Here is a 72,089-nt window from a genome sequence, read left to right on the forward strand (position 1 = left end):
TTGTGAATAGTGATTGATGATTAGACATTGACTAGACATGAAGCCATCACTGGCACCAATAATCTAATCTACAATTCAGCCAATGAGATTAAAAGCCAGTTTAGTATTGTTTAGAAGAAAAATCTATCGTCTTTTGTGACAATGGTCTCCTCGATCATCCTGAACAACTCTGCCAGAAACACAGTGAATACAGAGCAGAGGGTTATCCACCTCACTTTGATTAAACTGTTCTCATGTCAGTGTTGCTGTCCTGACAGTATTAAATGTTGCAGGCCTTTTAGTTTTAGCACCTGGGACAGCTGTGCATCTCCACAACAGAGCTGTGTGCTACTTTTAAAGTGCAGTTTAAAAAAAAAAGTTGTTTGCAGATATTATCAAGTCCATGGATTGTCAACAAGTTGAACTTGTTCACTATTTCCTGGTTTACAATCATTTAACTCAATGTAATACATAATAATAATAATAATAAAGTTAACAATATTGAACATTTTCTGAGCAAGGATTCACATCGTTCGTTTGTGAACACTGCTGGGTGTAGGCTTATTTAAAAGTGTGTGTGCGTGCGTCTTATCTCAATCCTGTGATGCTCTCCCTCCACCACTGCCCTGACCCCATTAATACAAATGTCTGTGCCCATGTCTTAGTTTAGCTTCCCTCTCAGTTCCCACACTCGTCATCTGTCTGTCTCTGGGGAAGGAAAACGTAGACATCTACTGTAAACAATGCTGCTTACCACACACACACACACACACACATATTTCTAAGCACCCTTGAAAATACAAGATTAAAATAGTTTTCCACCTCAGTTAAGTCTAAAAATTAATTAAGTTAATTCCAACATTTTCATGCAGTTTTTTTTCCCAACTGTTGGATAACTATGGACATGTAATCTCCTCCTCAGAGTGTGGACTGATGTAAACAAACTTTGTTCCCTGAATATTATCTGCTTCTTTACAACCGGACCTGAAAACTATGTGTGTTCTCTGTGTGTTTCTCAGGTAAGTCTTGTACCTTCAGAGTGACGGACGAGAGACAATCGTCAGGGCCAGTTGAAAAACCTGTGCTGAGCTTTTATCAGTCATGGCAGACTGGAGTCTTCTGGGGAACTTCCTGGAGGAAGTACAGGAGCATTCTACCTCTGTGGGCAAGGTATCTATCACACACACATTTGCACAGCATTAGGGAGGACACTCATCGACATAATGCGAGCCCTTACCCTAACCTTAACCGTCACATCTAAATGTCTAAAGCTTACCCTAACCCTAACCTAAACCTAATTCTGACCCTAAAACCGAGTCTTAATCCTTAATCCAGCCAAAATGTCCTCACTTTCCCAAAATGTTCTCATGCTTAATACATTTTCTGGTCCTTACAAAGCCATCCATACAAGAACTCACTTAAACAACATTTTCCCCCAGATATAAAAGATGATTAACTTACTGATAAACAGATTCTTTTTTTATTTTTTTTTTATTAAGCACACTAATAAGAGCTGATCATTCAAATGATTTCCACCTGATATTGTTTGATGTGACTGTTTGATTTAGTTTTATGCTCCACAGGTGTGGCTGACCATCCTGTTTATCTTCCGCATCCTTGTGCTTGGGACGGCTGCTGAGTCAACCTGGGGAGACGAGCAGGAAGATTTTAACTGCGACACTGAACAGCCAGGCTGCGAGAACGTCTGTTATGACCGAGCATTCCCTATAGCACATATACGATACTGGGTAATATAAGATACAGCTTATAAAATAGTAATGAAACCTGATGTTAGGTGCGGGGGGATAGTGATGTTTTACGGGAGTAAATCAACAACTGTGGGAAAAAATTGAAAATATAATAATCGTTCTTCTGTGGTGATGTAACATCAACTGACTTAAAAGACTGTACTGATTGTTGTAACATCATGACAGCACACACACCGAGGTGCAGACTACAGAGTGAGCTTCAGTGAACAAAATTACACAACATCCTCCCCAATTTACTATTCTTTATTCGGCAAACACTTTTGTTGTGATGTGACGATATTTCATGCAATGTAATGCAGTTTTATGCAAGAAGAAGAAGATTTACCAAAAATAATCCTAAAAATTGAACTTTCAAGAGAGATTTAAAAGTAGGAAAACTTGCCATCCTGTTCTCTTCAGGTGAGTCTATGATCCCTAATTGAAATATTTGCACTTTATAACGTGCAAATAGCAGGATCACTTCAAAGAGTATGATGAAACTTCGGGAAACTACATTTGTGCACTTTGATTCCAACAACCTCTTAAGGAGCTGCACTTGTGATGCATCATGTTAGCGCGTCACTTTCTGTTTGTGTTCGACCAAAAATTCATGTTTCAAATGCTCCTTTTCCACCTATGGTCCCAGTTGGCCTCGACTCACCTCGGCACAGCACAGCACATTTAGGTTGGTTTTCCACTACTAAATAGTACCTACTCAATGTGGGCGGAGTCATCACTGCTGGACTTCGTTTTGCATGGTACACACACAAACGAGTGACTAGTGACTGGTAAAGCACTTGTTTTCAGTGTAACTGAATCATTAGAATCAGTTAATTAAAAAGATTAGTTCCGTATTTCCTCCATGACCAGAGGACAGACTCTGACTCAGTCACTGGACTGAAATACAGCGGCAGGGTTTGTGATGCCGCTCGCAATCAGCAGTGCTGTCGCTAAATACACCAGACTCTGGTTAAATATTGAGATTTTAGACATTTCCCTGGTAAGTGTTGGAGAATAACTAACATACAGGGTCGGCTCAGATAGCTTGGAATGCTGCAGAGCATGTACTAAAAAAAGTACTAGGTACTATCGCTAATGGTAACACAAAATAACCGTGCCGTGCCGTGCCGTGCTGAGGTGAGTCGAGCCGGTGGAAGGAATCACACCACACGATTCATTCACTGTGTGCTGCAACAGCAACACGGCAGATTGGCAACATCATACTCCACTACTTGTAGTAGTTCTGGCTCGTATTATGGGATATTTAAGCTACTTTTTGTTAGAAATGTCCCCCAATAAAGTTGTGCTATTGACTGTATAGTATATAATATTTACAGTAGACTATGTCCACATGGCACGCCTCAAATTTGTTTTCCCTTTTTGTATAGTAAAAGTCAGGAAGTGTTTTTAGTATTTTATTTTTGATACATTTAGTATTTTATTTTTAAATACATTTTGATGTATATATAGCCCACGTCATGCAAACACTGTGTGATTCCCAAACATCCCGGTGTCTCCTCTCCTTCCAGGTGCTCCAGATTGTGTTTGTGTCCACTCCCAGTCTGATCTACATGGGCCACGCCATGCACACTGTTCGCAGAGAGGAGAAGAGGCGGAACAGAGAGGAGGAGGATGGAGACGGAGGCGAGGGAGAAGATGACCCAGGAGGGGGTGAAGGGGGAGGAGGAGTGAAAAGGGGTGGTCATGGAGAGAAGGATGATGAGAAGGACAAAAGAGAAGGTTCATCAGCTGGTCGGGTTCGTCTGAGGGGAGCTCTGCTACAGACCTACGTGCTGAGTATTCTGATTCGAAGCATCATGGAGGTAAATGCTCGTATTGGCTCCAACTATCCCTGTCTAGTCTTTATGCCACTTTTATTTCATTGTTAGCTGTGTCCAAATCTATGGGCCAAATCCTTCAGAGCACGCAGCCTACATGACCCACTGCAGAGACCACAAAGACTGCCCTGAAACAAGACATTGTTTGCTACCTTCTCCTCTCAAAGACACATTTGTCACAAGCAATTAATGATTCCTAAATTATGTTGAGGTCAAGGACTTGAGGAATCAGGAACAAGAAGGAGGCAGTAATGCAATTGGATCTCACTCATTAGCGCTGGACAATACATCGACATTTCATGATATGTCATCTGTGATGTCTTTTCCAACCGTGAAGCCTGTTGCAGATACTGATATTGACATATTTAGTCAAACTGTACAACATTTAAACCTATAACTACTCACTTTCATTTTAAGCCTGGTCATTTGTGCAACAGTAGAATTTGACCACACATGCAAACTTTAAAAAGCCAAAGAAATACATCAAATGTCATTTATCGTTAAAGGTAACATCTGTATTTTAATTATGAAATCATAAATAGCTAATACGGAAATAAGGGTAGATATTTTATTTTATAGTAGAATATATTACAGTATTTACAATTTTTAAAAATAACTTTTCATGAGCTCAGACGTGTGTCTTGTATATCAGGACACAAGTTATTTGTAATTGGTCTTTTTTTTTACATGTTTGTGTTAGCAGCAACCTGTTGTTGTCTGCAAGAAATCAAAAGCTGTTAAAGAAAGTGGAGAATATAGAGGCTAAAATGTTTTCAGCGGTTTGTAATTGTTGAGAAATTACTCTGCTCCCAAATGGCATCAGTGGGATGATGTATTGTATATAAGCCAATCAGGCAGTGCTAACTTTTTCTAATATATTATTGTCTAATTTGTTTCTAATTAGTGCCATAATAATGTGATAAAATCTTTTTAAATTACAATGTTCCCTTTCTGGCAAACGAGTACACTGACCTGACTACAGTAGTGGCTCTTTAAAAGAGAGAGAAGATCATAAAACACTATCTGTGGTATGTCTGATACATGATGTAAATATATTATACAGCATGTGATCATTTAATTGATCAAAAAAAGCTGTGAAAAAAGTGTTAATGTGTATTTTACATTGTTCCTCCATGCAGGTGGTGTTTCTGTGTCTCCAGTACTTCCTGTATGGAATCTTCCTCCACCCTCTTTATGTGTGCAAGGTAAAACCAGAAATCCAAATCATTGTTTCAATTGAATATCAATCTAAAACCTATTTTATTCTGCTAAACTAAACGTTTTATCTTTTAAGCTAAACCTATCCAATATTGTACACATACACACAAATCGTGTCTTAAAACTGCTTCATTAAGAAAGATGAACCCACATTTGTGAGCTGAATCACTCAACTTTTGACACACTCCTTAAAGACATAAATGTGTGTAAAATGCAGAGGATAAAATATATAAAAACTAGAAAAGCACTCTGAGAGCGCAGACCCCTGCCAAGGCAGCTCAGTGCCTACAAAATACATCCTGCCGGTGCGCAGCGTGTACGGATCACGCCCAAAATTTACTCAGTTGTTCCTGGTCCCATTGCGAACATTTCTTGAAAATTCATCCAAATGTTGGTCACAGACAGACAGACAGACAAAAACATATACCTCCTGGGGGAGGTCAACAAATGCTTTCAACATTCAACTTCTGTAACTATTAATAATAAATGTGCGTCCTTTAAATTTTGAGAATGAGCAAAATATATGGTAATTGTTATTTTACGGACATTTACTTTCAGAACTTGAAATGCTGCATCCTTGTTCTACCTTCTATTTTTTAAATATATTGTGTATTGGAGGTTTGCATTGTGTGCAAAGAGAAATTAAAATGTCACTGTCTAAAGATATGAAGAGGAAGGTCGACAGTGAGTGTAGGGCACCACAAGACGAGAAAACATGGCACCTTCAAAAGCCCATTCTCCACCTATGCTCTGACCAATCAGTGGCCAGCAGTCTGGTGACATCACTCATAGTATCCCTCAGCTCACTTAAAGGTGAAGTAAGTAGTTTATAGTGCCATCTAGAGGAGAGGCTGAAATTTACAACAAAGAACTGCTCCTCTGCTCACCCCCTCCCTTCCCTGAGCGATACGGTGTCTGCAGCCGGTCAAATGTCGTCCTCGTCGTCTTTCTCCGTGTCAGCAGATGAGGTTCGTGAGGCGAGGGAGTAGCAGACGAAGCGGAGAGAGTGGAGGCGGGACTTCCGCTACAAGTAAAGCGACGCTTGATTTGTTCTCTCGCGTTTGTCCTTACAGGCTCCGGTAGAAACATGGAGTCTCGCTGCTAACAGTGGCTATGCAACCGCGGCCCGCGACCATGTTATTTTACATGACTTTTTGAAACACTACGAAAATGAAACAAAAAATATTATACAGCGACTAGACAATGCAGGAGCACATAATATGTATAAAAAAGTGGATTTTGGGTTATATAAACCCATAAATACTACACAGTGTCCCTAAAAAGTACTATCGCTCATGCCGAGGTGAGGCAAAAGATCTGATTTTTGAATGAATCTACTGGGTCAGACATTAATGCTCATGCTCAATGCCCAGTGCTATAAAAGCTATTTACGCCTGCAGTCATATTATCTCACTCTCTGTCTCTCTCTTGCTCTTTCTCAGGCCTGGCCTTGTCCACACCCAGTCAACTGTTACGTCTCCAGACCGACAGAGAAGAATGTCTTCATAGTGTTCATGCTGGCCGTGTCCGCGGTGTCTCTTGTCCTCAGTGTGCTCGAGCTGCATCACCTGGCATGGAGACACTGCTGCAGGTAAGACTGCTGTGCATTCATACCTTTAATCCAAATATACCCACAAAGTAAGGCAGATTTAATGGGAAATGACAAAAAAGGGCTGAGATAAATAAACAAATAAAAGGCCCCACACGACACTCACATCTCTTCCACCAAGTTTGCTTTGGTTCCTACACTCACAAGCCAGGATCATGTGATCTATACGTGGATCACAATGTGAAAGAACCAGCACTGCTTCCAGTCGTCCACAAGCACCAAATCTACAGTATCTCAAGCCAAATCGACTGCACAATGCATGTTCTGCCCATGCTGTTATAGAGGAAGGGGAACTACGCTAATTTTACACATACAATCGATTTACTCAACATGACAAGTACTACGAAATGTTTGTGGCTACGATCAAAGCTTTGCTAAGTCAGATAATGTCATGATTTTATCAGCACGAGGATGAGCTTTGAAAGATCTGAACATAATAACAACAGGGTTAGGGAGGGTGTGATAAAAAGGTACTGTTAGTATATTGTCTTTTCTTTTCTTTTTCATACTAATCTGTCACTCTTGGGTACTTGATATTACAAAAGAACAATTCATGTTTGCTGGAGTATCCCTTTAATAGGCTAAAATATCTGACTCGCCAAATAAAACTGATTAGTAACGTGGGAACGGAGTAAGTTTCTTTGCTGAAATAGGAAATTCTGGGCTCGTACTGGATTATCATGAGATGTTGGCCAACAGTAAAAAAAAAAGTTGAAAGACAAATATCTGCGTGCTTGTGGGAAGAAAGACTAGAAAAATTAAGATGTTAATAACATCAGTAATTCCGTATTAACTTATTTGACTTGGAATTGACAATGTATTACAAAACATCTTATCATAAAAGCCTGCGGTTTAATGACTGATTTCCTCTGACCTCCTGTGGCAGTGGAGCCAATTCGGCATAACATGTCACCAATGAAACAACATATCAATACATTTTCAAATCATCAATCATCCTGCAGTTTCTCCTGTTCCTCTACAGTCCCAAATCAATGAAGATGACAATCACGTGAGGGATCTGCAGGAAAAACTTAAAGATAGAGAGGAACAGCTCATTTATATGGAGGAATATTAGTGCCAAAAAAATGAAATGAAAGAAAAAAGAAAACAGCAAATTAACAGATTAAAGTATTCTGACTTTTCCTCAGATTTCTGAGATTAAAGTCAGATGTTTTGTTCCTTCTTTCATTTGTGGCCCCAATACTCTTCTGTACATTCAAGCCAGACATTTGAAAAAAGAAGTGGTCTCAGTGTGAAATTTAAAACATTAAACACTTGATGTACAACAACAGAATGAAGCATAAACCATGGACAAACAAACAATTTCTACAAAGGAATCACCTTCAAAATTAAAATTAATTTAAATAATAACAATCCTTACTTTAAATTGAATTTAAAATGGGAAAGGAAAGCAACATAATAACAAGCTGGTCATTTGCTGTTGAATAAAAATGTATTCAACAGCGACATGAATTAAGCAGGCATATTGGTGAGACCTGGTAGCATGTCAACTCACGCTGAACTTTTACTTTAATTACACTTTACAATTAATAGCTCAAACCCTTTGCTGCAGGAAGATGCTTCTGACGAGGAGAGCCACCACTCCTGCTAAAGCCTCTCTGGGCCGACAGCTCTCTCTGTCTCCTCCACCACCGACGACCCCACTTCCAGACTTCTCCCAGTGTATGATTGGCTCGTCACACTTCCTGCCCCTGCCGTTCCCAGCCCACCGTCTGGCTCACCAACAGAACTCAGAGAACATGGCCACTGAGAAGAACAAAATCGCCGCGGCAGTAGAGGAGGTAAACCTCCTCCAGATGAGCTGCTACTCGCCCGGGTGGCAGAATGCGAGTACAAATCCGATCCAGGATGGAGGATACCTGAGGGCTGACACTAACTGCTACGGCCCCGGGAGCAGGGGCATCAGCTGCCCTCACAGCCACAACAGGGGACCAGAGGGGCTGCTGCTTTGTTCCAATGGAGGACTCTGTCAGAAGGACAAGAGGAGATTCAGCAGATCCAGTGGAGCAAGCAGCCGAACGAGAGCGGACGACCTCTCAGTTTAGAAAGAAAACTGGAAAAGTCAAATTCAACAATATCTGCATACAAAAAAACCCCAGACAAATAAACAAAAACTACATGAATATGACCCTTTTACACACAGCTTTTCTACCAAGAGAGTGGACAGACCTGTTTGTGCCTGTTTACCATGAACCAGTTTAGTCTGCTTGTCCTTGTTTTCCTGTTTTGTCTCCACTGAGCCACTGAAAAGAGTGAACCCGTCCTCAGATGGGACGATTGAGAGACTATGAGGACAAACCACACATCACAATTGTTCCCACCAACTTGCACAGACTTTTGGTGCCTGAAGGTCAACACTACAAGAAGGCCAACTGTTGCACACGTACGCCACAACCAGCACATGACACTGTTTGTTATTATGATAATAATATGCAGTGACATTTGCAGTGATATATAGAAGGACCAGTCCTGGAGGGACAGGGTGAGAAGAACAGAGTTGTTATTGGTCTTTTTTTGATGTCTGAAAACGGAGATATCTTTTCCTTGATTTACTAATCACTGCTGTGCCATAGTTGACAAGATGCACATGAGTGTTTACTGGCTGTTTGTATCAGTAGAGGTGACGACATGGTTTTGATCACCAAATCAGACATGTATCACGTGTGGTCTGAGCCCAATGCACTGACTGACTGAATAAGACCGTCGTATCAAAGCAATGATCGTTATTTTTTGTTGTTGTTGTTTTTTTTAAACTTTTTTCCTCATTGACTGTATGTTAGAGAGTTTTGTCTTTTGTCTGTGTTGCTTATTTGAGTTTTAACTACAGTGCATATGGAAATGATGTTCTTTTCATTGTGTTTAAGAGATTGTTTTTTCATATGCGGTAAACTGGATGACTAACAGTGAGTCTAATTTACTGTATTATGTTCATTTCTCATCATCACTACAATCACTACAGACTGAAACATAGATGTGTTTTCTTTTCAGATTTTCATGTATTGTAATGTACCTTGGCAACCATATGACAAATTCCACTTTTCTACATATTATAAGTTGATTACTGTCATTACTGATGATTTCATATTTTCCCCTATATTGTACTTTTATATTTATTATTCTATTGAATGATGGGAATGTGTGTTTATAAATGCCCTGAGGATAAAACTATGGAAGATGTGTTCTAATCTAATGCTGAAACATATTGAGCAACTGTCTTTACATGTTTGATTGTTTTTTATTAACTGTGACAAATTTACTATTCGCATGATATTTGCCATGATATTAAAGAGAAATTTAAAACTAACCCTAACCCTAACCCTTTGGGGGTTTGTTGATATTTTAAATTATTTATAGATATTTCTGTGCAGCAGACAGTTGATATAGACCTTTTTAAAGTCACAAACACATTTGTATTTTATATGCATGTTAAAGTAGTCATATTATTACTAATTTAGACTAATACCTTTTTTTCATATGAGTGTGCCTTGACGTCCTCCTCTGGCAGTGTGGCAACATACTAGCTTCCTGTTGTTTTTAGACAGTTTTAGTTCAGTGGTTCCCAAGCAAGCTCCATTAGTCTGTTCTGTTTTTAAGCAAAGAATGTGAGTGATGGACGAACAGACGCGAGGACAGATGTGAAGCTGCTGAGAGATGATGAAAAGGTTTTCTAAAAGTCAAGGATAAGATAAATAAATAAATAAATAAATATGTGACCTGCTTCTTCCCATGGAACATATCCACTTTGGAACAAGGGCTGATGGGAGAATTCCCAATAAGGTCATATGAATACTTGAGGAATGTTTGGGAACTTTCCCCCGTCATTTCCATCTCCTGCTCAGATATATTTAGGCACCGCAATCCTGTTACATGTCTGAGAAAAAACATTGAGTGGATCATCAAAAATGAAATTAAATAGAATGAAGGGCCACATGGCGGACTAGTGGTTACATGCAGAGGTTAATTAGACACTCTAAACTGACTGTAAGTGTGAATGAGGGATATAGAGACTCTATTGGGACCTGTTCAGGGTTCACCCTGCCTTTCGCCTTATAGTATCAGCTGAGAGTGGCACCAGCAGAGCACCTGAAGTGAAAGAAACACACAAATGTAAACTTGATTGAAGTCAAAAGGAATAATGAGACAGAATATGATAATTTGAAATTTGATTTATCCACAATGGCTGTTGATGAGTAAAAATTATATTCTATAAACACTCTCTGTCTTCATAAAACTCTCATAAAACTTATTGCCTGTGGCTGTGATTGTCCTTCCATTCAGGTGGTGTTTCCATGTCCCTGCATGGAATCTTATACTATTAAATACATATAATAGTATAAGATACATATACTATTAAACTATATAGAGCACCATCTACATGGATGATCCTATTAAAAGCACTTAAATTTAATGTTTGAGGTTAAATACCATCCTGATAACAAATATATGACAAAGTGTGATATGTGCTGCAAAATCATAAAAAAAACACGTAAACAACCCGTGCATACTGTATATGGCCTCCATTCTTTACCATACACTATGACAAATCTGTTTGCAGATACTACCCTCTTGTGGCCAAACACCATAATGACTACAAACCACTTTTCCCAAAATGACATCCATTTCAAATAAAATGATAGTACAGTAGTAAAGTCTTATCATTGAGCTTCCTCACAATTATAGCAAGACACTATACATATAACCTTCACAACTAAATGCTTAACCCTGACCTTTACCCCAACCTTGACCTAAACCCAATTCTAACCCTAAAACCAAGTCTAAACCTTCAAAAAGGCCAGAATGTGAGGACCAGCCAAAATCTCCTTGCTTTGCAAAAATGTCCTCACTCCATATGATTTATAACTTGTTGGTCCTCGTAAATATAAGAACACACACGGGTGATGCTTAACCACAACCAGTTAATGCCTAATCCTATAACCACATTAAAATCTTAGCCCTAACCGCTCAGAAATAAGGTTCTGCCTCATTAGGACCAGGTTTTGGTCTCTATGAGCACTAGTGGTCCTGACAACGTCAGTGTTTATGCCTAACAATGTGTGAAAGAGGTGAAAAACACAAGCACGCACACACTTTTCTGTAGTTGAGAGGTCAGAGCCCTGAGCCAGGAAACCATCTTTAAAACAAAGTCTAATAACAAGGGCTGCAAAACTGTCCACACAACAACCATCAAGCCACAGTTTGTCCCGACACACACACACACACAGAAAGACATGCACAGACACACATGTGCACAGCCAGCTCTAAACAAGTGTCTCTCCTCTGAGACTAAAATACATTTGACATTTGATCCCAACATATAAGTGTTATTTTTAAACAGCGTGTGCAGTGTTATTTAATTTCCTGCATAGATGAGTGCATTTACTTATGTAGCCTAGGAGACAGTGTGAAGGCAGATCCACCCAGGTTCTTGTTAAGTGGACTTTGATCATGAGGAAACATGACAAGATACAGAACATGTCTGTGTTGGCCTCAGCTGACTCTTCCCAGAAAGATTTAACAAGCGGTGTGGGCTTATCTAAAACCATCACACTGACTATATGATCTCACTGTATGGTTATATAGTTATCTTATCTTATCTGCAATGCCTGCATTTACACAGGTCAGGAAATCTCCAGGGATGTGCAGTGAGCAGGTTGTAAAATGGAAACAATGAAGATGTCAAAAGGGGTTTTATCCCATTTCTGTTCAGTAGCAGGTTAGATACGAGCTTAAACTTGTGAAAATATTCCATCATGAAATCACAATAAAGACATTCATGATGCTGTTTCACCGAAATTTCAAAGTAAAAGTGCTTGTTCCGACATGGAATAGTGTAAATATATCTACTGACATCATAAACAGATGACTAAATCTGAAATTAATAATAAAGTGGACAGCCGTAATTAAAACACCATACAAGCTCATATGCAATATAATATTGAATATAGTATATTTAATAATGCAGTAATTACAACCGAATATTAAATATTGGTAGCAAATATTTAGTATTATATTCTGTTAATGTTCTATCACCTTGGACACACATGCTGTGTCTATCTACACTAAGGGGAAAGTGGTCTTCAAGTCATTTTAAGAAGAAATTGAATTAATTAAACATACACAGATCTAGTTTTTTTTTTTTTTAGAAATTGTTGCAATAATTAAATGTCAATAAATGATTAATGGAAAGGAGGGAGTTTAGTAATATTCAGATTCTGAATATTACACTTAAGTATGTTTATCAAAACACTCACACACACATTTTCTGGATGTTTTCTTTTAATTGACCCTTTAAGCATCCTGTCCACAGACACCCTAACCCACGCAAAATATTTAACACATTGTCATACTTGTGCATGTGCATACAGTGTATTGCTGTGTATTCCGGAACAACAGACAATTCCATCAAAAATACTTTACAGATTCAGTTTACAACAAAATAAGTTAAAATCATATTCTTTCAGGCCTGTGAAACCAGGTAAATAACAACAATTTTTCTTCAGTCCAGATGATGCCCTTGGTAGCTCGTTCCGTATGATATAGTACCGGTAATTACACAACATTGTTCGGCGTGGTGATTGTGTGTCTGCTGACTTCACAGCGTAGTAGTGGTGAGTTTGAAGGCATTGATATCGACTGTATCGAAACCCCAGGATTCTTAGCTGCAAGGAGTCATATCGTAAGGGGAAAGAAAATGAAATCTGAGGAACCTGCAGAGCATTACTGGCAAGTGGAAACTTCTGATGGTCAACATTTAAAAACAGACAAGAGAAAGACAGAGAACATTCACCGTCAGTCTTTGTAAAAAGATCAGAAACTCCGCTTGGCATGGAAGCTGGAGAAGATCGAGTACAAGCACCATTTAACCAGCAAAACAGCACAACCTATATTCTCTGTACCGTTATGATGCAATTGATATAAGATGAATTTTGGATTACAGTTTTAGAATTAGCTCGATGGCGGATGGCTCCGTTAGCAGAAAGTACTACACATAGTCATGGAAATCAGAATAAGTGACAGGTCAGGCGACCCAGCACAGCGAGCAATTACAGATAAGGATATTCAATTGTTTCTTTTAATTTAAGCCAAAATATAGATTCAAATAAAATGAAGAACAAAGACAGACTGTAGTTTTTATGTTTGGCCACTTGAAAGTATTAGTTCATCTGACCATAAAGGTGGAGCGACACTTACTGTGAACTCTCTGACTCACAATAAGTCCCACTTTCACTACTCAAAACCCTTTAGTTGTCTCTACAAACTGACTAAACATAGAAACTTATTTATCATGGACAAGCCTGAAAATAAACAGAAATAAAATAATGTTATATATTCTTCTTAGGACTTGTTCACGATGTTGCAGATTTAAGGTATGCAATGAGGTCCTGGCGCTCTCCCTTCTTTTTGATGCCAGCAAAGATCATTTTGGTTCCCGGGATGTATTTCTTGGGATTTTCTAGGTACTCCATCAAGGTGTCATCGCCCCACACGATACCTGTGAAAGACAAAGAAGTGATGAACGCTAGATAGGAAAAGAGGGATCTGAGGTCAAAGCAGGAGGGGAACATATACAAGTGGATAGAGGTCAACTAATGGAAAACCCATATAGAATTAAAGTATTTAAGCTGATATTATAGTTAGTGATGAAAAAAACATTAAATCACTTTTACTTAAACCTCTGTAGGCTTCAGTTCAGGCTTTCAAGTATTTCCAAAATGAATTATATGTATTGTTTTCATAAACATACTCTCATATATTACATATATGCAAATGGAAAAAAACAACTCAAGACTTAAACATAAACTGTCAATTACAGTCTCACAAGAGTTAAATCTAAAAATGTGTTTTCTTATTTAATTAGCCATCGCCTCTGACATAATCAAGACGCTGCAAACAAGAAATGACAAGAACTATTATTACTTACCGACTGGTTGATAAATCATTTATTAGATACAGCACTAATAAAAGACCATATTTGATTAATTTAACTATTTTTAATTTACACTTACTTCAAACTACAGTTTATAGTTAGAATTACAACACAGTAATCTTCAGTAGTGAGGCGTAGGTAACTGTATTTGCTTGAGATAATCTGAAGATGATTCTCATCAAAGAGGCTTCTTCAGCTCTAACTAACTACTTATTCTCTGCAGGTTGGAAACCAGAGTCCAGTTACTTCAGCTAACTACTGAAGATGACTCTGACCTGGATGACTGAGAGCCTTCACAAACAAACTACACTGTAAATGAAGATCTTTAGCTTCAGCTCAGACATGAATCAATATCCAGAGTAGAGGGGTTCATCAAGGCATCATTTAACCACCAGTAAGTGAACTGACCTTTACTCTTGTTGGCATCTGTGTATGAGAAGCCATCTGCCTGCCCGGTCTTGCGACCAAACAGACCCCAGAGGTTGGGGCCAACCTTGTGCTTGCCATTCTGCTCTACTGTGTGGCATTGGGCACACTTCTGGACAAAAGTCTTCTTTCCCTTTGCAATGTCACCCATCGTCAGCAGATATGGGGGATAGGACAAACTGAAAAAAAGAACGGAAAAAGAAAGAAAGACAAATTGGTTAAAATAGGTGAGTGAATGTGTGTATGCATGTGGACTTGTGAATGCAGCTGCACATGTTCTATTCATAGTCCTTGGACACGACAGGAAGTTCATAACTGTTTCACCAGCGCCATGTTGTGAAGAAGGTCGTTTAAGGTGACAACCTTGTATTATGAGCAGCACTGTACCGTACATTGGCACAGTGCCGAGGTCATTTAAAAAAAATCAGCCACCAAGGAACACAGGTAAAGCACGTTCACCAGGCTCTCGTTGCAGCCTCCTTACGTCATTCTCATTCTATCGAGCGCGCCTGGTTTGTTGCGTATATAACTGGTTCATTCACAACCGGAGCCAAATCACGTGTTTAAACCACGAAGCCAATAGTGTGGCAGTGATACATGAAACCGGTGTTGCGGAAAACATCATGACTTGTTTTGTATTCAAATGACCACAGCAGTCACTGAATACTGAATGGTTTAATGCTTTAAACACGGTTTACGCGTCGGATGGGAAACCTTTTTACGAGGGGTACGAGTTTCGGCACACCACCACCGGCTTGAGCGTGTCCGCACCTAACGTCTGTGTTCACCCTCGGCATTCAGAAATACAACAGTTACTTTAATATACCATTTAAACACAACAGTATTAAATGGTTAATGCATAAGTCTCTATGTCTGTGAAATAACTATATAATATTACTGACGTACCAGTTATAGGGTGTATAACACAGCAATTAGTCAATCAATTAAAGATAATACACAATAATTCATTTGGATAATGTGTTATCCACGGTACCGCAGCACAGGCAGACCCTACAAACATGGCGGGCCACCTTCTCGTGCTGCACCAAGGACACGCAGGACAACGTTCCGCCACATCTTCCCCGTGCACACGGATGATTAATGTGATATTAGTTTCTGTTTGACAGGGCTCACTGGTTTTTATCAGTGATGCTGACTTCGTGCGGGTGTGTGTAATACATCTCAGCCGTCAAGGATGCTTCAATGTCGGCTGCTGCTGCTAGACTCCACCGCTACCACGAGAATACTGGGGACGTGTGGTTTACTTGAATGCAAGTCTTAATAAAAACATATTTACTATTAAAAGTCACGGCACTACTGACAAATAACAGGCCAGGCTCACTACTAATCTTAACGTAAAGGGAGCAACCGAGCTATTCACCAACATGGCCGCTAACTTAGGCTCCCGCTGAGGCTTACCCATTCTAGAAAATTCTGTATAAAACGGTATCATTTTAGATGACAATATGCCAAAGCCGACAAAGCCTCTGCTACAAACAACTCACCATAAAGATACATGAAAACCATACCTTTAAGTTAGGGTGTGTCGAGTTAGAGCCACGCCGTCCGTAGTCGCTTCTTCTCTCCTCCGTTTAACGGTCTCACTGACGGTCGTAAAGAAGGTCACTTGGTGTGGAAGTACCGGCTTTTGACGTCACCACCCAATCACATGCGGGGCGATTACATGCTAGGCGTGACGTGTTCCCGTTACACCGGCCGAGTCCCGTTTCAACAGAGAGACACTTTCTCACCCGCGTTCATCCTTTCAATCTCGTGTCGAAGTCGCTCGACTTTTGGCAGTAATAACATTCACACAAACGAGGTGTGAATAAAAACAACCTTATTAAAAATAGCAAACATCGCTGATTTGCTGTCCGTAGGAGAGCAGACGAGGGTCTAGATTAGGAAACGAAGGGTGCTTTGATACTGGCACGTGCCTCTCGTGGCATTCCAAAGCATTCATTGTAGTAAAAAGCACCTGCTGATGATGCCTTATAAGGATCCTCAGCAGGCTCACAATAACCCTATGTTTAAACAATAATCGGTGTTTCTTACATATGTTTTTACATTCCAACACTTTTACTCTTCTTTTCAACAAAGGCAATTCTTCATCTATACTATAGATGAAGAATGTCAGATAGATATAGATAAAGAAAGTGAAAAGTAACTAATCTGTTCATTAAACATACTATAGATTCTATAGTATGTTTAATACACAGATAAGTTACTTTTCACTTTTTTCACAGATTTCAGAATAAAAGTCTCTGCTTGTGACCTCTAAAAATCTCTCTGGACTTAACTAACTTAACATCTCACCACCATAATAAACAGATCACAAGACTCTTTGTTTTTGATTATTATTATTATATTATTATATTATTATTGTGAATGTCACGTCAGAATTCACACTATTGACTCAGACTGACTCTCCCACCAATTGTTTGATTCCCTTTGTGCTTCCTCCTTCCTGGTGACACAACTTTCAATTCACATTGGGCCACATTGGGCATTTAAACTTTAACTTCTCTGTGGTAAAACCAGCCGACACTAAATTTGGAGTGCTCCCGTATTCTAGCCCTTATGGTAGAACCCTCAATTCAACTGAGCTCGAGCTCACGTGCAGGGTTTTTAGTGACATCCGATTTTCAAAAGAAAACGTTAAAAAGCGTATAATGCAATCCATAACAGGAAATCTGGAAATAAGAACACTAAAATGTCAATGTCATTCGTTTTTTTTTTTATTATTTGGGACCATTGAATTTCTGAAACTATAGAAACAAATCCATAATTTCTGACAATGGTGAATTTATATCACTTGAGGACATGTCTGTATATCTACATTAAATATTAAAAGGCCCAGATTTGTCTGTAAACCTTGCTTTTTTGAAATTATGCAATATAAAAACAAATTGCTCTATAATGTCTTGCAATGACGCAATGACTATCTGAGTCCAGGACATCAATGACTACCAACATTCTGAAAATCTATCTGCTTTTTTGTATAATTTTAAAGACATTTCACATTTAGATTTCCCCCATGACAATTCATGACAAAAATCTAAATTTTGGATGTCGTGTTATAAAAATTAATTGCTCCATACCTTCTGCCAAGGACTTGCACGTCTGGGCCCAGGACATCTCTGACTACACATATTCTGAAAATCAATGGAATTCAAATTTGGAGTCCCCATTTTGTGTGTTCATGTGATGAAAATCAGAAAATGAGACGATATTAAATGCAATAATGAAAAAAATTCTCCATAATTTCTGGCAATGACTTACATATCTGAGTTCATGACATCAGTCACTACCAACAATCTGAAAATCAATCAGTTTACTGTATCAATATTGAGAAATTTCAAATTAATAGTCCCCCATCTATAATGTGAAAAAACATGCTATAAAAAATACTAGACTTGCATATCTGGGTTTAGGACATGAGTGACGACCCACATTCAGAAAATCAATCAGTTTTACTGTATCATTTTAGAGAAAATTCACAAATAAATCCCCATTTGTACATTCATATGACAAAAATGTCAAATTTGGATGTGTTATGAAAGTGAATAGCTCCATCATTTCTGGCAAGGACCCACAAATCTTTACGTGAATGTCACAATAGTCTGAATATTATTCTGTGACTTTTAATTTGAAAGTTCTCTGATATAGTAAAAGTCATTGATTTTCATATGCAGGTTTTCAGAGATGTCCTGAAGTCATATATATTCACCATTCACACACCATTTTTTTCACTCATGTGAATATATGCTTATTTCCTCATATAGACATAAGCTTTATTAAAGTTTTATTGTGAAAACCTGACCTAACCCTAACCCACAACTCTGCATTTGTGCTCGCTCTCGAGTACAAACGGGCATTCTACCATAAAGGCTAGAATATGGGGGCAATCCAAATGTAGTAGTGTCGCCTGGTTTGACCATGGATGTATTATAAGACTGAATAGACCGCCCCCTCTGCCTTGAAGACAATTTTGCCATGGTGGCCACTCGTGGTACTGCAACAAAAAATACTCATGCGGCACAAAAAGCATTTTTCCCATTGAATCCAATAGTAAAAGAGATGTGTGTTAAAGTGTCCACAGGACACCTCGAGACATGGACACAGGCTTTTATAAATTTATTTATTCTATTGCCCCCCCTGAAATTATTATTTTTTAATTGAAGACACAGAACCACTTTAACACTGAGCAGTGACCACTTTATGAACTTTTTTGTGAATAAAATAGCATCAGTTAGAGACAAAATTGATCACCTCACTCCCTCATAGTGGCACTGACTCACCTTTTAGCACAAGAGCTTTAGAAGCACCAGTTGTACAGTTAGACTGTTTCTCCCCTATAGAGCTCCCTGAGTTTATATCATTAGTTTCATCATCCAAACAATGAAACTGTCAGTTAGATCCCATGCCCACTTAACTGTTTAAAGATATGTTTCCTTTAATAAACAGCTATATATTAAATAAAATTAATCTGTCCTTATTAACTGGATATGTGCCCTTAACTTTTAAAGTAGCAGTGATTAAACCCCTCCTTAAAAAAAGCAATCCTTGACCCAGTTGTTTTAGCTAATTACAGACCTATATCTAATCTTCTCTTCATTTCTAAAATCTTAGAAAAGGTAGTTGCCAATCAATTATGTGAATATTTGCACATTATTGGCCTGATTTTCAGTCAGGTTTCAGATTACATCATAGTGCAGAAACAGCACTAGTAAAAGTAACGAGATAATAGATCTTAGTGCTGCATTTGACACCAGTGATCATGTCATTCTATTGCAGAGACTTGAGCAGACCCTTGGGATCACAGGTACTGCCCTCTGCTGGTTTAAATCATACTTATCTGATAGATTCCAGTTTGTTCATGTTAATGACAATGACTGTTACAACAAAAGTTAATTGTGGAGTTCAATGGGAACAATTAATTGTGGAGTTCCACAGGGCTCCGTGCTTGGGCTTCTACTGTACTTTTTACTTTATATATGCTTCCTTTAGGGAACATTATTAGAAAGCACAACTTACACTTTCATTGTTATGCAGATGACACAGAGTTATATTTAACAATGAGGCCAGATGAAATAAATCAGGTTGTTCAACTCCAGGAATGTCTCAGAGACATTAAGTCCTGGATGACCTGTTACTTTATACTTTTAAACTCAGAAAAAACTGAGGGTCATTTGATTCACACATAAAACAAATTACCACAACAGCCTTCTTCCACCTGCGGAACATTATGAAAATTAGGAACATCATGTCCTTAAAGGACGCTGAAAAACGAGTTAATGCCTTTGTTACATCTAGACTTGATTACTGTAACTCCTTATTATCAAGATGTTCCAACAAGTCTGTTCGAACCCTTCAGTTAATTCAAAATGCTGCAGTCTCCACATTCTGATGCTCAATGTATGCTGAAATATATTAAGTTGCTTAAAGTTAAAATAAATAAATAATCACTTCCGTCACTCACTGGTACCCTTACTTTCATCTGCCAAGTTAAACAGACGGGCAGACAGACGTTGAATAATGAGGGTGACATTGCGCTCCTTTACACCAAAGGAATTTAAAAAAACTATACTAAGGTGCTCTTAGTATAGTTTTCTGCGGACAGACAAACGTTCCATAAATTAAACCTATTGTGAAATATATTCGCAGCTTACTAGTCCTCCCATACAGTAGGTGTCAGCACACGTTTACCGTCTGCAGCTTTACCGACGACCGTAAAACTATGTTTTATGTGTAAAAATTGACAAAAAGGCAACAACAACAAAAAAAACCCAAAATAAATATATAAATATAAACACGTAAATAAATACATGCTGTTTTGTATCTTGATATTGTTTTATTTTATGATTGCCAATATAACATTTCGAAACAGGAAGTTCCGGGTAGCGCTTGAAGCCAGCACCAACAAGTACAGCTCGCGTATCGTCACTCAGAGCAGTAGTTCAAGATGGAGGACTATACAGCCAAACAAGAAAACCTCGAGGACCCTCCCAACAGCCGACTGTTCGTGGTCACAAGTCGTGCCATGACCGAAGATGCGCTGCGGGAAAGCTTCTGTGTGTACGGGGAAATTCAGGGCGTGTGGGTCGTCAAAGACAAGCAGACGAAGGAATCCAAAGGAGTCTGTTACGTGAAGTTCGCCAAATCTTCACAGGCCTGCCTGGCTATGGAGGAAATGCACGGCAAAGTGCTGGCGGAAGGTTCCAAACCCGTCAAGGTAACTGCAGCTGCCACCAATAAGTATAGTTGTATGGTTGAACTGAAACGAAAACCTATTAGTTATAGTAGCTCATAGCTTGTTAGCACGATACAGTTTAGCTTTCTAATGGAGGAGGGGGACTCAAATTAGGGCACTGCAATCGTCGTCATGGCGATATTAACATTCTCAAAATACATATATTTAGGTCGTTCTTCGTTCTACTTTTGTTTGGCCAACCATTTGCCGTAAGAGTAGAAGTTTTTTTTTTTTAATATATTGTTGTGTTTTAATATAATTTTCTCATAATTCTTTTGAGAAGAAAATCAACAAATATAGTGAGAGCATATTCACTGTTCCAGGGACTGCACTTTACTGCTGTATTATTAACTTATTTTTACTGTTGTAAATGAAATATATTATGATTCTGTGATTTTGACCAGTATCATATTAGCTGATCCCTACTGTCTAGGAACAATTACTACATTTTCATCGACACTAACCTGACATTTGACCCAATTTCAGGAGTAAGACATTTAAGTTATGTTAACATGTTGTCAAGAGTACATTTCTTAGGGCTGCAACGATTATTTGGTTATTAATCAATTTGTCTCCTATTTTGATAATGTATTAATCGGCTTGAATGTTTTTTTTTCAATAGTTTAATCAAGTTTTCTGATTTTCCAGCTTCTGAAATGTGAATATTTACTCGTTAATTTGCTGACAATAATCGTTGTTAAATGTTATTATGCTTTTAATAAGGCTGAAATCCAGTAGTACAGTATGACAATTATATTAATTTAAAGTGATTTCATTGTTTTTTAAAGTCGCGGGAACCCTTTGCCTGTAATCTACCTTTTTTTTATTGGTTTGTAGCTAAGCTTTTAGAATGCACTAATACAGATCACTTGTTGTAATGTTACATTTACTTGTTTTATAAGGGCTTTTTATTGCAATGCACAATATCAAATATTTTATTATCCGCAAAATCCGTATGATCACTTTTGGGCTAAATAATTAATTTAAAGCCTTTGATTTGTTTTTCTTCTCTGGTCATTTGTGTAGGTATTTATTGCCCAGTCACGGTCTTCAAATAGACACAGAGATGTGGAGGATGAAGAACTGACCCGAATCTTTGTCATGATCCCCAAAACCTTCACAGAGGAGGATCTCAAAGACACATTTAAAGTAAGTATATCATCTCCACACACACACACACATACTTGACTTCCTAATTTGTGGTGCCTCTATTATCAGAATGTGGTAGCGACAGCAAACTAGTTAGTGTGTTTGAGCAGAAATTGTGTAGAATTTAGGGGGTTGAATGGACTTTGAAGCTGTGCTGTACTGTACTAGTGTTTTTGACCATTCTTGTTAGTCACAACCAGCCTGTTCAAAAAACGAAATCTTCCAATCGTGTGGCAGACACTGGCAACCCTTGTCTTTATCTTTTTCTGATATCAATCTCCAGTGTTTTTTGGCTGGTATCCACTAAAAAAACACTGGTGCTTTCAATATCAGCAGGATTACCCCAACATTCCTGTTTGGGTGCTTCAAAGCTTGAGGACATTGTGTCCTGCAGGCGTAACCACAGCAAATGTGATGCATGTCAAAATGAATTTGTGCTTACGTGGATGTAGCATTTGTCTTTTACATATATATATATATATATATATATATATATATATATATATATATTATATATATTGTACATCTTTTATCTTTTAAACTGTATTCTTTAAATACAATATTTAAAATAATACAATACAATACAATACAATACAATAGTCCTCATGTCCTTCATGTTGATGATGAGCATAGATTTGTTTCCATTTTAATGGCAGGCTGTGTGTGATAAAATAATAATGTGTTATGTCCCCCTCTGTGTTCCGTCTGTCTCTCTTACAGGAATATGGTGATATTGAATATTGTGTGATCATTAAGAACAAGTTCACGGGGGAAAGTAAAGGCTTGGGCTATGTCAGATACTACAAACCATCCCAGGCTGCTGTTGCTATAGAGAACTGTGACAAAAGTAAGTCTGTTTTTTGAGTGTTTGCAATGGAAAATTTACTGAGATGTAAAATATTTTTGTATTTGCAGTCAATCGTACAAACAACTTTTTAAAAGTTTTAAAGTGTGTGTTTTCTGGCTTGAATGTTCATCACTGTTTAATAATACTTATAATAATGGTGTGTTTTAGCTTACAGAGCCATCCTGGCTGAACCTCGCAGCAAGAATACAGTGTCAGAAGATTACTCTGCTGGAGCGGCCAGAGGAGATTACATGAACGTTAACGATCCCAACAACCAGCAGTACACACAACTCCCAATGGGTATGTCCTGAAATTGATTTTTAAACTCCTCCACTGATCTCAAGGTGGCAGCATCGTGCTGCGGAACACAGCACTGCATCTGGAGTAAACATAGACGTAAACAGCAGAGGTGACCCATTATTAAGTAAATCTGTCCAAAAACTCATTAAGTTGGAAAAAAAGATCTTGTGTCCATCCTTTCTATTCAATTGGACTGTAGCACATCTGGTGAGTTTAGGAAGCGCTTCCTGCAGCTGTCTTTGTCCTGTTTTTAACACTCCTGTCCCATTTGTCTCCAGCCGATCCTGTGAACTACCAGCTACCAGCAAGTACCATGGACTATCGCTCCAGTGACTACACACGGTGCCTGATGGTGTCAACACGGGCTGGAATGTCTCAAGAGCAGATCTTTGCTCTGTTTGACCTCATTCCTGGGATGGAGTACTGTGAACTGCAGAGAGACTCTTATGGAATGAGCAAAGGTCAGTGATTCAACTCTGGACACGATTGTGAATTTTATCAAGTACGAGAACTGGAGAAAGCCCTGAAATTAGCTGGCACCAGAATTATTAAGGTAGTATTCGCAGTTAATCAGTTTTAACTATAACAAGTTTTTGGTTTTATGATCATTTTCATGGTCTAACAGACAAAACATATTATTAAATAAATATAATTATTTAGTAAGCAATTGGTCAGTTCACATATGTCTGTGATTAATCTTTACAATAAAAGTTTATTTATTTCCTTGATTTTAAATTAAAGAATTAACTCAATCTTGACACTGACAATATTTTAACTGTTTATTCTGATGACTCAAAATGTAAACATGAAGCCTGTCCTGTGTGTCCTCAGGTCACGCATTGATTCGTTACAGTAATCTGGGATCATCAGTTTATGCCAAGGACAAGCTGAATGGCTTTGAATATCCACCTGGAAACAGACTGATAGTAACTTTTGTTGACGACGGAGAGGACCGCAGCAGGTATACACACACACACACACACACGCACACACTCGCTGTCTTATCGAATTCATATACTACTAAGCGCACAGGGCCAGGAGTTAATGGAGGCATGAAGTGGAAGTGCCCTTTAAAGTTAATACAGCCATTAATTTTAAAAGGTGTGACAAAGTAATTAAAAGGACCCCGTGTGACATGCACACTGAGGAAATTCTCGTGGGAAAGTGGAATGAACAGGTTTAGATGGAGGTTAGAGTCAGCTATGGTAATGTGAATAATTCAGGAAGCACAAATGTTTCTTTACTTGATTTGTCATATAAATGAAGCGACATTGCGAGGTGGAGGCAGATGATCCATGGTCCTCCAAGGGAGGAGCAGTTAGTCATCTAAGTGTGTGGTTAAAAAAAAACAACAAAACATAACTGATACAATAGGCCTTTGTACATGAACAGTGACCCAATTCAACTGCAACAAAGTTCAAACAATGTAGAGGTGGAGCTCCCCGTACCGTCTCTATTCACACAAAGATGAATAGAAAGGAAGAGAATTGAAGAATAGAAGTGTCAAGGAACAAAATGGTGTATTGGGATGAAATGGGTTGAGTCAGCATCTGGTGCATTACCTGATGCTTAGTCATTTTACTGAATGATAATAAAAAAGGATTTTGATTATGTGTGTCAAGACGGTTTTGAAGTTGGTCCTGTTTGGTTGTAAATAGTTATAACAACACGCATTCGAGGTGTGTCTCATCCTTTCCGATCTGGGCATTTAGGTCTATTTCGTAATGAGTAGTAATACAACAGGTGGATTCTGGAACTCCTCCCATGCAAAGTAAATCTGCCCAACTTTATTAAGCATACAGATCTTTAATTCTGTATGTAGAAGCTGCATCATGTCTGATGTGAACCTATCGGAACCAAAAGTCTGTGTCTAAAAAAAAATATAAAAAGTTGAGTTAAATTCTGTTACCGATGTGACTTCACACTGACTTGATAATCTGGTTTGCAAATACTACTTTACAGAAGCACTGTGGTTCAACAACTTGTATTTCTAAAATGTCTCCCATGAAGTTTTTGTCACACAGTTGTTAACCCTGTGTGATTGTTTCTGTGTAGTCCTGTAGGACGGATGGCCATGCAGTTTGTGGCAACTCAGATGATGTCCTCGGCGTGGAACGGACCTTCAAGCAGCCAAATGATGAAACCACCTGTAAGCACTTCTAATCAATACCTGTTACACAAACTGGGCTGGGTCTCAAACTCTGTATCAACTAATATTAAAACAATAGCCAATAAGCATACAGCATTGTCATAACACAAGCCTAACCCAGAACTTTATTCCAAACTGTACTGTGCTTTACCAAGCTGCACCGTACCATGATGGAAACACAGTTTCAGTTATTGCAGAATTATGGCACTGTGATATTATCATCATCATATCATATCTCGAGTCAACCTGCAATTCCCAGCACAAGCATTCAGTACATTTGCATGCATTAGCATTAAAGTGAAGTTTTTCTGTGTTTTCATTTTACTTGCTGTCACTTCAAAATCTAAACAACTCTCCCTGTAAATAATCTATCACTTAATAACTGCTCTGGATAATTATTCCTCGAGGCTTCCTCTGACACTAATGACATTTTACATTATTAATGAAAGAAAGTTTGTAATTGCGCAAGATCCAGCACACCCGGTCTTTGAGTTGATATATTTTCTACAATTGGATGTTTTTTAATAAAAAGTATATTTTATGTCCTCCAGGCTTTCCCCCCCCCTGCTCCAATGGCTCGGGTTCAGACCGACGTCAGCCTTCCTCCGCACAAGAAGCTAGCTGCACCTGACAGTAAATCCAAGGAGCGCTTGTTTATCGTGTTCAGCCCCTCCACCCTGCCCCCGGACATACTGGAAGATGTTTTCTGGTAAGTGCACCAACACACTGACTGCTAATCTGACCTAATTCTAACTTTGTGAAAGTGTGCTTTCCCGATTAATGCTCACATTTTGTATTTATTGTCCCAAAAAGCGCCCACTGTTTCGAGCGATAGTCCATTAACCAGAAGGTGAAAAGTTCAGTCGATCACAACTCTTAAACACAGTCACTGCAAATTACAGTGGATGAGGGCATCAAGCTAAGTGCTGCTAAATGACAGTGTAATGCTGCTATTAAAACGCCACATCAGCGCATCAGCATTAACTAATGTTTCTGCAGCAAACTAAATGTTGTTTTTTTGTTTTTCTTGCCTGTCTGTCTCTGTGCAGCCGCTTTGGTTCTCTCATCGAGGTCCACCTGGTCCCGGGCAGGAAAGTGGGCTACATAAAGTATGCAGACAAACAGGTGAGACTGGTGCGAAGAGATGCTGAAAACAAACCAGAGAGGAAACGACGTGTAACGTTGAATTAGTTTTAGATTGGATTTGATTCAATTAGCGCTGCACAATTAATCCAATTGCAGACTGAGCCTGTGCAATTATATCACTGCAGACTAGAGGTGCATTTTTAATTAAATAAAGTAAGTCTGGGTGTCCGACTTTGCTGTGTTTATCTCATTAAAAGTTCAGGCACGGCAAAGCAATCGATCTGCGTACATTCTGTACAAATAAGAACAAGTCTTTCTGACCTCCTGTTATTTTTTCATTTAAATGTCAGTGTATTTACTGTTTATACCAGTTCAATTTAGAAAAGTTTGAATTATACAATTCAACTATTGTTCTGGTTTAAGAATATAACTTCTAAAAGAATGATCAGTAATCTTTGTATTTTCTTTAATTGGAAAGTTCTCATACCGTACTCAGAATAAAATGTATTGTCTTCTCAATCACACATTTCAATGTTGCCTGTAATATTAGATTAGATTGGACCATTGATCCCACAAGTTTGGGAGCAGACTATACTACACTATGATATAGTAAAAAAAAAAGTGATAAAAAATATACAAAGGCATATGTAAAAATGGTACATGTACAATAGCAGTGCTTTGATCAACAGACACTCAATCAACAGAGAAAACTTCCTAAACAATGTCGAATGTCTCTCCTTTCCTTTCTCCTCACGTCCATTAGTGTGCAGATGATGCCATGGCGGCTCTCCACGGTCGGATCGTCAATGGGGTAAAGATGAAGGTGATGCTTGCCGATCCTCCCAGGGAGGAGTCGCACAAACGTCCTCGTACCTACTAGGACCACAAGGTCCTACAACCATAAATGTGTGGTAAGTGCCAAGATCTTTGTTGCAGGGACAGCACAATATGTATGTATGATATCATTGTGTTTTTTTCATTAAAAATGCTTTATATATACCTGCCTTCAAATCCCTGTGTGATGACAAAAACAGCAGTCATAATGTAGTTATGTGCAGGCATGACTAAAAAGCAGGAAATGGTGCGAAGGAACAGCAACAATGCAGTGATGACTGTCAGTCCACACGTTGTATGTTTAAGATTATATTGTACTTATAATAACATAAGCTCCCATTCTGGAGCCCAGATCTGTTATTTTAACCAGCACCAGCACCAGCACGTCTGCGGTTCACAGACGTTCCCTCCAACAACCTTGCACTATTGGACTATACCAGCTGTCAATCTCACTGGTTTCATAATTTATTGTCTGAAACTAGTTTGAGCATTAAATACTTTTGTAATTAAAGTGACCTTTCCCTTTCATAGACGTACATATTTTTGTCCTTTTGCAACTAGTGGAGTTGCCCCCTGGTGGCCATTAAATATATTCTTACTTGCAGGTTATCATCAGAGGTCAAACCCAGACGGCTCAATTTTTTTATACACTTCTCACGTATACACGTATTGTTTCTACAAACACACACTATATTTATAGATATTTTTCTTGAGTAGTACACTGGACTTACTTGAGTTGAGTTCAACAATAATGGGGAAATTGTCCAGGCAGTTTGTCAAAGTTTTATCAGCAAAAATTAATACAGTTTTCATTTGAAACTCCAAAAGATCTTAGTTCTTACTACAAATGCAAATTGCATTTTTTTTTAAATAAAATATATAAAATGCTTACCACATGTAGTCAGTCATGTGCAGGGCCATGTGATGACAACACCTCTTTTATCATTCAACTTCTTTCCAGTTTTTTTTAGAATTAGGTGTGCATTCTGATGCTGTTTCACTTCATATATGAGACAGTTGAGTGTTGACATGTCCACTAGGGGTGGGAATCACAGTACCCAATAATATCTTGATACAATGATTCTGTGATGATCGATATATTGCAATACAATAATATAGCGAAACGTCACAAATACTGTCTCACTGAAGAAAACAAACATAAGTGCATGGAGCATCTCTTAATCTTTCTCTGCCGTTATACCGCGGTAAACTCCCTCTTCTTTGGTCAGGTAATGTTCGCCCAAGTTAATTCTTTGTATGTTTATTTTAGAGTGCCTTTACTTATTCATTCAAATATCAATATTTGCTCCGTGGAAGGACGATGACCCACCCCTAGTGTCCACCTGCATGTCTTCCACACACCTGTCAGGAATGTGATCTTCAGTCTAATATCAACAAGTTACTAATGACACTTGAGATGTTTCTCTTCCTGTGAGTAACACTGCAGCTTCTTGTTCCCTAGGCGACTGTTGTCATGACACAATGACACCTGACCTGACAGACCCGACCGACATCAACACCTGCTCCTGACCCCTGACACGAACTTTGACCACCTGTCTGACCTTACTTGTGGTCAGTGACCTTGCTGTGACTCACTGGTACAATAGGTCTGTGAACAGCATCACCATAGTGTTTGTGGTCCGTTTAGATGATTTTATGCTTCTTTTCTTTAGCCTCGACTCTTGTTTAGGCTCCAAACAGCCAGACTAACCCATGCAGCAGTGCCCCTTTATTTCTTAGCTGACACCTGCATAAACATTTCATTTCTAGTGTATGTCGAGAGCTACATAATGGCTTATGTGATTGGCAACATTTTCTTTTAGAAAATCAGCAGAAGCTGCACTCTGGTTAAAACAATAAGCATGTTGTTTTAAAGCTGAATTTAGACAGGTGTCCTTCCCCTCCTTTTCCTTCTCTTAATTGCTTTGCCCTTTTTTATCTCATGTTGAGCTCAGTCCAACTGTGTTTCTTAGACTGATCTGTACATGTCTTTTGTCTTAGTGAAAATAAACGTTGGGTTCAAACACCAGTCTGTCTGTCTCCTTTCTTTATAGAGCCACGTGTCGAGTAATTGGAGGCGATTGTTGCCAACAATTATAGTTTTAATGACATTTTCTCAAAGGTGAACTGTCTGATCTGGACGCTCCGTGATGGTTTCGAATCCTTTTATGATTCAATTTTCCTCTTACACTGACGATCAATAGATTTTTCTCTTTTGAGCTCAACACGTCGTTTTGTTTAATTTCTGCTCAATAAAGTTTGTGTTTCAGAACAGCAGCAAAACAACATAAACATAATGGGTTGTATACCTTATATGCTTACTGACCACTTTGTTAGGTACACAGGCCTTCAGTAAACGGAGCTGGACAGTAACGGGTACATTTACTAGAGTACAGTTCTTAAGTACAATTTTGAGGGTTAATTAGTTAATACTAAAAACAATCATTATAGTTGCAGCTGTCTTTTGGCTTCATTTTAGATGTTCCCACAGACAAATCCAAATGATATCCTCCTAATCGTAACACTCATTGTATTGTTTCTTTGTCAATCGACCCTGTTCAAAGTATGCTGTACTTCTACACATAAACACAACCTGGGTAAACTAAAGGAAACGATGTAATAATAATAAAAAAATAACACCTTGTTTATTTGATGGAAGTCTCACAATGGTGCCTCAATGGTTCAGATACATGACATTTTTCATCTCTAAAGAATAAAACCTACTGGTCTCCTCACGTTGAACTTAAATCTGTGCCATGTCTTGCATTTTTCAAATTTATTCCCATGTTAATTTCAGCAAAATTCACCTAATAACCACAAACCACCATATGTATGAGGGTTAGTTTCTGTGTAATCAAAAGCAATATAAAATGAAATTATCTTGGACACACACAGGATGTACAGTAATCTTTTATTTCTTCAGGAGGCAACTCATGAGAATATTATTTACAATATTGTGGAGGCAGAATGGGATCATTTGGTTTACCTGCAGGGGATGAAGTATTATAGCACTAATCTTGTCTGTTTAGACGCTAGGTATTAACTTTCGCTCAAAGTTCAGTGATTTTTTTTTTTTTTTTTAAACATTCCTAATGAGATTTCACAAGATTTGTTGAGAAGAAAAAATTATAAGTGCCGACATCCTCCCAACTACGGCTTTTATTTTGGTATAAGAGCAAATGCTACTGCTGTTTATTTCACACACTGTACAATTTCACTTTATATAAGCTCAATGCGTATGTTATTAATTTTACAGAGGCTGTTTTTAGCAGTCCAGTCTCACAGGTATGGACAGTGCTTTCATTTTAATTTTGAAGCCTCTGCAGCATCTCCCTCAGCAAATTACTGAGTTCAATGTTTAACTGAGAAGGTTGAGAAGCACTCAAAGTCTAATTCAACAAAAGCAATTTTGACTTAAAACCATGTTGTTGAGCAACAGAAGTGCACAACAGCAGCAGGCAAATTCTCTTCGACTGGAAACTGCCAAGCATTGGCCCTGATTAACCCTGATTGGCCCTGCTGTGGAAATGAGGACACTCCATGGACAGAGATGGTTATGGTGGGATGTGAAAGGGCCGATACAGAAAATGGGAACGAGACGGGCAGTGATGTCATGATATAATCAGGCTTTATTACTGGAGTCTCTGAAATTTAAAATCATTTCAACGTCCGGTCTCTTTGTTGTTTAGCTCCATGCATCCATCAGTCCGCCCCCCCTTTGACATTTTAGTCTGTCCCAACTGCTTTCACACAAGCTTCCTCTCAATCCTCCAGCGCCAGTGTGTTGAGTTCCTCGTCGAGCTCCTCTAGATCTTCACCCGTGAACAGGTTTTCATCCACTGGAACCTCTTCTTCCTCCTCCTCCTCCTCCTCCTCCTCCTCGTCTTCATCATCCTTTCCTCCTCCCTCTGCCCCCGATAGTCCATTGGTCTCAGCTCCACCGCAAGCTCCATTCACCTGCTCCTCTGTAAGTAAGTAGAAGACGCAGAAGACATTGTCTTTTTTATTTTCTTATAAACATCAGTTTTATGTGGGAGGCAGAAATCACACGACACTTCTTCTTACCGCTGTCCTCAGTTGGCTCATTCTTCTTCTTCTTCTTCTGAGAGGCGAAACGGTCCATGGATGCCATGGTAATTCCTGCGTTGTCGACCTCTTGTGGAACAAAACGTGATAAGTCTATGTCCTGGATATCTGTGGCGGTAACCTGCAATAAAACAATACATTGCAGATTTAAAGGTGCATGTGTTAATTAGCATCGATAGAAAACAAAAACAACCACAGCAGGTGTCTGTGTCTTCACATTACTGCATGTTCCCTCTAATGTGCCAGACACTGTTCTGACTCAGGTCATTTCAGAACTGAACTTGAAACCTGAAGTCATTCTCAAACATTGGGGCTGCAACGATTACTCAAGTAATTCGAGTAACTCGATTCCAAAAATTCCTCAAGGCAAAAACTAGAACATTCGTTTAATTCCTACCTCGCGTGTTATGCGGCCTGTTTTTGCATGGATCATTGTTCCATACGGACCGTATTAGCAGACACACACACAGATATCAGCTGGTGTGAGCCGAAAGCATCCAGTTGCTCGTAAACACTCGCTGATTTAATGTAGTTTACCGGAGCGCACTGTATTTGTAGCGATGCCGTGACCCGTGATGTTATTTGACTATTTGACTGATGTTAAGCTTTGAATTGTTTAAATAATAAACGTATTCATGTTAAATAGTGAGAGTATTATTGCCAACACACGAGAACACACACACGCAAAACACGCAAAACACACACACACACAAAAATCCAATTACTTCATTAATCCAATAATAATTGGTAAAATACTTGATTACAAAACTATTCGACATCTGCAGCCCTACTCCACATCAACGCAATCTTTTCAGGAACACTGTAAACTCAGTCATAATCAACGTAGCCGCAGCAGCCACGGAGTGATTCATTTACACCATTTCACATTAAATTTGAACATTTAAACATCTGTAGAAAACTGCCTGACAACACTGAACTCAGACGCAGCTCAAACTATGAACTGACAACTCCATCATATTGTTCATCATTAGAAAAGTGTCAATAATTCCATCATTACCTCTTCCTCATCATCTTCATATGTTTCCTCGTCATATCGAGTGTCATCTGCTTCAGCATCGTCATCGTCGACCAGCTCTGGACGGAACTCGAACACCTCACGACCACTTACCTACACGTCAAACATTCCATTAAATTCTATATGATCAAATATCTGCATTATGGTCAATGTCCGAACTGAATACTTCCACCCAAACCAGACAGAGGCAAACTTACGGTTAGCGATTTTCCAGCCTTAAAGTCTGCCTTCTTCCTCTCCATCTCCAGCTCGGCTTTCGCCAACTGTTAATCAACAGCACAAAGTTACATCTTTCAGGAATCCAGTTCCCTCATTTAGTAATGGAATAAAAAAACACAGAGCTTTGTCCTGAATCGTTAAAAAAAAAAAAAAATTCCAACCTTCTCCTGCCTTTTCCTCTTCTTCCACGCCAGGAAAGTCTCCAGCGTGATCCGAGTCACACTGGGACCCAGAGCTGCTCGCTGCAGGGACACAGAGAGAAACGGATATTGAGGATGAGTCCAGTCATACAGTAAATGGGTGTTTTTCAAAACAAGTATAAAGGAGGTCCCCAAGGTCTTTGTCCACCAAAAAACCCACTATTAAATGCTGTCAAATGCATGCCATGTCAACAGGTAGCGATATAACCATAATTGTAATGCATTGCTGGCCAATCGGAAGGGAAATGTCTTTTTGTACTGTAATTTGTTAATGTATTTAACAATTGTGAACATAGGATTTAATGTCAGCAACAACCAGGCTGATTGAGGTTCAGGTCAAAGGTGTGTATCAATTAGGCTAAATATGTTCTTGTTGATCATTCTGAGCTTCACAATTTATCTCCAATAGTTGCAAATGTCCATGAACAGTTTTCAGCATCCCTCCATCCATCCTTACCTCATTTTCTATCAGTTCCTCCATTGATATTTCATCCTCTTTCTCCTCCTTCTTCTTGTCTTTCTTCAGAACAAACCCTGGTGGCAGAGCATGCCGGTACATGCAGTTATCGCCCCCTCCTGGACACACCCAGAACCAGCCATACTTATTGCCCTCTATGGCCTCCAAGAAGTACTTGCACACCTGCAGAAAAAGACAAACAATACATCTGTAAGTAACATTGTCTTTATTCAACATTCGCCACCAATCAGCTGAACAGACTCACAATTTGTGTAGTTTTGGCCTTCTTCTTCTCGGCTTCTCCGTGCTTTTTGTTCACCACCTCCTCCAGCTTTTTCTCATCCCAGTTGTCCATTGTGTCTGAACACAACACAAACGCCATACCATGCATAATTACACAATGAATGAAGGTTAGGTCCATGTCAATTAGGATCTGAGCCATCTTATTACATGAGTCTCCTTCAAGCTAAAAAATCTACAAACATACACAGGATCTTCATAAACTTGAACGAACCTGCCTAAAAATGGGAGGAAAACACTACAGATCAACCACTGGCAATAGGAATGGAGTTAATCCCCTAACATCATCCATGTGTGAACTTTTATATCACTGATTTATATCAGTCAGAGGAAGAAAGAAACATGACCCCATGGAACTCGGTCACAATGTTACAGTGGTTACTATTAAGGGTATTTTACTTTGGTTCCTCTTTTAATCATGGGGTTCATTAGATCTGACTGATGGAATTAAAAATATTGAGCGCTGTCCTAACTTGTAAAAATTAAGGTTCACTGCAAGCATTCATGTTACATCTATGTAAACATTTAAACCTGGATTAGTTTAAGCTTCTGTCTGCGTAAATCATGTTCACATTAAGAAGAAAATGTACAAGAAAACATGGCAAATATGAGTGGACTCAGAGTGACTGAGAGCTGCACCCAGACTCCAATAGGAGCCCCTGAATCCCTGAACTACACATGGCTCCAGCCAATTTGAAATTTCATCACATAAGCTCTACAACATAATGATATACAGTACATTAGTCAGCTATGCTATGCACTAACCTTTCTCCAGGTCTTCATCTCTTTCATCCACGTAAAGACTCCTCTTCTCACACTTCCTCTCCATTGTCAAATCATGGCTGAACTTGCATTTGTCGCCTTTCGTGCACTGGCCCTGCTTAAAGAACGCACACAGCACCGACTTTGGGTCGACGCCTGAAGAGAAGAGAGGAGATTTGTTAAGTAATCATTAGCTAAACTATTTCTGATCAATGTACTGTCACAGTCTGAAGGTGCATTACCTTTTGCGACTTTTTGGGCAGCGACTACAGGTTTAAACAGCTCGTTGAGCTCGTCCAACTCTTTCTTCTTATCAACTTTCTTTCCAGTCTTGTCTGTGTCCAGGGTCTATGCAAACACACACACAGTGAATAATCAAAATTCTCTGCTCCAATCAAATTAACTCAAAGATCATAAACTGTTTTGTTCACTGTACATATCTAAGAACATAGAAAACATCTTCTCCAAATGTTATTTGCTACAGTTGTGTGAGTTTGATATGGGTACATTTCTGGCAAGAAACAGGGAGAGGTGAAGGGATAGAGAGATAGATATAGATAGAGAGCGAGAAATGCATTTACACAGCATGAATTTGAGCTAAATTAAATCTTGGGGAAATACTAAAAAGTTCCTGCTTAGGGGAGCAGAAGTTTACACAGGTACATCAAAATTCCTACGACTAGAAATCTTCAAATTGTTGTCTAAACTGCAGCGAGAAGACATCTTCTAACCTGTCTTGCAGTTTGTTGTCCATGTTTGACTTGATGGGTAACGTTCTTAATAAACTTCTGTTGTTTGGCCCCCTTCTTGTTCTTCAATCCGAATGTCTTGTCCTAAGAAAAAACACACACACTGTTAATTACCAATCTGTAACTGACTTCCAATAACTACTCATAAGAAAACAGTTCATGTGCTTGAAATTACACATATCACAGCACAGAGCTCAAATGCCTACTGTGTAATGTTGTCCTTTCTCTATTGAACATAATGTGTATTCGTTTTTAGTTTTGAATTAGTTTTAATTGATTAGCTCTATGGATCATAAAAATTCAGAATGGCGAAAATTCACTCAGTGCTTCCTTAAGTTAAATGAAAACTAACATCTAAAAAAATAAAAACAAAACAGTGCATCAACACTGCTACTTGTGTTACTGTGTTTTGTTTGACCAATATTGTTTTAAAAATATCCCCCCCTCCATACCACAACTACTTGGCAGGCAGATAATTGGTTAAGTAAATGCAATGAGAGACATTGCACTGTATTCTCTTTATTCAAAATGTAACTTATTTTCTATTTTTCTTCATTTACTTACTTCAACAATGCAGACAGACAATGACGGGTGTAAAATAAAATCATGTCGTTGGCATGAATGTCGTGTCAGCAGAGAACCCACTGCTTGAAGACGTTAACACCACATAATCCAGTCATTATATCGCAATTAATGTTGCCTTCGCAATATTATATCGTATTTATCCGTCATTCGGGACCAGTAAGTGAGATGTAGCTACTGCTTTCTTGTTACATTTCCTCCTTTACCCAAGACACATCACACAAATAAATGTGTAGAAAATGTATCGATAATTGACAGTTAACTATATAGTTAAACGTGATGGAAACAATTTATTGTTCCACGTCAAACATTAGCTTCATGTAGCCGCTGCAACAGGCTAAGCCTCATTTTTAGACCCTCATCTAACTGTGGGCCTTTCAGACACAGACCTGCCACATTTAGTTGCTTGGACAAAAACAATCAAATAATTAATTTTAACATATATTGCTTAAATTACAATAAAGCTTATAAGTTCAGCTACTGACACACCGCGACATTACTACACCAAGTGAGAACACCTTTAGCCGCGGCACGGCCCTGCGAGCTTGGCCTAGCTAGCAAGCTCGCTCAACGTTGTGTTTAAAAGAATATCGCTTTCACCAGGGGGCACAACAATCATTCAAATAAATACCGACTACCTTAAAGAGAACATTTAAGGTGTGTGCTTCACTTGTCAGAACGAATGCTAGCATTGGTTAGCGTAAACGCGGAACGCTATCTTATCAGCTAAGGCTAAACGCCGACATGCTAACTCGTGTAATTTGTTTTACCTCAATTATCTTTTCTTTCTTCTTCTCTTGAGTTTTTTTATTTCCCGTGGGCGGAACGGGTTTCTTCGGAGGCATGTTGGCTCAAGTTTAACCGTTGAATAAGAGGCGTGCAGTCGGCTAAGAGAGGTTTATTTTACTGTGGTGTTTCGGTTGGGAGCACTTCTTGGTGCTAGCACGCTACAGCAACGGCGCTCATACGCCACATGTGAGTTGTTGCTGTGCTTTGGCGTCATCACGCATCCCACAAGGCATGTCGGGAACAGTAGTTTAAATTACGTTAACTAGCTAACTACTGCTACTGATAAAATATTTAGCATTTGACTTATACTGTGTACACAGAAAATATGTGATAATTTCGCAAATAAAGTTATAACTATCATGAATATACTATAAAAATGACTCAGTGCCATCATGATGACATCACACTGAACTGTGATGTAAAATGTGATTGGGAACTGAAGGCAGCAATGTGCCCTTTAGTGTAGATTAAGGGTGGGAATCACACAGTACTTCACCATATGACATGATATGATGATTAACAAGAAGGGTCTAGTTGACCATAGATCATAAATGGACAAAGTCTTCCAGTTTTCTCCAGAAGCCAACCATGTTATAAGAATATATTGAACAGCACAAACAGTGGGCAAATTATGGCAACACAAGTGTATTGGAGTGTATGTATGAATTGTTATTTTCATTAGCACATAATGAGCCCTTCATATTTACATCAGGTACAGGTCTCCTCGCCTGAGGCAGCCATGTTGGACCACCACATTTTTAATGGACAAACTACACCAACACAACACCTTTTGAATTATGATGATAACTGTAGGCTACTGTAGGTTCTCCTACATACCTGAAAGGTACGGTGTCCCTGAGGTGAAAAACACAAACGCAAATAACAAAACACAAGCGCAAATCAAAAAGCACAAATGCAAATCTTTTTTTTCAAAGAGTTTTTTGATTTGCGTTTGTGTTTTTGATGTGTGATGTGTTTTGTGTTTTGCACCTCAGGGCCACCGTAGAAAGGGAAGGGCGAGGTGAGAGATATTCAGCTGCAACATGCAACTTCACCAACAGATGTCGCTAAATCCTACACACTGTACTTTTAATGGTCTCGGTCACTCGTGTAGATTTTGTAAATTGTGATCTTACTGAGAGGAAAACAGCACATATGAGTGGAGTGATTGACAGCTGGAGGAGAGGCTGACAGGAGCCTGTCTCAAAGTTGAACAGCCACTTTCTGACCTGCCCATTCTCACTGCACTCAAACACAAACTTAACATTGTTTCCTGAGATTACATTATTTACAGTCAATGACTACATGTTGCACTGTCTCATGTGACTGACATGTGTTCACGTTTCCCCAGGATACTAAGTAGATGTATTTTATTTGCTGTGCCTGAAACTTAATCTGCTGATGGTGACCTGCTCTTTCTCACTCCTTCCTTGCACTCTATGACCAAGGTTTGTCTCCCAATGCTAAAGAATTGCTGCCACTCATCCATAATTCCCTTCCACACTTTTCCCTGCTGGTTTGGACAGTTTAATTGTGCTATCTATGGATACTGTTTTAACAGCCTGTTTGGCCGGTTTATCTCTATCATTATCCACGATACCAATGCGAGTCCACAAGAATGCCACTGCAATTCCTTGTCTAATTAGTTGTAAATGCTTGTCCATTATTTCAACTAGCAGATCTTGCCTATTACTTGATGTTCCACGCTGTAGTCTCCACAGAACAGATGCTGAGTCGCTACAAATTGAAATTCTTGACTTGTTTAACCGGTATAACATCTCGATCTCTAAGCACAGTTTTTGCTGCAGATCCAGACACCCCACTGCCATAATTAAATCTTGATTGAATTAATGTCCGTACATCAGCTCCCCAATCCCACCCCACCAGACATCTCAAGACATTTATAACCTTTTCACATTCATCAATCATATGCACTGTCTTCCAATTATTTCCATGGAGTTTCAAATGAGGATTTACTGTCACTGTCTTTCTCGTGTGAAACATCACTTTAGTCTTTTCAACTGAAAATGCACCTCAACTTGATTTATTCCTTCTTGGTTTTACTGTGAATGTGTGTTGACAAAAAGGGCAGTGAGTGCATCCAGCGCTTCCATCTTCATTTGCATATATGATTGATTCATTGATTGACCTGAAACCAGTCTATGCACAAAATGATGTGAAAACTAAAAAGTACATTGCTTATGTTGTCATACATAGGATAATACAACACAAATTACACACCAAACACTGGTAAAGTTTATATATTATTGCTCTTAATGAGGCAGGAGGTTATGAATTTTGGTTTATACCATATGTCAAGTGACCATTTTTCTTCACACACACACACACACACACACACAACACACACACACACACACACACACACACACACACACACACACACACACACACACACACACACACACACACACACAGACACACACACACACACACACAGAAGAGACTCAGCACACACTATTTCCCTTTGTCACTATTGTCACATGAGTGCGTTTCATTTACACTAAAAAAAACTATTATTATTGGTTTATTGCCCTTATCGGTTTTTGAAAAACCTGTTTAACATCTATCTAGGTTTCTGTCAATAATCTGATTTCTACGAGACATGTATACACCTTAAACGGTTAATTCCAGTTACCCGATCATTGCCAGTAATTGTTTTGTTTTTTAGTGTGCATGTACTCACTCTGTAACTTTGAGGCCAAATCAAAAATCCAGCACTAAACAGTTGCTGCAACAGAGACAACATCAATAAACCAGTAAATACTGTCACACAAACAAACAGATGACACTGTTTACATAAATACACTAGATTAACATTGTTTTTATAACATCAGGATGGTGAAGGAAGAACCCTTCGACTTATATACACCAGGATGAGTTTTCTTTACATTTGTCTTCATATTCTTTTTAAATATTTTTTTTGCAGTTTCAGTAATTCACCACTGGGTGTCAGTGTTGTAATATCTGCAAGTGAAGCTGAGTGGTAAAGTATCTGATATTCAGTGGACAGGTATCACCAAATTCAGAAGAAACTGGCTCAGCTTAAAATACTTGACTGAAAACTAACAATATTCTGGTTTCACTGGAAAAGAGAGGTTTTGAGTGTTCGATTTCAGAAAAGCATCATGGAACAGGGATTATGTGATTTTAACAGAGCCACATGCATAATTTATTAAATGTTTCTGCATTAGCTTCAAAGATTGTATTTTCTGCCACAGTTTATTTTTGAATGATTCATCAAATTAAATGACCGGCAGCGTCTACATGATGGAGATTTGCTCATAAAACAACGGGGAAAAAAACGATTTATGTGGAACTACTAAAAATGAATTGTGCTTCAAAAATGCTGAATGGCAGAAAGTGATTTTTGCACTTAATTCAACATGAGACAGAAAATCATGACAAAGAACTACAATTCTACAAGAGTTGGTTTACTATTACTTGCCCCAAGAAAAAAAAAGGTTGTAATGACGGCAGCATGTGCCAAATGGACATAAGGCCGTCTTATTGCCTCTATTTAACAGTTTGATTGTATAGGCCGCTGGTCAATTAAGATGCCCCTGGTATGACTTTTATTACCTGCATGAAATTTTAGACCTATCTGGAAACCTGGCCTGTGTGGGCTGTTTGGTCTCTGAGCTCCAAACGCTTTAGGGGAGAATTAGGAAGAGAGCAGATGAAGAGAGCAGAGAAACAACAACAAGGCTGCAGTTGTTAGTGTTTGAACTCCCATTAAGAAAAAAAAAAGCCCTTTTGTTACCAGAAGCGTGAGATTGTGTCATGGCTGCAGGGCCGGTGCCAACCAGCAGGGGTTTTACTGCTTCATCTGCTGATACGACTTGATTTAATTAGATTTCATTCAAGTTGCTAATGTGATTTCCTTTGGCACATTTGACATGTGTGGCCTATGTCCAACATCTTCACTCCATTTGTCAGCCACTCCACTGTTCAGGATGTATGTATGTGTGTGTTGCGCTGCAAACTACTGTATGTGTGCAGCCATGAGCCAAAATGGGTCACACACGCCTGCTACATTTGGGCTCTCATTTGCTCTCGTGTGCTTTAATGAGCCTTGGTTTTTTTTTGAGAGAGTAAGCGACAACAGTTACTCAGCTTTGGTGCCCAAATAATGGCCATACTAGGTTTAATGAGTCCCAGAGTGAGACAGTGAATTTACTCTAGTAACAACATCCTCGGCTGCAATTGTGTTATGAAGCCATGGATTAGCATGCATTCAGCTGTCAGTCATGCTCTGATGTGACTTTATTTAATTTCATTTGATGTAGAGATATTTATTTATAACGTACTTGTTATGCATGGCGTCCTTCCACCTTGCAGCTGACAAGTGCCCGTGTGTGTATATTATAACCTACATTGACACAGCTTCTGACTACAGGGCTTAAGGCTAGATTTTAAGACAAAAGAGAAGGGTAATATTGCCTGGAGCAAACTTTCTCACTGTTCTTGTCTTCCTTGTGCTGCCCCTTTCACTTTCTCTCGCTCTGTGAGGGTCTTTGTGTGTGTGAGAGCAAGCCTAATAAATCACTATATCTGCGGCAAGACCATTTTCCTCCCATAACTGCCTTCTTCATAGTCACAAACATCGATCTTGTCTGCAGAGGGCATGCATGTCATGTACACACCAACACAAGCACACACGTGAATGCACTTGAATCCACTCACGCCTGCAGAAGGAAAGAAAAACATCTCCAGCCTAATTAGTGAAGCACAAGAGTTGATCTTCTTCCTGTGGCATCTGAGAAAAATAGCACCCAATCCAGTCCATTTTTTTCCCCGATATTCTGATATATATGTACAAGACAATAAAACTCAAGACAAAAGTAAGATAAATGTAAATTAAATACAACAAAAAAATAATAAGAGCAGGAAGAACAAGTAATAAACAAAAAAAGTGAAGCTTAAATCTGTCATCTGAAACAATACAGCTTGACTCAGAGAATACACCTTTATTTAACATACTATAGTCTTTTTTTTAATCATCATAATCATTCCAGATATTTACCCCGTTCACAGAAACACATCAGTTTTTTTCTCCTTGCCAGTTCATCTCATTTCATACTGACTCTGATTAGAAACACACTCTGTATCCTGTTCAGCAGTGATTTATGAAACATTAGCATAGTATTCAGTCCAACTAAATCATACAATTTTAGAGCATGTGATTTAATAAAGGATGCATTTGTTGGTTGGTAATATCCCTTTTGTTTGACAATTCTTATTGCTTTTTTCCCTGTAGTATAAAGATTGGATTTGTGTTTGTTTTATGTGTTTCCCCAGAGTTCAACACAGTAAGTCAGACATGGAACAACGAGGGAGCAGTATAATATGTGTAGTTGCTTTGGATTAAAAAAATATTTACTTTCATATAATATTGCTATGCTATGAGACAGTTTTGTTTTACATAGTTTATTTGTGATTTCCAACTTAATATTTACAACCACACCCATACATTCGATTTCATTATTAATCATGATTTTAATTGAAGCTTTAATTTACATTTTACCAAAAAATGACAACCTCTGCTTTATAAAATTTCTGTGATAACTTATTTAAGTCAAACCATCCATTAATCCATTTTCTACCGCTTTATCCTCCACATGAGGGTCGCGGGGGGTGCTGTGCCAATCTCAGCTGACATAGGGCGGGGTAGACCCTGCCCCTGGACACTTCGCCAGTCCATCACAGGGGACATAGAGACAAACAAGCATTCACACACACATTCACGTGTCCAATTTTCCTAATACCCATATTGCATGTTTTTGGATTGTTGGAGGAAGTCGGAGAACCTGGAGAAAACCCACACACACACGAGGAGAACATTCGAACTCCATGCTGAAAGGCCCTTGTTCCAACCATGCCGCAAACCTAGGTCTTTTTGCTGCAAAGGCTAGAATGCTAACCACTACAACAAGCATGTGGCCTAAAGTAAAACCCATCCATCCATCCATGGTCGTGGGGGGGGGGGGGGGTGATAGGATGTGATGGTTGGACAGTTCACCAGTCCATCACAGGGTCACAGACAAACAACCATTCACTCACTCTCTGACACCTACGGTCAATTTAGAGTGACCAATTTACCTAATACCCAAAACTGCATGTTTTTGGGCTGTGGGAGGAAGCCGGAGAACCCGGAGAAAACCCACGCACAACAGGGAGAACAGAAAGGCTCTTGTTCCAACCGGGGCTCGAACCTGGGAATCCGGGTCTTCTTGCTGCAAAGGCAAGAGTGCTAACCACTACAACCTAAAGTCAAACCATTTTATTAAAAATAAATGTCAGTTCTTCAGAGTGTGAGAGTGAATGGTTGTTTCGCATCCACCTTTCCCACCTTTTGCAATGAATGAAAATGAATGAACTTTCAGTTTTTCTTCCGTGCCAGCCCGTGGCCAAGTGGAAAGAGAACTTGGCTTGTGACCGGAAAGTTGCCAGACCGAGTCCCCACCAGATCAAGCACATCCATTGAAATCCTAGTGCCAATCCTAAGTCCAGATAAATGGGTGGATGGGTGTTGCATTAGGAAGGACATCTGGCGTAAAAGTCACTGCCAAATCAAGTGTATGGATCATGCACGGCGGCAACCCCTCGAAAGGAAAAAAACACAAAAAACTTTCAGTTCTTCTTCCATGCATAAGTTGAACAGTATATACTAGAAACAGTACGCATTTTAAAGCAAACAATACACATTTTCAAAGCAGTGAGACACTGCAAATAATAATCAAGAGTGTGCCTGTGTTCAGGCTTGCTCGGCCTCCTCTTGCTTCCAAGGACAAACCGCAGCACCTTGTGTGCGCTGCTGACTGCTGAGCAGGTCATCGGCTGTCAACTGCTCCCCATCAAGGAGCTGAACGGCACCAAGGACCAAGAATAGAGAGGACGAGATTGCCTCCATCCAGGCCCACCCAGGCAACTACCTGCTCACAAGACGTGCAGCAGAATAAAGAATAAACTGTCGCATAAAGACCCAGACCTCCCATCACTGCACCTGCTCTTCCCCCTGCACATGGTTGAGATCTCAGCGGATGATGGTCCTTGAAGGTTTCTTTAATGCTGAAGTTGTTATAATTTCCTCTATTTTCCTCTTTATAGTAGATCTCGTGTTTCGCTCGACTCTGCCGTGTCTACATTTACTTTAGATGATTTCCCCGCATTTGCCACAATCCCAAGAGAACAGGCGTGAACTTGTACTTAGCTTTGAGTTTCATGTTCAGGTAATGAGCAATAGCAGGAGGAGGAGTGATACTGACAGCAAGAGAACAAGCTTTTTTCATCGGAGAAAGGGGAGAGTCGTCTCCTTTTACTGATACCGCAACACAGCTCTGCTAGATGCATTGTACTGTGGTCCCTTGAGGCTACTGTCAGTGGAGAGATTGTTGTGCATTCCTCCTCTCTTGGTGGATTTCTTTCTTCCCGTGTGATGGTTAGAAGTCTGTGCAAAATGAAGAGGAGCGATTTGCTCGGTATAGGATGTTTAGCCTATTGTTGATGTTTCTCGAAAAAGAAATTGGTGCTGCATTTTACTTTTTTTTTTTTTTTTAGACTATTCCAGCTGCACAGGAAATATCTCAGCATCCATTGTTATCCACAGAAAAAAAAAACTGAGTTGGACCAAGGAGTTTGAAATATTCTCCTGTATCTATTTTTAAAACAATGCTAACCTGTTGTCAGGTTTTTTCTTTAACTGTCCCATTATTAACTCAGTGCAGAAGAAATGTCCTTCTCGCAATTGGCTGGAGCTGTTTGTAAACCTTATTACTGCCAGTCATAAGCTCTACCACCAATTCATTTTAGTGGAAGCACTGCAGCACTGATGATTGAGTTTTTTTTTATTATTGCAGTATATTCAGCTATTGACTCCCTGAGGGGGTTTTATCAACTCAAGATTGTCTTTGTGGCATAAAACTGTTGGTTGTTTTTTTGTGATTTTACTTGTGTTCCTATATTTTATTGCAGTCCCACTGTGCTCTTGCTCCATTTGCAAACCATATTCATCTCGGGGAACAATAAAGACGGAATTGAACTGCTTTGAGTCGTTCAGGGAGGGTGGTGGTTTACTGGCTGATAACTGGAAACAATGGTAACATTATTGCGGGAGGTCATAATATAACAGAAAAACAATCTTGCTGCAAGGTCCATTTAGTCGCTGCTTTGGGCTTTCGATTGGACCACATGGTCTTAATAAGAATATGGAGTCAAAACAAATGAGAAGTACTGAACGGCGATGAGAAGCTGAAATCTGAAAACACCAAGAGTGCATCTCTGTGACGACTCCATCTGCTGATAAAGGTCCAGTGTACAAGTTGTATGAGGGTTCATGGCTGAAATTGGATACACTAACCATAAGTATCTTTGAAAACGTTTATAATTACTTTAATATATACACTACTATAGATTGGACACCCCTACTCATTTGAATATTTTTTCTTTATTTTCATGACTATTTACATTGTAGATTCTCACTGAAGGCATCAAAACTACACATTTTGTAGTAAACAAAAAAGTGTGCAATAACGATGAGCTTCATGAGGTAGTCACCTGAAAGGTTTTCCAACAGTCTTGAAGGAGTTCTCAGTGATTCTGAGCACTTGTTGGCCCTTTTGCCTTCACTCTGCAGTGTGTCCAAACTTTTGACTGGTAGTCTACATACTGTATATACAGTGCTGTGCAGAAGTCTTAGGTCACCATTAGATTTGTTGTTTTAGCAATGCTATAACAACAATAGCGGATAATCATTTCTTTTTCACTGGAACACATCAGGAAATAGGTATGACGTATATTGTGGTTTTAAAAAAACAACAACAAAAAACATCCTCTACAGGTATCAAGTATTTAGGGGGTCGTACCTATGTTCCCTGGGTCCTATGTTCCCCGTTTTCCCAAAAAAGCTCCTATGTTCCCCACTTTGTATGTGACAAGGGAACATGGGACCCTTTTTTTGAAAAAGGGTAGGGTTAGGGTTAGGGTTAGAGAAAGGGTCCTATGTTCCCTGGTCACATACAAAGTGGGGAACATAGGACCTGGGGAACATAGGACCCGGGGAACATACGGTCCCGTATTTAGTGTGATCTACCCTTACACTTGAACAATAACACAGCTCTGTTAATACTGAGTGGAACGTTAATTACTGTTGCTGGTAAATCCTTGTCCTACTATTTCATTTAAAGAAATATCTGCTGTAAAAAACGTCTATTACGCCAGGATTATTCAAGACATGCTTGAGCATTACATACACGTTACATGAGTTAAACTCAGTGACAGCTCGCTAATATATAAGACTAGCTTTAAGTTGCATCACTTCATTCCAAATTCCAATGATAACAAAAAAACAACAGAGCATGAAACTTTTGCACAGTACTGTATATAGTTTGTTTAAGAATAACACTTTTATGTCTACTTTAGGCAGAGGCATTGGACGCCATGTTGAACAGATGCGTGTTTTGCGTTTTGAAGCAGAAGTGGAACATCTCCGCCCACATAAAACTGATGCATTAAACAATGAGGGAGAAAGAGGAAATGGCAGAGAGAGAGAGAGAGAGAGACAGGGAGAGAGAAGTGGAGAACCTTGTGAAAAAAGTGTTTGCATCCTCTTTGGTATGCGAAGGGTGCCAAAGTTCCCTGATACACTTGGGAAATAAAGAGTGAGTCCTCACTTTGTAGCTCTCTGCAGTCTGCATATGTCACAGCACCATACGTTCACAGTTCACTGGTATCTTGTTAGTTCTAGCAAATCCTACATCGTGCTACTTTTATGCAGAAATATACATTCGTCTTACATTCAAGCCATCGTAAAATGCGTAAGAAAACTCTTATGCTCGACACAACACTTTGTGTTTCTCATCGTAGCAGTGTTGTGAATCTCATGCTGCCCAGGGACATTCCCACGCCTCACACAGGAAGTGGGTTTTTTTATGTCGAGACTCATGGAGGCAAGGAGGAGGCACAGCAGCAACAGAGCACAATCAAAGTGTCGGAGTACAGTTGAGGACACCCTTTGCCCTTCTGGGTGCCCAACGGCTCAGACATTGGAGCTTTAGGTATATTCATATATAACTGGTTATTAGGCATGGGATGATATGAACATGTCATGCCAGGTTTATTCTGATGAAAGTTTATGTTTTTGTTAGGAAAAAAAAAAAAATTCTATGTGAAAATCAAATCATTACAAATCTTGATGTCCTGAAATGACTGGAAGGATGCAGGCTCCTTAAACAGATAACTAAGACTGTATGTTGAGCTACATAAGCTAGACGGCATTTAAATAAATTTCCCCAGATTATCCCAACAATGAAAATTCCATGCTGCCTTTGGTTTGAGGGTTGTCAGTAAGATGGAGCCAGTCCCAGCTGGCTTTAGACACGAGGCAGGGTAACACCATAGATAAAGCTAAATGAAACAGTAAGTATGTTTAAATCAAAATCGGTTTGCTTCCAGACTTCTGAGTCACATTTACATTTATTCATTTGGCATGCACATTTGTCTGAAGTGGCATACAAATGAGGTAAATCAAGGATAAGTCTTTTAGATTTAGTGGCTCAACACTCCGCTCCACCTGACACAAGAGCCACAAGCAGTTTTCCGCTGTAGATGTATGAGGGAAACCATAAGGGCTGAGCAAGTGACACATACTGTGTCTTTGGAGAAAGAGCAAGGACTGAGAGGAAGAGAAAGAGTTACATCAGGTGGGCAAGTGCTCTCAGCAATAGATTTCTTCAAGGTCTGACCTAATCAAGTTTGTTAACATGTTCCCTACAGAGTGACCACTGCAGACAACTGACCGTAGGCCTACATTGTGTTCATTTGCAGATCACAAGGTTGTAAAACTAAATGAGGGGGTTGAAGTTGGGAACTTTTATAGTAATGAGCATTAGTGACCTGAACTCACATCGCCTTGTCCAGCTCTACGTCTTACTGTGCATACTGGAAAACATGAGTAAGTAAGTTATTGATTAAAATATTTTTCACTTGGTTTAAAAGCCATTTTCGGACATGAACTCCAAATAACGCTCAAAGAACTGCGTCCGGACAGCCTCCAGAGCTCGCAGAGTGACAGTGGATAAGTGGTAGAGTGAATCATATTTCAACTGGAAGGTTGTGCGTTCAGTTTCTGTCAATATGTCAATGTGTCCATGAGCAAGACACTTAACCCCACATTGTTCCTGATATGTGTGCTGTATGAATGTCACCAAAAACTGCAGTGTAAAGCAGCTTTGAGTGGTCAGAAAAAAACATTAACATACGTATGACAAACACCCACATCCTGTTTATGATATTCAGTTGCAGTTCGGTGGCCAGAGGATGATGTGGTCATGATGGCATCATCGGTCTGTAATCTACAATGCTCACTGCATCGGTTCACAGCTGAGAGTGAGGCGGCAGGGATGATAATCAGCACCTCTAAATCGGAGGGCATGGCTCCGGATTGCCTACTCCTGGTGGAGAATGAGTCTTTACCCCTAGTATCTTGGGGTCTTGTTCACGGGCAAGAGAACAATGTTGCGTAAGTTTGGCTGAATCAAAGCAGCGGGAGTAGTATCGTGATCTCAGAGAGATACCTTAGAGATAGGGTGAGAAGCTCCATCCGGGGGGCTCGGCGTAGAGCCAGACACCTGATAAGGATGCCACCAGGGCGCTTCCGTAGGGAGATGTTCCTCGCATGTCCAACTGTGAAGAAACCTCGGGGCAGACCAAGGACAAGGTGGAAAGTTTATATCTCCTTGGAGAGCCTGGGGATACCATAGTAAGAGCCGGACAATGTGTCCCCCTGCAACCCGATCTTGGATAAGCGGTTGACGATGAATGGGTGTATATGACAAACACAGTGGGAGATTGTCTGCAGAAGAATCTGCGGAGAAGCCAAGTGGGTGTCTCACCTGGTCGCATTTTCTGTACATTAACCAGAGATAATCCCTCCTTAGAATGTCCAGACATCAGTCCACGTCTGAAAGCAGCTAAAAAGCAGTAAATAAAATGTCCTCCTGAGTCGATAAAATATAGTTTCCATCTGATGAAGTCAGAATTATCTCTCAGCTCAAAAACATCCCAGGTGTTGGACACATGGTTGTGTCTGAATTCAGGGGCCGCATCTTTGGAGGCTACATTTGAGGACCAGTTAGGTCACAGGGCCACAATACGGGCCTCCAATTTCAGAGCCTCCTTCAAATGTGCTGGACACGTGTCAAGCAATTATCGATAGACAAAGGACCCAACAGGTGGAACCTTCTGGAGGATTCATTGCGAATTAATGAAAGAGCTAACACTGAGCTAAGCTAAGCTGCAGTGAGTACAGTAGCTCATCAGTCACGCCTTCAGAGTCCACCACATAATTAATTGGGACACAGATCGCATTGTTTGTGTTGTTGTTATCGCCCTGTGCTACAGCCAGAATAATAACTACAGACAATGAAAAAAACACTCAATTGTTAAACAAAGACTGGTAAGGAATCCTTTATGTAAATGTTCAGGAAAAACACATATAACTGCCTTAAGTACATGACAGCGACAGGCAAACTCGCCTGCTGAGGAAGACCATGTGATATAGTCAGAAACACCAGAACTGATCTTGAAATGGATCTTCTCGGGAGATGAAGAAAAAGTAACACCACTGGAGCAAAACACAATTACTGTATATTAACATGATGTCAGACTCAGTAATGAAAAAAAACTAATAAAGGAAAATGTTACATACATGTGAAGTGATTTTCTTTTTATTGACTGGGTATTCACCCTCACATCAGCCACATGTCAAGGCTGCAGGAACGCCTTCCACATCACATTACGTTTGACAGATACCTAAATCTCTTCACATTAAAAATGTATATGTAGTCTCCCTGTTGAATGCAGCCCTCCTTCATTATTGATAGCAAAAGACACAGTTAAGAATCATGCACCAAAAAACTACTGAGCACCTCTTTGTAGGCGTATTTGGCAAAGGACAAGTTCATGAAACGCTGCAGTGAGAAGGGGAAGAAGGTGAAAAAGAATGAATATCATGCTTTTCTTTGATCCAATTCTTAATCCAGATTATGAATGTTCACAAATCACAATTTATTGATGAATAAAATATGACTTTCAAAATTAGACATCCAACACTTTGCATAAAAGGACAATAAATAAATATATATGTATTTTGTTACGCCTACCAGCAGATGATTGCTGGCAGTAAAGCCCACTACTATTAGAGTTAAGAGTCATGTCACGTTGTGCTTCGGCAAATCACGATTTAAGGACTTAATAAAACGTGTTTCTGAAATATTAACAGACGAATTTCAGACAGTAATGACAAATTTATTGTGGCTTGAAATGAAACCTGTAAATCAGTTTCACATCCATGACTGGGGCGAAGGGTTATTGCCACTAAAAGAACACAGATGAACATTTTCACCTGCTGTCCGTCACAGCTTCTCGGAGCCTTGCAGGCATGTCTGTATTTTACAGTTCTTTTGTTTTTATTAAAACAACATGGAGGATCATTAACCCATATAGTGAGTAAATAAAGGGAATCACGCCTTTTTAAGTCCAGTCACGTCCCGCACAGAACAGCACGCTGCTGTATTCAAGCTCCTTTGATTGGAGTTGAAATGAACTCTGTTTAAATGATGTGAGCGCTTCAGTTAAGATTTGCAATCAGCTAAATGGCTCAGTTTAGAACAACTGAAATAAACCAAAGCCACAAACCACTTGGAAACCTTGGTAAGGCGCTGAAAGATTAATTTTGAGAGTGGTGAAGAAGTAAATGATTCATCTGAGCACAAGTGGAAGGAGCTTTATGTTGAATGGAGGCTTCAGTTTTAAAGGACTCTGAGCCAGTTCCATCCAGAAGTTAAAAATAGATTTTTTTTGTGGTTAAAGAAGATCACACACACAAGCATGCATATGCATGCACGCGCATACATGTCTCAGTGCATGTTGGTACACATACTGTCGCCATACACGTCCACCCACACTCTTACACACAAATGAGGATACAGAGACCTCAGAGCGCCACAATTCCATTTCCTGGGATTTTCAAATAATAATAATAATAATAATAATAATAATAATAATAATAATAATAATAATAATAATAATAATAACAATAAATAAAACTTGCTTACACATACTTTCTGTCACAATCTCTCTTTTTCTGTTATCCCACTTGTGTGACACACATACACACACAAGTTCACTGACACAATCCCAACCCCCCCCTCCCTCTCCCTCTCTCTCTGACACACACACACGCACATGCACGCACACACACACACACACACACACACACACACACACACACACACACACACACACACACACACACACACACACACACACACACACACACACACACACACACACACACACACACACACACACACACACACACACTCTCTTGCGCTCAAGCTCATGAATTAAAGAGCAGAGCTGGTCCAGGGGGAAGAAATTATTCAGGCAGATCTGCTCTCCGACAGAGGAGTGGGAGGGAGGGAAGGAGGAGAGAGAGAGAAAGAGAGAGAGGTGAAGAACGGAGGGAAAAAGGAGAAGAGAGAAAACAGGGGGGCTGAGAAGAAAAAGCCGTTAATAAGGAATGCACTGATTTGACATAGAGGGCGATCAAACCCCCAGTGGCATGCCGTGTGTGTGTGTGTGTGTGTGTGTGTGTTCGTGAGTGTGTGTGTGAATGCACAGTTCATTGATTGAGCCTGTATAATGGAAATGGGTGGGGGGTGGGGGTGATGAGGTATGTATCTTTTCTTTGTGTGTTCATTTTCTCTGTTTACATCTACATGAACATTTGGGTGTGTGTGTATGTGTGTGTGTGTGTGTGTGTGTGTGTGTGTGTGTAGACTACAAGCTTCAGTCGCATGTTGCACTAAAACAGGTGATTTAGCACATTGTCTATTGAGCTCTCTGATGAGCTAAAACAAATATGACAAATGATAAATCATCTGCTGCTCACAGATAGATACAACTAAATGGAGCCATTGAAAATTGACCTGAATCATAAAAAAGACACTGTGACCATATCTGTGCTGGTCATAGAGACTGTGCTTGTTTGGTTTGTGCATCATATTATTAAAACTGGCTTGAGAAAGTGATAGACATGTCCTGAATAGAGAGAGCAGACCAACACCGGTAACGAGAGTTATGCTTTGGATAGAGTCGGGTCAAACTCAGGTCTCAGTCTGATGGCTCTGTGATTCAGGAAACATTAATTTCTGGAAACTGTCCAGTGAGAAAACTACATATTTTACATGGTATGTTAAAATAGTTCAGTGTGAGTTACAGATTTTAACCCTTGAATGGTGTATTTTTGTTACTCAGCCAGTGTTTGTGGGGCTGTATTTTGGGGTTTTTAATTCAACACAATCAAATAATTTTATGTTAAAACACCCAAACAGAGGTTTAATTCATCCCAAATACAAGCGTGTAAGGTTAATATTTTCCCTTCCCTTTTTTTTTTTAGATCATTTATGAAGTAAAGTGCTCCTTGTTTTTTTTTTTTTTGTTTTTTTTGTAAGGCTTGTTTCAAAGACAAAAGACAGCGCCACAATTTATATGAAACAGGAAGGATTCTGGAAAATTGTACAGAATCTGACCATCTCGGTCACCAATAAGTACAGTACTTTACTTGTGACTCGATTTTGGATTGACCTAAATTTCCATTGAAAATCAGCCAATAAAACCATGTGCAAAACACACATTTAACTGCAGTTTGAAGTTTTGTGTGCCACACTAGACGTTTAACAGCTATACTTTGTAATTACTTTGCTAATGTGAGTGATTTCCCCAAACTGTATTAAGCCAAAAGAACAAAAATGGAGTGAGATATCCTGCTTCAGAGTTCATTACGATCTAATTAGGCAACGTCGCTGTAACGACCTGTGTCAGGGTTTTAAGATCTCGTCATACACTGGACTGTTTTTCTTCATCTAAAAGGTGCTCTCTCAGTAAACAAATCAGTGCTTTACAGATCGATACAGATTTATATATATGTTTAAACTGAATCAGATCCAGAAATATTAGAGCTTGTATTTTTAAGAACAGTTGATCTGTGTGTGGTCTCTATATCCTGCGTTATTTATTGATCTGATTGCCCTTTTCTGCATTATATATATCCATCCATTTTACTGCTTTATCCACCACAGGAGGATTGCCTGGGGGGACATGGGCCATAGGTTTGCCAGTCCATGTCCACCTGAACATATAGACACGAGACAAACAACCACTCAACCATTCATTCTCACTCACATACAGTCAATTTTCTACAGTGTCCAATTTACCTAATCCCCAAATCGCATGTTTTGGACTGTGGGAGGAAGCTGGAGAAACCCCCCCCCCCCCCCCATACACACACACAGGGAGAACATGTAAGCTGCAGAAAGACCCTTGTTCTGTCCTTCTTGCTGAATAGGCAAGAGTGCTAACCACTACACCAACTGTGTGGCCCTGCATTATATGTATATTGGTTGAATATTGCTTGTACATGTTTGCCCACACCTCTACACAGTAACTCAAATTTAGTAAAAGTAATGAACAATATAATGTATAAAGTGCCAACTTCCCTACAACATATTTATTATGTGGTTTCCAACAGAGTTTGTGGTCAGGGATCAAGCCAAGGAATTGAATTTCATTTACTCTTTCTATGTTTACATTATCAATACTTTGCTTTATTTTTATATTTTCTCTTATGTTTTCCAAGCAAAATTAAATTGTGAATACTTCAGCACTTAATTAAGGTTGTTGTGGGTATGAAAATAAACAGATCACATTTCACCTCTGCTGGCAGTGGCAACGTGACAGTGTCAGCAGCTGCACATGAAGAGAGCAGCCATTCACGTCATTCAACTTCACGCCTCCCACTCCCACATCTGTCTCACCTCAAAACTTGATAAACACTGATAAAGGATCCAATACAGATATTCCACACGTGAAAAGACTGGCAGCTATAACGTATTAGGATGATGTAATCATAATAAACATCATATATTAAAAAAAGGTGTATACTATTAGTAAGATGTAAAGTAGTCCTAGTCTGCGCTGTATGATTTGTGACTACTGCTCCATTTTATTAAGTACTTATTCTTATAATCACAACACATAATGTGTGGCAGGATATCCAGTGGCGGAGTCAGGGAAGATGACATAATGACTTTGTTATAGCAGGCATTAAGACATTCTTTCACCCAAAAAAAGCACAGGTGTGACTGAAAACATAGACTGAAAACAGCACAGCTAAATGGAACTCAGCCAACCTCAATTTATTGAATTATTTACACGTGTGCTTCTATGCATCTAGGTGCTAATACAGTACAACAATTTACACACATGGATTGAGTGTACAGTATGTCAAAAATAAACATTAAGACAAACAAATAACAAATACATACACACAAATAAAATAAATATTAAATAAAATAAACAAAGGGACATTTAGAAACTAACATATTTGTACTTTCATAAAGCTGTTTTTATTATTTCAGGGTCTCTGCAGGTTTCAACAAGTCAAATTTAAGACTTTTTAAGACTTTTTTTAAGGCCATAATTAATACAATTTAAGACCAATTTCAAAACCATGGCAAAAAAGCATATTTTAAATAAAAGTAACGTTAATAGATTTTTAAGACCTTTCAAAATTATATTTAAGACCTTTGATGAGATTTTAGGAGAATTTAAGACATTTTAAGGCCTTAAATTCAAATGATTGGATTTATGACTTTGTAAGACCTCACGGATACCCTGTTGTTTTTGTGTAAACAAAAGGCCACGAGTTTTGTTTTTCACCAAATTTTAACACCTAACCCCCAAAATGTTTCTTTGTTTTTTTTTGGGGGGGGGGGGGGGGCTTATTGTAAGGGATAGAAAAAAATTTCCTGTGAGAAAGTGCTATAGCCCATTTTTCCAGAATAACTTATGAAATATGAAACAGTATAAAACATATTTAAAATAACATTTGTTTGAGTCTTTGTCTCAATGTCCAAAAACAGGCCCCCCCCCAAAAGCAAATTATGCATAGGCGTTTTTCCAACTCACTCAGAAACAGTTTTCCGATAGCACAAACTGTCGCGTAAGAAAATCAAGGAAAGCAAAGTGCACTTGCGCAAACGTGCCATCGGTGACACGCATGGATACATCCCTGGTGACACGCTTGTGTTTAAAGGGTTAAAGTTGTGAAACAGCGCCCCTCAGTATCGCAATGGCAGGCACATATTAATCAACCCGTGTGGTGAAAGTGGGTACTGCACTGCTGAAGCGCCAGGTGAACTTAATTGTCTCTGATTAATCTCGTGCCCTAGACAGTGTGGACTGGAGGAGAAAGCAACAGCAGCTTCGACTTGTTTGTTTGTTTGTTTTTGGTTGAAGTTTCCGTTTTTAAGGTCAGTTGAAGTTTGAAGACAACAAGTGGGACATAATCTAACACGGATATTTCCCCCATCTTCACCTCCTCATAGGAAAGGATAAGGAACTGCAGCTTCTGATGACGTGAGTCAGACCTATTTCTTTCTTTACAGGTGTTTTAACATCCCGCCGTGGATGTGTGTGTGTGTGTTCTGCTATCTGTGTGGCTGTTCATAGTTGTTTTGGTGGATTTTTATTGTGGAGATGTTGCTGGTGCTGCAATGTGTACGACTTTGAATGGATTTTTCCGCTACTTCACTTTTGTATTTGTGGGTTCATTGTAAACACATGTTGAATGTGTGTGCATTTCAAATAATAGTCTGAGCAAGAGGTCAGGGGCCACATTCATCAAACTGCACAAAGTAAAATAATAATTATATCGTTAACATTTTGAAGTAAAAGGGAAAATAACTTTTTAATGTATTCCTGCCTTAACCTTTTGATAATAAAAATAAAACAATCTGATCCTCACAGGGTCTAACTGGAGGACACAGAGACGAACCTGTACTGTAACATTATTATTAACATTATAATATTAGTATTATCATTAAAGGATTTTATTCACATTTGCTAGTGAAGTGTATTAGACACTTTAACACAGCAAATATGTTACTATATGTCTGTGTTCACATACTCTGTAACTGGGGTTCACAATGCCCTGAAACTCATCTTAATTATGCATAATTCTATGCTCTTTTTTCCACATTTTTCTTCATTTCAGGTTTTGCTAATACGTTGAGATATGTTGTCAGAATTTGCATGATGTGGTGATCAAACAAAATACATTTTTAAATGAGATTTAAAGGGGCTCAGGACAGTTTGAGGATCCACCAACCTCAACATAAAGAATTTGCAGAATAGAATAAACTTAGTATACAGCTAAGTAAAATCAAACTTTAAGGCAACATAGAATAATCAAAGAACATATGTCAATAAGGAGAATTGTTGTACAAAGTGTACATAGTTGCTCTTGGTTCTGTGTACTATGAGTTGGCCCTTCTAATGGTCAATAGACTTGTAATGGCCACTGCATAACCTTCACTTTTTTCTATTGTAACTGAAGGAATGTACTGCCATTTAGAAGAATCAGAATATGATGAGACTGCGGAGATGAAAGGATGAGAAGAACTGTGATTGGGAGCTTGAGAAAAACCTTATAATAGAACTGGACACTGTTAGTCTATATACAGTTTGTAAGACAAATTAATGTCACCTGTAAAATATATCCTACTTTACTGATGCTTTAAGATTTGAACATAAAATATCCAAATGTATTTCTGCTACTAGAGCATATACTATACTTTATAGTAGAGAGGAGCCAAAATGATGACCTTTAGTCACCACAGTTTTAAAGACGGTAAAATAGCTTTTTAAAATCTGTGTACATTTTACACTAGAACAGCCATCACTGATTATTTGCTCAGTGACATTTCAGTCATGCGCTGAAGATCCTGCAGAAATTGTCCGTTTAATGTCCAAATGAGCTCATGTTAGAATGCAGTAGGAGGCACCCTGTAGATTCCACAGTGAGTCAATTCTCTGCTGTTGTGAACCCTGTTGCAGACCCACTGTGCTTGTCATACGAGTGGCAAACTCAGCAGAAAAACCAGACACAAACGGACATAACTCTAATGTAAAGTCTGAAAATGCCCTCAGTCTCCGTGCTCAGCCAGGAATTTTTTCCAGTATTTCACAACACTTTTCTCAGATCAGGAGCGAGAACTCCCCAAAGAAGTGGTCATCTCTGCTTAAGAGGTCAGACTATATGTGAAATTAATCAAATGTGTTCATGAGGTGATGTAGAGAGGAGAGAGGGGAATGGATAGGGGATTAGGAAAAAGACAACCTAAGCTTTAGCTTTATAATTATCTTATTAATATTCCAGTGAATACAATTATCTGTCATGTATATATTAAATTGGGACATATTTAGTTGAAATTATACACATTTTACAGGAAAATCAAGGCAACTAAACTACTAAACAATTGATTTACTTGTATTTTAAAACAGATGGAAAACAGTGGTCTGTAGCTACACTAGCTCAACAATGACCACACTTAATACTGATGATGTCTTTGGTAGTTTGTTTTCTCTTTCTCGTTCATCAAACGCTTTTTACACTTTGGACACATCACACTGGCACCGTGAAAGCTGCAAAATAAGTGTGTACATCTGTCTCTCAAATCCACAATTCACTTCTGTTTTATCATAACAGAAATGTGATCAAATTAAAATAACAACAACAACAACAACAGCAACAACATAAATATATTGTCCTTCCAAGGCTGAAATAACAATCTTATCACAAGTTATCTTGTGCAGAAAATAACTTCATGACGTAATGGTGCTTAATGGTGCTTTCTCTGCCATTGTGATGCTCCAGCCCACAATGTTACTTGCTTTTGACATCACAATAAAACTTAACTCAAGTGTACAAATTATGTATGAAAACAAAATTAATACATCCAAACTAATGTTTTTAAATAAATATTTATGTATTAAATCATCGTAATTGATATTTTAACTACGTTTTGTTGTATTTACTTGTGTAACCATGAATTTGTTACAAACCTATATGAAAATAATACTTAAAGGAAACCTGTCTCTTCAGAGAGTTACATGATACAGATACAGATGTTTGTGCAACATTACTCTTTCTTTTTTGTCGTTTGCTGGTTGTGTTAAGAGCATTAAAGGTGCATTATGTAATAAATCTAAAGCAACTGGCCATAAAATCCTCCTAATATGTCACAGAGGACCAGGAATAATGTTCATATAACAAACTGAACTCACCAACAACAACAGTACAGCCAAAATATTCGCATTAAATATATATATTTTGCACACCGCAAAGTTATGTTTATGTTTTGAAATTATGTTTTGGCATGAAGCGCCACATACCACTGTCGACAATCATTGCAGTCAGTAAAGTCTCAGCTGCTAAACAAACACTGGTTGCCAGGTAAGTCTGAGCTACAATGGCAGAGAAAACGAAACCTAAAAGACCTTGGTATGAATGTCAAAAATGCCAAGACAAAGTTTGCGACAAAGCGAGGGTCTATATAGGACATGCTTTTGAATGGTGGAGAGAGTTTAAAGCTGAGAGGAATTTCAACGGACGCAGAATTGGCTATTTCTTATATTTGGCCACATTGTTACAGATGGCGCCTTTAATTAATCTATTGTGGCTCCTAGGGCTGCACAGTTCTGGAAAATTGTGAGTCATAATTTTTTGTGCTTAGAATTGAGATCATTGACATTTTCTAGCACGGTTTATTGCGCTCATGAACAAACGATAAGAAACAAGCTTGGGTTGGGTGGTTGTGTGATTCTCTTCACTACCACCTGGGTTTTAATTACCATACAATTTGTATATATTTATCCTTAGCACACACTTTCTTCTATGTTCTGAGCTACACTCACTCAGCGCTGCTGCTTGTAAACTCTCAACTGCAGACAGGCTTCCTCTTCCACTGAATCATGTGAAGGTGCTTCATATGTTGAGAGAGAAGGCAGCGGCAAGGCTGCGTTTGGGGTGAGAAACTAGGAGAGGAAAATAGGATTGTTAATTTGTGCTGCAGCTCATGAAATAAAATGCAGAAGAATCTTTGTCATTAAGAAATGAGATCACGTGTAGTTGTGAATCAAGATCGCAATTTAAAAAAAACATTTTTTATTGTGCAGCCCTAGTCTCTTAAGGCGGATTTCCACTGGGCGCGCTACAGCAGTGCAACGGCAGGGCGCGGCAATGTGAGGCAATGCATTTCCACCGGACACACTGCAGCGCGTCTCAACAGCGTCCTAGAAGCAGCTCACAGTGATATCGATGGGTAGCAGTTCTATTTTTGCCGTTGCTGCTGCTGAGTTTCGCCAAGCTCAACAGAGCAGATCGCACAACAAACCGACACAGAATCAAAGTAAAACACTTCCGCCCCCCTTTCAAAATAAAACACAATATGCAGGTCATATAGCCTGTTACAACTTCACATCAACATTAAGCCGCAACTGGTGCTACCAGGTCAACAGTCAATTGATCAGAGCGTCTCGGAGAGTCATAATGTACGACGAGAGACTGATTGTTGAAGTGGAGAAAAATAAAATACACCAGATCAACAGTTCTTCCACGTCGGAGAATGAAATAAGCTGTGTTGTTGTTGTTTCCTTTATACTCACAGTCTATCGCGGGATCTCACAAAATTGCGTCTGTTCAGGATTATCGCGTGATCTTATGAATACCGCTGGCTCCCAAGGCACCACTGTGCTGCCATAACGCGCCCAGTGGAGATTGACGCCGGGCAGAGGACGAAGCAAAACTGTGCCGCTGATGTTCCGCGGCTGTAACGCGCCCGGTGGAAATCCACCTTTAAGCCTCTAAATGCTTCACTTTTTTCACCAGCGAGTCCCTCTCTCTGTCCCTATTTGATAAGAATTTTATAGAAATATTGTTCTGAATCCAAATTTCCCTCCCACTGGTAAACTCTTAAAACAGTAGAATCTATAGCTTTCTAATATAATGTGCAGTATATTTCTACACGGCTTAAGACCAGGCACAACAGCAGCAGCAGTAGTTGGAAACTTGGTATCAGTAGAGAGTAGACTTGATGGTAAATGTTTGAGGTGTACGAACGAATGCAAACAGCCATGAGGAGCGAGGCAGTCACATCCACGAGAGCCCGACATGAATCTGCTGCAGCTGCTAATGACTGCTGAGTGATCACAGTCAGAGTCGCTCAGTATGACAGCAACACTTGTCATGAATAATCAGAGGTGCCATACAAAGAAAGAAGTGATGCTGATATCTGATGACGAAAGAAAAGCTTTAGTTCAGTGGGAACTCCTTGAGGACAACACAGAAGTTTCTTGTATTTTTACACATGGCATACGTGCTGATTATGTTTACAAAAGCCCTCACTCCATTGGAGCCATGTTTGAATGCATACCTCAGTCCTTTCAGACGGCCGATCTTACTTTTATGTCAGAGAAGCATTAGTTGAGCATGTAATAAGAGCCTTTGCTTCATGAGATTAGATCAGTGTAATTATAAAAGACATTTTTGTCTGTGGTTTGAAAAAGTCACATTCAGTAAAACATGGTACGTTTTCTGTTTTCTGTATCATGGACATTACTGTTCCCCTTTGTCAACAAAAGAAAACAAGTGCACACAATCGTATATCTTTTTAATTTAACTTTTAATGAGGCACCTCAGATGTAAACAAATAATAGTGTTGCCATGTGCTTTTTTGTTTTGTTTTTTAATTTTTCTATTTTCTAGAATCTATTTATTTTGTAAGTGTTATTTTTTTCTGGACTGTCACATTATGTTATGGTATTCACCACAGTGGTGAAAGTAGATTGGTTTATCTGTAACAGAAAGATACAACTACATACAGTCTTGCATACATGTGTGGGAGTGAATAAGAGAGATGGAAGAGTGCTAACTGGTTGCTCAGACTGTAAAATATAATGTAATAAATAAATGGCATCCATACAAAACATAATTCCCATACCCACAGATGATGACATTTTTGATGAACCAATAATTTGATACATTTTAATTGCTGATGTTGAAATACATTGTATTTTAGATTTGAAAGTGTAATCTTAGTATATTTTTAAGTAAGCCCTTTAACACAGAGTGCATCGCAGACGACACATTTGGGCAAGCACACTTTGCATTACCGTAATTACTTGATGGTTTGTGCCATCGGGAAAAATCCCAGCGCTTTCTGAAAGCTGAGGTTGCACGTCAAAGCCAACATGTGATTATTGGTAATTTCACTCACGCTGTTGCAGGAAGCTGGTGAATCACCATCTTTGTCGTCAGAGAGGTTGAAGAGTTAGAAAAACACCACTTATTTGACCTGTTTTTGGACATTAAAAAAACAAAAAACAAAAAAACCTCAATGTTATTTTGAATATATGTTATACTGTTTCAAATTTAACATGCAAAATTTGGGTTTTGTTTACAACTACAGTGTTTTTTCTAAATAAAACGTTGTTTTTCTTAATTTTAAGTTGTTAATGCACTACTTATTAAAATTCTGGAAAAATGGGCAAAAGCACAGGACACTTTCTTTAGTTTAAATAAGTAAAAAAGAGGCTTAGGTGTTAAAGGGTAAAGAATGCTTGTTGAAAGAATAAACCACATTATTAGGTTTATTTTGACATTTATGATTCATTTTTAGGACAAATGTTTTTTCTTGGCCCTTTATTGATTACGATTAATCACTAGGTCACTTGACCACTGAACACCACCTGTTGTACTGCTAATTGGCCATTGACTGTTGCTTTGTATTTTTCAGTCACCTCTTGAGTTTGTGGCAGCAGCAGTTTCTCACAGAGAGAGAGCATAATTACGTGGAATAAATGTTCTAAATCTGGTTCGTACTGTGAAGTGTTTTCCGAAATAAAGTCAAGGTTGGCATGCGATGATTCCTGTGCTTTTAGAATAAAGGTAAGTGACTCTTAAGCAACTCAGTATTCCTTACTTCTGCACAGAAAAACACGAATGTGCTGTCAATGTCCTGTTAATGCTAGACAGAACATTAAATCCATCATACTCTTCTCAAAATCCTCTCCTGCAATTGTTATTTCTGTATCGCCCCCCCGCAAACACCCCAGTACAATCAGACCTCCCTTGTCAGAGGTATTTCATTTCCAGCTGCTCCATTCTAGGCCACAGTGAGCATCTGTATCCAGAGCTGATCTGCACAATCAATATTTGGACATATCACTGTATCTTTTAGAAATTGCTGTTGGCTAAAAAAAAAATCCTGCCAAACCTGCCAAATACATTTTTAGTCGTTTTATCCAGTTGTGCTCCAGTTACAACTCAGCTGTCAGAGAACTCCACAAAACACTTTCCATTACCACCATTTTTTTCCCTGTTCTTGTTGAATGTTGAGTGCACCCAACATCGACACCACGTCTCATTGCTTTAACTCTTGCTCAAGCAACTCTTGGTAGAAAGTCCAACACTGTTCTGGTAACTTCTATACACAACACCAGCTGTTATTGGTTACACCCACTGATAAAGCTTCCATAGAGTGGTCCTATTGCACTGTATGTGAGTTATGGAGGTCTACATAAATACATTAACATGGTGTACTGCTGTTTACGTAACCAGAACGGGTTTTTTCAGAGATCTCGCTGAGCCCGAGATTACAATACAACACAGCGTTCTCAGCAGTGGCTGAACTGTTTGTTTTGAACCTTCAGGGCTTCATAAATGAGGTAATGGCGCAGATACACACTAAAAAAACAGCGTTAATAGGAAAATTCCGGTCTACGTCCGCTTTAATAAACATTTTTTAATTAAAAAAAAGCAATATTATTTGGTCTGTATGTGTAAAAGAAAACTCACCATGATTTTTACATTTTTCTTCCCGGAACTTCCGGTGGTCCGCTTTAACAATGTTTAAAAATGGCTTCGTCATGACTCCCCGCCGCAGTCCCTTTTATGCCTTTGACCCAGAGTCGGACCCAGAGTCAGAAGACACTGTCGCAAGTGAGAAACCTCCACAACGGACGTTGTTCTTCTTCTGCGGTTCAATGCATGCAACTGGATGTGCCCGGACTAGTGCCCGGAGCAGGAGGATCTGCTGTTCAGGAGACAGGATCCTTACGTCACGATTCCAGGCTTTTTCAGATCGCTTGCAGAGCCCGAGAATACAATAAAACCCAGCGTTCTCAGCAGTGGAACTGCTTAGAACTGTTTGTTTTGAAACTTTAGGGCTGCGGAAACTAAATATGTCATATCTTGATACATATACTTGAATTGAACAAGGTGTTAATGTGTAATTTTATTCTGGATAGTATTATGTTTTACTGTAAAACGACGATTACCAATTAAGACTGGGCAATTTTTTTTGTTGTAGAATAATGCCCTGCAGTGCATACTTTGTTGTTAAACTGTAAAAAAAAAAAAAAACTAAAGCCGCGGTTTGATTTTGGGGGTGTAAACTGCGATATTTCGGCACATTAAATGTGTACATGTATTATGCATGGATTGGATTGTGTGCACAACTGTGTTCATACACAACTTCTTTTTTTCCCCACGTTTATGAACGCAGCACTAGCTGTCCAATTAACTCTCACGATAGGAATGACACGTCACATAATGTTAGGGCTGATGGAAACAAAACAGAAGCCAAACAATATAGTGTTGGTGTAAGTGGAGAACGGCGATTAGAGGAGAAAATCAAACGTTTGAGACTGCACCTTCATCTATTAAATCCGCTGTGTGGCTCCATTAGTGTCAACTGTGGCAGCGATAAATAAATAAATAAATAAATAAATAAAAACAGACCGTCTGTAAACATTATTTAACACGAGTCAAGTATTCTCACATTAAGGCATCTAACATGAATGTGCATTTACGCTGGCATTTCCCAGGCATTTCCGTGGCAGGAACAAGGAAGGATTTGGACTCGGTCTGTTCACTTTCCCACAAATTCAGACAAACACAAATAAATGACAAAATCTGTTGGGCTGTTAATAGCCAAAGATTTAAGGAGATTAGAAGAGTTACAATGTCATATACTGTTCAGTTAAAGCCACTAAAGACAGAATGTACAGTGTTTTGTGAGAAATGTATCCATACTGGAAGTTTTTTCAATTAAATTTTATTTGTATAGTGCTAAATCATAACATACATTATCTCAAGGCACTGTACATAGACAACATCATGCAGAGCAGACAAACCCAACAATTCACACAATGAGCAAGCACTAGGCATCAGTGGAGAGCAAAAACTCTGACAGAGCCAGACTCAGATGTGCAGCCATCTGCCTCGACTGGTTGGGGTGAAAGGAAAAATAAACACTGACTTATTTGTCATTTACATGAAAAGCCACTACTGGCTGAATTTATTTTTCTTTTTATGTTGTGAAAATTGGAAACTGGAAAAGTTTTAACAAAATATGAGAATGTGAACATTTCAAATGCTTTTCTTCTTAACAGGCCTCTCAAGTTTGGAACTTAGCATGAAGTGAAATGGTGGGGGTGATAATGTTAAAGGTCACATAGAGTGGTCCTGTTGCACATAAATGTTAGTTATGGAGGTCTGCTTACATATATTAACTTGTTTTTATGGTCAAAAACCTCCTAGTTGCTGTGAACTAGCCGATAGAAATCCTCTTTTCTGACAGTGTCTTTCTGCTGCGAGATTTCGGAGTGAACTTTCACCCCCAGAAGACAGAGTCTTGTGATTGGCCAGTACTATCCAGCACATCCGTTCTCAGAAGCGCAGCGCCCCCCTCTGGAACGGTGGATGCACTGCTCCTCATTATCAAAACATTGTTTTAACAGTGTTTAAAAATAGCTTCTTCACGACTCCCCGCCGCAGTCCCTTTTATGACTTTAAACCGGAGTCAGACCCAGAGTCAGAAGACACTGTTGCTCGTGAAACACCTCCACAACGGACGTTATCCTTCTTCTGCCGTTCAATGTACGTAACCGGATGTGCCCGGACTACCGCCCGGAGCAGGACGATCGGTTGTTCAGGAGAACCGCTGTTTACGTAACGTTAACGGGATTTTCAGTGATCTCGTTGAGCCCCGAGATTACAATAAAACACAACGTTCTCAGCAATGGCTGAACTGTTTTTTTCGAACCGTCAGGGCTTCATAAACAAGGTAATGACGCAGATACACACCAAAAAAACAGCGATAATAGGAACTTCCGGTCTAGTTCTGCTTTAATTTAAGGACAATTTCCACTAAACCAGATAAATTATTGTAATTTTGCCTTTCAAACCAAAAAAGACAGATGGATCAACAAGTGGCCCCTTAAACTGCATTATATGCATTTTTTATTTTTATTTGAACATTTGAACATTTGAACTTTTTCACCTTTAATGGACATGATAGTTTAGAGAGACCGGAAATGGGAGGCAGAGAGGGGGGAATGACATGCAGGATAGGCCGCTCAATGCGGGACTCGAACCAGGGCCACCTGCAGAGAAAACTATAGCCTCAAAACATGGGGCAGGTCGTGTGCTCTACCATCTGCGCTAAACACTGCCCCACAGTCATGCATTCTTAGCTTATGAATCCCCATTAATTAGGTGTTGTGTGTTATAAGCAGGCTATTTACACTTCAACTTCATACACTTTAGTAAGCTGATATTATAATAAATGAAGTTATATAATTAGAAGTGATTAACTCACCGTGCTGTTTCACTTCCATCTTGCAGCAGAAATATTATTTTCTGATTGGCTAATTTAAGACGGCTGTATGAATGGACTACGCAGAGCCTTCGCATCATCCATTCATAGATTACTAATTTGTAATCTATGAATTTGTAATGTGCGTTGAGTTTTATCACTTCTCAGCATGAGAAATGTCATGTGTGAACGTGTACACTTGTTGAAATGCGTGTGTCTCGTGTCACTGAATGTGCAAGACTCTGTCCTTAATGTGCAAAAAAAAAAAAACTAACCAAAAACAACAAATATTAAGTTAATCCGATTAATCGCGATTAAATATTTTAATCGTTTGACAGCACTAGATTATAGTATCCAAGAGTAATTTTTTTTTACTTTCTCTAACTGTGACAATCATGACAATCTACAACCGAGCGAGAAGAGTTAGCATTGAAATGTGGATATATGTTTGAAACTTAAAAATCATTGGAGTATAGTCAAAACGGAGTGTACAAAAACCTTTGTAACACCAAAGCATCTGAAACAGTTTGTGGACGCATTTCGGGTTCTGAACCAGAGAGGGAGGGTTTGTTTATCTTTGAAGAAAAAGCCTGTCATGTAACATTAGTTTGAACTTGAATTCATAAAAAAGTGAACATTTATAGAGGCAGTGGGTTGTTCGACTTCTTGTTTGACCTGAGGTACTAACCGTCTAAAGGTCTAATGGCTCACAACCAGATGGACAAACTTTCATATCTTCGGGTGGATGGGTCTAGCCTTTCAGGTGGGGAATCTGCACACGACAATAGACAACATGACATTCATAAAGGCCAAAAGCTTGAATATAGATGTAATCTTTCAGACATCTTTTACAGTCGACCAGTGTTGAACTGACCCTGATTGATTTATCTGCCAAAGACAAACTTTACTGCCTTTTTCCTCTTAACAGCCTTTAATTTCGGACCTCGTCTGTAGCCACAAGTGTAATTAACATGTCTGGTTTATACTGAGGATAATAAAAATAAATATCAGCTCCTGCTTTATAAAGGGGCTTTTAGTGAGGACGCAGTCAGATAGACATGGTTAAATGAAACGGGATACAAAGGCAGGAGGAAGGAACCATTTGCATTGTGCTTTTAAAATTGCACTAAAAATTAGACCCTTAAATTGTACATTTCAAATCCACTGTATATATAACAAATACATAATGTTTCAGTTTGTATTTGTATTGGAGCCTCCAGTGGCGAGTCCACTGGTTCCTTTTGAAAGTACTTTTGATGTATATTATCAGTAAACATTTTCTTGAGGACTTAATGCTCTCTATCTCTCATTATGACGTCTTCACTAGAACATTCGCATTTTAGAGGAATTTTTAATTATTATTTTATTATCATTTCTTTCATATATTTAATATTGAAGTATTCTTTATAAATTAAATAAAATAATAAAAGTATCATTGTATTGCAGTGCAGACGCAACATGCAGATTCGACAGACAGAGCATAAGGCTACTGTTTAATAACTGTATAAGTTGCACTATTTTATGCAATATTTTTGTTATTATCAAATGGTGGGATCAGCCACACACATAGACACATTATTGGTGCTTTGCTGCCTGGAAGAGACAACAACGGTCCATTTTGTAAATTATTATTTGGTTTGGTCAAATAGATGATAAAGCAGGGTTTGCTTTAGGGACTGGCTGTGACAGCATATGTCACACACCTGTCGATCCTTGCACTATCATTAAATATTCACCCAGTTTTCCCCATCTCCATCCACTCATGCTGGTTTTTAAAAAGAAGATGCTGGAAAAACTGCCTACATTTAGGCTTTGAAATGGCACTTTGTGAAAGGGAAAGGTGTTGTGATGGTGGTTTGCCACTTGGCTGTATTACACCCTCACTGTTCCGAAACCATGTCACTTGTCATAACTGAAGCCTGTTATCCTGTGGATATCTGTCCATACTGTGTGTGTGTGTTGTCAGAGGGTTTTGGCTCCGATTCAGGCAGCATGGTGCCTCAGTGCAGGGGCACAATACACTGTTTATCTGAGTGTACCTTAAGGATCATAAATGCAACACTGTGTGAATACTTGTCTTGGCTTTGAGTCCCAGCCCTGAGTGTGCCTCTCTCCACCAATTTCACAAATTATTCAAGAAGTTATAAGGCAGCAAAGTACATATAAACAAGTTCCTTGCAGCTCATATTTCTGTCCCCATCATCACCCATCTCATTACCTGCAGCATTATTCATCAATGCTCCCCCTCTTCATCTCCTGCAGCACACATATACCCCCACAGGGAAGGATGGCAGTCTCTGACAACCGGCAAGTAAATGGGCACCTCCTTTTAGTGTGTGTGTGTGTGAGTGTGTCAAGTGCTGACAGTCCAGGAGCCCGGCCTCGTACAAGGTCAGCATCTGTGTGCTTCATCAGCGTGTATGACTGTTTGAGTGTGTGTGTGTGGGGGGGGGCACAAACAATATACCACCTGTGCCCCCCTGCCATGTCCGCACCCAACAGATGCTCTGAAAGTCAAATCCAGTCTCTCGCGCACACACACATACCTAGTCATGTGTACCATGCAGAGTTATCAAAGTCAGCCGAGGTTAGTTTTAGTGTTATGAGTGTGATAAATATGATAAAATATGGACCATAAATTCAGCTCATAGACGGGGGACAGGGCCTAAAGGCTTTCTGACACCCCACACGCACACACACACACACACGCACACAATCACAATGGATTATTAGAAAGTGAGACATTTTAGCCTCTTCGTCATCCTCCTTCATGTCTTTGAGTTTGCTTTGTGTCTTGGTGGTGGTTTAGTGTCTTTAGGGCTGTTTTGTTTGTCTGTGTGTTATAATGTCCCTCCAGACTCTCAGCCTGTTTCGACCTGAAGTGCCTATGAAGCCGCCACAAAGCAGCACAGTTCACACGCCTGCCATAAAGTGACAGTATCACACCCGACTCATTCAGATGGATTCATAATTTATCATGTCCCTCACCCACACAACCAACTCTAAATCTTTCTAGATCCAACATGTTGTCTGGGCAACCATCAAATGGAGCAATCATGTCAAAATCATCTCAAAAAGCTGTAATATGAAAATCAATCTGTTTTTTCTCTTTCAATACAAACTAATTAATGTACTATTAGTTGTAGAGAAACTAGACAGCTGTCAAAAAGAAGCTGATGGATCACTGTCTGGGAGCTGTCTAAAGTGCGTCAATCCTTTAACAAATAATACATGAGAATTTTATGGAAACTAAAAAAACTTAATTTATGAAATAAATAAAAGTAAAGTTCTGACAGGAGAAAATGTCAAACAGATATTTAAATGCTCTCTTGTCTGTGTACTTTGCTTCTCCAGCAGGTCAGTACAGATCCTCCTCTAATAACAACAAAAAAATGATTATAATTTAACTACCACTCCAATAAAAGTGTTTGGTATGTCAAGACAGAATGTTTGAATTTTAAACAGCGCAACTCGACAGGAGGTGATACTGTGACAGTGAGAGCCGCAGGGAGGCATTATTGTTATCGTCTCCCTTGGCGGCGACTCGCCTGCAAAGTTGCGTTCCTATTGGAGAGCAACATAAAAATGGGAATCAGATTAAATGCACATGACAGGAGGCAAACTCTAACCGGAGTCAAGTTTATGACGAGCTTGTGTCATTTACCGTGACTGCATGATTTATTTAGCCTCACCAGGAGTGGAGGAGGCATGCTGGGAGTTTTCTAATTCCTTTCTCCATCATTTCTCCATCCATCAGTCAAAGCTGCAGAGAGCAGGGGCAAAATGTGAGCGCTCGATAAATAGGTTGTTACTGCTGCCAAGTTACATTTAGAGTCTTTGTTATTTCAAGCCTTGTTTTGAGATTCAAGTTTTAAAATGTCAAGTTTTAAAAATTTTACTTTGCATCTTGAAAAGACCGAAAGTTATTTTTTTTTCCTATTCCTTTCCCTCACTGGTTTGTGTCAGGTCAGTTGTTAGGAGAGGAAAGCAAATCATGTTTGTCAAATCCTGGCAGCTTAATTATCTTATACAGGATACAGCAGGTGTTGGAGAGGATACAACCAGAAAATCGTATGACAGATTTATACACACACACAACTTTGACTCACTTAGTGGTGATTCAGACTTGTTGCTCAGTCATGTCGTCATCGTCACACACGGATATGCTATCCAGATTCACAACACTTATATGTAGAGCAAATGACAGAGAAAAGAGATAATTGTTGATAATTGCGGCGGGGAGTTGTGACGAAGCTATTTTTAAACATTATTAAAACAATGTTTTGATAATGAGGAGCAGTGCATCCACCATTCCAGAAGGGGGAGCTGCGCTTCTGAGAGCGGGTGTGCTGAATATGTCACTTCCGGGTATTGGCCAATCACAAGACGGTTGGAAAGGCTTTACGCTGGCTGGCCAATCACAACACACTCTGTCTTCTGGGTGTGAGATTTATGTCTGAAATATCGCGGCTGACTAGAGAAAGAGAAAAGACAGATTTCTATCGGCTCGTTTACAACAACTAGGAGGTTTTTGACCATAAAAACAAGTTAATATATGTAAGTAGACCTATAGCTAACATTATGTGCGACAGGACCACTCTATGTGAGCTTTAATATAAAACTACTCAGACTAGCAAAGGCAATATTGCATTGTGCAAATAATTAAAAGCACAGATATAATCAACCCACAAACTTTATTTAAATAATAGTGCACTTTCAGATCAAATTGTTTCTGCATCGTTCAGACAGTGCTCATCATTTGCATGCGGAGTGCTGATTCGCTCCTGGGAAACCCAGGGACGTTCTGATTGGCTCTGAAAGCGGCAAGAGCAGACCATGGCACAGTGCAGCGCTGCTCTCATCTCTCTGCTCCTGAGTGGATCTAGTCGCACGGCTATACAAAGTTTTGCTAACGTTTTGTGACGGGCAGAAACGTACCGAAATACCGCTGTTTGCCGTTTATGTATTGAACCGAACAGAGCGAACCAAACGGTTCGGTCAAATACAGAATACCGTTGCATCCCTTGTGTGCGTGTGTGTGTGTGTACACTGCCTTGCAAAAGTATTCCCCAATTGGATTTTTACCTATTTTGTTATATTACACAATTTAGTTCAGTGTTTTTATAATCTGAATTGTATGTGATGGATCAGAACACAGTAGTCTACGTGAGTGATGTGAAAGGAGAAAAACATATACATTAAACTATTTTTAGAAATAAAAAACTGAAAATTGGCATGTGCATATGTATTCACCCCCTTTATTATGAAGCCCGTTAAAAAGCTCTGGTGCAACCAATTACCTTCAGAAGTCACATAATTAGTGAAATGATGTCCACATGTGTGCAATCTAAGTGTCACATGATCCGTCACATATACACAGTACAGTCGCGATGAAGTGCAGAGGATCCGAGTAAATCTTAGTAAAATGTGTTGACAGAGTTAAGAGTGTAGTTTTCGTTGTTTTCACTCTGTGGTCTGTCTCAACCTGTTTGTGCAGAAGACACTTTAGTGCTGCAATTAATGGAATAACTCTGCTACAGATGCATCAGAAGAGCTGATCTCTTTTGTTAGCTGCTGAAAGGGGCCAAGAAGTGAGAGAATGTTTTCCATTAAGATGGGACATTCACTGGTATGAAGTGAATCTCACAGAGGAGTTCATAGTCTGCGCTGTATGCAGCCAAGTTTAGTTTATGTGCAAAGACACTTTTGAGAATGTAATAGGTGCTGTTCCGTTTTATTGGTGTTCCAAACTGATCTTGGACAGACTAAGTGGGAATAGACAGGCGCGTGCTGGCCTCAGTTTTAGCATGATTCATCACAACATCCTGTTTCGGTCGTGTTGTTTCAGTGTTAAGTCTTTTTGCCGGTGCTTAGTAGAACAGCCAATAGGTACCTAATCTCTCTGTGATTGGTGGAAGCCCATTATGGGTCAGAGGAGGTGCATCGCTTGATTGAAATTATAATATGCATTGAATGGTTATTATGGAGTTGTTGAAGAATAACAGCAGAATTATGTTGCCTAAGTTTGTCAGCTGTAAGTTTTGTATCCCTTTGTTTCGACACTTAATGAAAAACTGAATTAATTTCAAACACTGCAGACAGATAATTCTTGCTGAATACATTCCTTTTGTTGATTTACTACAGCAGATATGAATGAATGGAGATAAATATTTATGTTGGAAAAGCTTGTTTATATAAAAAAAGCAAACAATAAATAACATAATGGAGTCTTAGTTCCACAGAAATTCTCAGTGTTTGAATTGATTTTGTTCAGAGATAATTTGACTCACCTAGCAACGGAGCTGCAGTACAGCTGAAAAGAGGAGCCATTGTCATTCAGTGTGATATTTAAATAATGAATTCGAAATTAAACTGGCAGCTATTTTGATTCATCATCAGTCAGGTACCAAGTGAAAATGCCACACATTTCCCTTATTTGTTTACTAAGCTGTACATAAGTAGATATAAGCCCTGTTGATTTTTCTTTCTTTTTTTTTTAAGGAAATACTGTATCGCAACAACTAAGTTATCATTACTGTTGTAATAATGCCATCATCATCTTAAATGTCAACAGGTAAATATCCTTGAAGTTGTTTGTTTTCTTTGATACTACTGTTGTCATGGTGATGCATGTCTGCGCTGCCCAATAATGTTTCGTTTCAGCACAATTATGATGTGATCTGCCAATGCTGTGCTGACCACATTTGCTGCCAAATAGTTATACAACAATCTGAATGACAGAGAAATCATTATAACAACTTATTTGTAAAGTCCTCTGCTGAAATTGTGGCTCTTTTCGACAGCCACTAAGGGGCTTTGTTACTGTGTTAGTTGAACCAGTGCAGTGCCCGTGCAAAATCTGTTTTTGTGTGTTTTTTAGTAATTGTTGGTTTGGTGTGTTTGAATGCTCATTGTTACTATTGCACAGCAAAAGTTCAGTGACAG

General features: G+C 39.1%; 4 protein-coding genes across 4 annotated transcripts; 2 read left to right on the plus strand and 2 right to left on the minus strand.

Annotated features, from left to right (window-relative positions):
* Positions 1-1,080: 1,080 nt before the first annotated feature.
* On the plus strand, positions 1,081-9,652 carry LOC310934022 (gap junction alpha-5 protein-like; the record flags this gene model as incomplete). The annotated part of the gene is made up of 6 exons (XM_083897635.1): positions 1,081-1,149; positions 1,563-1,727; positions 3,257-3,550; positions 4,705-4,770; positions 6,226-6,374; positions 7,966-9,652. 6 exons carry the CDS (start codon positions 1,081-1,083, stop codon positions 8,456-8,458), a joined length of 1,236 nt encoding a protein of 411 aa, XP_083753761.1. The 3' UTR covers positions 8,459-9,652.
* Positions 9,653-12,680: 3,028 nt separating this feature from the next.
* LOC310934180 (cytochrome c) lies at positions 12,681-16,437 on the minus strand. Its single transcript, XM_083897849.1, has 3 exons — positions 16,296-16,437; positions 14,749-14,945; positions 12,681-13,905 (listed from the first exon to the last, which is right to left on the minus strand). Exons 2-3 carry the CDS (start codon positions 14,915-14,917, stop codon positions 13,760-13,762), a joined length of 315 nt encoding a protein of 104 aa, XP_083753975.1. The 5' UTR covers positions 14,918-14,945; positions 16,296-16,437; the 3' UTR covers positions 12,681-13,759.
* Positions 16,438-20,730: 4,293 nt separating this feature from the next.
* Positions 20,731-29,350, plus strand: rbm45 (RNA binding motif protein 45). The gene is made up of 11 exons (XM_083897219.1): positions 20,731-21,001; positions 22,046-22,168; positions 22,889-23,015; positions 23,184-23,315; positions 23,594-23,776; positions 24,147-24,276; positions 25,371-25,464; positions 26,016-26,173; positions 26,514-26,589; positions 27,314-27,461; positions 28,847-29,350. The coding sequence occupies exons 1-10, from the start codon at positions 20,732-20,734 to the stop codon at positions 27,428-27,430; spliced, it is 1,410 nt and encodes a 469-aa protein (XP_083753345.1). The 5' UTR covers position 20,731; the 3' UTR covers positions 27,431-27,461; positions 28,847-29,350.
* Positions 29,351-30,310: 960 nt separating this feature from the next.
* zc3h15 (zinc finger CCCH-type containing 15) lies at positions 30,311-36,727 on the minus strand. Its single transcript, XM_083898043.1, has 11 exons — positions 36,546-36,727; positions 35,176-35,277; positions 34,687-34,792; positions 34,448-34,600; positions 33,648-33,742; positions 33,383-33,565; positions 32,887-32,967; positions 32,704-32,769; positions 32,489-32,599; positions 31,450-31,591; positions 30,311-31,349 (listed from the first exon to the last, which is right to left on the minus strand). Exons 1-11 carry the CDS (start codon positions 36,618-36,620, stop codon positions 31,147-31,149), a joined length of 1,317 nt encoding a protein of 438 aa, XP_083754169.1. The 5' UTR covers positions 36,621-36,727; the 3' UTR covers positions 30,311-31,146.
* Between the last annotated feature and the right edge of the window lie 35,362 nt (positions 36,728-72,089).

This window comes from Microchirus variegatus, assembly GCF_963457635.1.
Source record: "Microchirus variegatus genome assembly, chromosome: 11".
Lineage (NCBI taxonomy): Eukaryota > Metazoa > Chordata > Actinopteri > Pleuronectiformes > Soleidae > Microchirus > Microchirus variegatus.

What these genes read in the sequence shown, in the direction of transcription:
- LOC310934180 (XM_083897849.1), bottom strand. Translation starts at nt 14,917, where the DNA reads ATGGGTGACATTGCAAAGGGAAAGAAGACTTTTGTCCAGAAGTGTGCC. An exon ending in AGATGCCAACAAGAGTAAAG is followed by an intron (nt 13,906 to 14,748) that starts GTCAGTTCACTT and finishes TGTCTTTCACAG; the next exon opens with GTATCGTGTGGGGCGATGAC.
- rbm45 (XM_083897219.1), top strand. Translation starts at nt 20,732, where the DNA reads ATGGAGGACTATACAGCCAAACAAGAAAACCTCGAGGACCCTCCCAAC. An exon ending in ATCTCAAAGACACATTTAAA is followed by an intron (nt 22,169 to 22,888) that starts GTAAGTATATCA and finishes TCTCTCTTACAG; the next exon opens with GAATATGGTGATATTGAATA. An exon ending in GACGGAGAGGACCGCAGCAG is followed by an intron (nt 24,277 to 25,370) that starts GTATACACACAC and finishes GTTTCTGTGTAG; the next exon opens with TCCTGTAGGACGGATGGCCA.
- zc3h15 (XM_083898043.1), bottom strand. Translation starts at nt 36,620, where the DNA reads ATGCCTCCGAAGAAACCCGTTCCGCCCACGGGAAATAAAAAAACTCAA. An exon ending in AGAAAGAAAAGATAATTGAG is followed by an intron (nt 35,278 to 36,545) that starts GTAAAACAAATT and finishes GTTTTTTCTTAG; the next exon opens with GACAAGACATTCGGATTGAA. An exon ending in AGAGGAAAAGGCAGGAGAAG is followed by an intron (nt 32,770 to 32,886) that starts GTTGGAATTTTT and finishes GTTGATTAACAG; the next exon opens with TTGGCGAAAGCCGAGCTGGA.